Source organism: Budorcas taxicolor, chromosome 3 (genome assembly GCF_023091745.1).
Source record: "Budorcas taxicolor isolate Tak-1 chromosome 3, Takin1.1, whole genome shotgun sequence".
NCBI lineage: Eukaryota > Metazoa > Chordata > Mammalia > Artiodactyla > Bovidae > Budorcas > Budorcas taxicolor.
In genome coordinates this window covers 15,963,912-16,020,318 of record NC_068912.1, presented here as the reverse complement: position 1 = coordinate 16,020,318, position 56,407 = coordinate 15,963,912, and the positions used below count along the sequence as shown (strand labels likewise).

Genomic DNA, 56,407 nt, shown 5'->3' with positions numbered 1-56,407 from the left:
CTCCCTGGCCCAACGCAAGGCGGGACCCACTTGGGATGGGCGGGTGTTCAGGCCAATGGGCGGACAGGGCGGTGGAGTGCAGGGGGCGGGGCGGAGTTGCGGCGGAGGGCTGGATGGGGGTCGAGGGCGGAGCTCGAGTTAAGGTGGACTGGGAGAGATAGGGGCTAGAAAGAGAGAGAGAAAGAGGAGAGGGAGGGGGAACGGGACCGCGGCAGGTGAAGGGAGAAAGAGAGAGACAAGGAAAGGAGGGAAAAGAGGAGGGTGGGAAAAGCTCAGAGTGCAAAGTAAGAGCTTGGAAGAAAAGAGCGAAAAAGGAGGGAGGGATCCATCTGCGCCCTGCAGAGACTGGCTGGACCAAGGGGTTGAAGTTTATGTCCTTATTGGGCGGAGGGAGGGGGGCCTGGGGGGGCGGGTGAAAAACCAGGAAGTGACAGAGGGTGTTGCTAAGGGTTGGGAGGGGGAGTTTGGGGGGTGGCAGGGGGCGGGGGGAGGGAGGGGAGGGATGGGGGGAAAGCAAGCAGGAGGACAGGTGAGACAGCAGGACAGGTGAGGCGGGCCCTGAGGGGGGGGGCGGGTGGGAGCCAGGTGAATGTACGGTTCTCGGCGGCCGAGGGGGGGCGGGCGGCAGGAGGAGGCAGAGGGCTGCGGAGGAGGAGCCCCCCAGCAGAGAGCGGCGAGCCACTGACCGCGGCCTTCTGACCAGGACCGGAGCAGGGCCCCAAGCCCCCGGGCCTGGCGGGGGACGCGCTTCTCCCCACACCCGGAGCCTCAGCAGCTCCAGCCAGCGGACCCAAAGGCGGAGAGGTGAGTGTACCCCACTTTTGCCTCCTGGCTAGGGGTCCCCCATACTCGAGATTACTGCAGTGTCCTTCGTCTGTCCTGTAAGTGGGACCCCCCCACACACGCGCGCATGCAGACCAGATTCCCACCACTCCCCTTTCCTGTGCCTTCCCAACACTCCGGGTCTTGGGAATTGATTTTAACGGGGAGGAAAGGTAGAGATGGAACTACAGCCTCCCCCAACCCAGGGCGGAGGGTCCCCAGAAACTTTCTGTGCACTTCTGGGATCAGACAGACTGGCGGCTCCGGGATGGAGAGAGGGCGAGGCGGCGCCCAGCGCTCCCCTAGTCTCCTTCGTGACTTTAGAGGTAGACCCCCGACCCGACCGAGTTGAGGGAATGGAAACGCTGACGGACTCTAACTAGGACAACGCTCCCCCCACCTCCTCCGCGCCCCCTGGCGCGGTGGGTTGGACTCGGGCCAGTTGCATGGGGGGTGGGGGGAGCACAGGAGGAGCCGCGGCTTGGGGGAAAGTTACCGGCTGGACTATTTGGTTTCTTGCGCTTCCACAGCCGCGCTCTCTCGCCGGTAGTGGGGCTCAGCGACGACCTCCGAGCGATACAGAACGACCCCTCTCTCCGCCGCCCCTCAATCCCACTCTCTTCGTTCGGGCTCCAGTACCGCCGCCACCTTTTCAAAGCCAGCTCCTGCCCCCAGAACCCAAGAGCGAGTGTGGGCGACTGGGAAGAATCCTACCTATCGTCCGTCCCCCACCGGCGCTGGCGCACCTGCCCCTACCCGGAGTGGGGGTCGCTACTGTGTTGTTGTAGGACCTAGTCTGAGCGCGGCTGGCAGAGGGCTGCCATTCAAAGGGGTGGGGGGCGCTGCTTTCAATTTCCAGTTTTCTCTCTCTCCTCCCACCCCACCCGAAGTAAGAGAGCGACGTGTCCCGGCCAGAGCGAGGGGGGGCCGGGAGTGGGGGGGCGGCGTGGGCAGCGGGTTGTGCCCGGACACGTGCCTGCCCAGGCGCCCCGGCCCTGCTGGTGTTTGGAGAGAGGGCGGGTCCCCTGCCCCCCGCCCCGCACAACCCCCACGTATCAAAGGGCGGCTGAGACGTGGTGAGACCTCGGGGCGCCCTGGGGGGGGGGGCAGGGAGCCTGGGTCCGGAGCAGGGGAGGGGCAGAGGCGCGGGTGCTAGCTGACCCACAGGAAACGAGCGCTGCTGACCTAGTTTGGGACACCGGAAGTGGGTGCTGGGGAGAGGGGGAGACCAGCAGGCTGTCCTGGCTTCCGGGCCAGGTGGAAGGCGTTCTTGAATTGACCCCCACCCGAAAGCAGTGAAGACCCCGAGCTGCAGCTGAGAATGAGAATGAGTCAGCGCAGCTATTCCCGCTTCCCTCAACTTATTCCTGGAGGAGGGAGACAGTTTATCAAGGCTCTGGGGGAGCCAGATTGGGCAGTGAGGGGTTAAACTGGGATAGGAACTCTCTCTTCCCTGAAGGTGCATGTGTGTAGGGGGGGTGAGGACTGGAGGATTATGGGGTTGCCTCCTGCTCCCCCCCCCACACACCAACTGGTTTGGTCACCCCTGTACCCGTCTGGCACTGCTGGGAGAGCTGGCATGGAGTGGGCATCAGGTTGGGCAGAGAGAGTGGGCATATGGAGTATTGTGCTGGCTGGAGAGGGACATATTTGTGACTGAGTTTGGGTAGCAGTTAGTATTCCTCCTTGGTGGTGACTGGGGAGAAGGGCAGGGGGCTCCCCCTGGAGCAGCTGATGAAACAAGAAGAAATCTCTGTCAGTGCTGCCTGTCCCTGGCCCCCGGGACCCCGGCTCCCCCAGCGTGCCTCTGTTACATGGTTGCTGTGGGCATGACGCAGCCTGCTGGCACCCCCAGACACTGTCCCCTCCCTTGGGTACCACACCCCTCAACCTTAGTACAGGGGTCAGGAAGGGGTTAATACCATCCAAAAGGGGCTCTGGGGAAGAAAGCAGGCAGTGCCCACTAGGCTCAGGTGTCAAGGAGGCCTGCTCCACTGGGGCACTCTCATCCCTGCTCAGCTCTGGCTGACATGGACCCCAGTGACTGGGAGACAGGTGCTGACCTCTTTCCCCTTCCCCATGGTGCCCCCTGGCACCCAGGGCCCCCAGCTCCTCCTTGGCCTAGTGCCTGCCCTGGGAGGGCGCGGCGGGCAGCGGGGGCTGGGCTAACAATGCACCATCGGGCCCTTTGTGTGCTTGCACTTGGCACCCTGGGGAAGGGTGGGGGAGGGGGGCCCAGAGGGCATGGGGGGCGGAGCGCCTCTGGGGTGGGGACAGTGAAGGCTGGGGGAGAGAAGCAGAGAATGAAAGCAGGTGGGGAGGAAAGGGAAGTAGGTCAGCTAGGGTGCTGGCCCCCCATCCCAAGCCAGGGCAGAGAGAACCAGCCCCTGATCCTATGGCTGCCCAGATGGCATCATGCTGCCTGGGGCACAGCCTAGGACTGGGCATTTGGGGTCAGAAGTCACTGCCCAGGGGACTGCTCAGATAGAGGAGGCCTGGCCTGTACTGCCTCCTTCTTGGTGGCTAAGAGACCCAGTTCTGGCCCAAAGCCGAGGTCCCAAGACGGGTAGTGACTGGGCTCCAGGCAGGGCACTGCCCTCTGATAGAAGCCTCTGGGACTGCTTTGGGGCTTCCTGCCTCCAGCCTGCTTGGCTCCCTGACCTTCAGAGAGTTAAGACTGCCCTGCTACCAGGCCTTAGGGCCTATGCCTGTTTTGGCCTAGGGCTGAAGAGGAGGGTGGGGGAGGAAGGTGGGGACAGGCAGAGGGATAGGACCCTGGCATGGGGTGTGCCCGCCCTGGCCTCTTCCCCCTCCTTCTGCTGAGTAAACTCGTGAGTAAACTTGACGTTTTGCCCGGACAGTTTGAAGTTGCCTCGCCGCCCCCCCACCACCACCGGTCCTGCCAACACACAGGCGGCCAGGCGCCAAGGCTGGCCTGGGGGACTAGGGGGAAAGGGTTAGAGCTACTGTTGTCCACCATCACGGATCCTGGAGAGGCAGAAATGATCCCCCACCCAGGCAGACCCAGGTCTTGGCTGGGACCTATAAACATCTGTCCCAGAACCTTGGGGAGCCTACAGAAAGTGGCCTGGAAGCAGAGCCTCTGCCCACTTCTGACTTCCACCCCCACTAAGTAAAGGCACCCAGCTACCCTCTGGTCCCCTGAGTTGCCACCTTTAATGTTCACAGGCTATGGGACACAAGGGGGAAAGCTACCTTTAGCAAATTCCACAGGGACACCAGAAAATGGTTCCCTCTTCATTCTGTCCCACAGCCTGGAGTGGGTGGGAGGTTAGTGGCCTTCCTTGGCATCTTAGCCCTCTCTTCACTGAGGCCTCCCAGTTGCCATGGCCTCAGCCCTAGAGGGTGGAATCCACATTTACCAGCAGAATTTCTTGACCTCACCCCTGGGTCTAACCCTATATATATCTCTCTCCACCATACTACTCATCAGGCCTGGCCCTAATCTTCCCCAACCCCTTCCTCTGCTTGCTAGCATCACAGAGCCGAGTCAGCTTTCAGAGCTCTCCAGCCAGAAATGCTCGTGCCAGATCCAGGGGCTGATGGTGCCCCAGACAAAAGAGGGCTGGTGGCAGGTAAATGGAGCCAGTGACCCCCCACAAACATGCCAACTGACTTTTTACTTGACATCACTAATTCCTCTTAGTCCTCCCTAGGCCACCAGAATGGTCCCGAGGCCCAGCAGGGGGAAATGCCTTCCTAGTCCCTGCCGGCCTCGGAGTGGGGCTCCACCAGGCCCTTGCTTTCGACCTCATGTCTCTGGCTTCAGTTTCCTTCCTGTTTCCACCGCCCCCCCCCCCAGCTCCTCCCCACCCATATGCCCCTTTCAACAGACATCCTCTCCTCCTTCCTTCCTCCTTTCCTCCCGCTTTGCCTGGGAGCAGGGGTCCTCTCCCCCAACCATAGACCTCCTGCCTTTTACCTCTTCTAAACACAGTCCCCCTGGAGATTCATGACCACCTCCCATCCCCTGCTCTGCTTTCCCCACCCCATCAGCAGTGAGGCTCTGGGGAAGGCAAGAGCACAGGGCTTCTCAAGGGAACTACAACTCCCAAGGTACATGCAAAGCAATTGTGGTGCATACTGGGAGTTGTAGTCCTCCTTGATCTCTCAGTTTGGTTAAGTTGGAATTTTTCTGGATGGGACTAAAAGTGGACTGGGATGACTTGGAACTTGGGGACCCGCTGGATCCCCCCAGCTTGTCCTCATCACCTTGTTCCCCCAGGACACCATGTATCCATGATTGTCATCCACCCCACCCCCCACCCCCAGCTGAGACATGCTACCCATTCTCACCTTAGGGCTCCACCCAAGAGATGCCCACACCCTGCCCTGCTGCCCCTGGCAGGGGTGGAATGGAGGGGCCCCATGAACTCCCTCCCTGCCCCGTGCCCTCTAGGCTGGTTCCCTCCCTTTACAGGGATCAAAGGGCAGAGAGCAGCCCCACCCCACTCCCTGGCAGGCTGCGGGCACTAGGGTGATCAGGAATTGCAGGGACTCTGGTGCCCAAGCAAATGCTTGGGCAGGGGGTTGCCAGGAGGCCAGCACCTGGCAGCAGAGAGACACTGGCCCCCATCTTGGGGAGTAGAACCTTCAATAACTGTTCATCAAGCTGTCCATAGCCCCCTTGGACTCTCTTTGTATAGGCCCTAAACTGTGTACTGCCTCTTGAGGAGATGGCTTGAGAACAGGGTCTTGGGCCTTATCTGTAGGACCTAGGGGCCTGGGCCCGCCTAGCTGGCACGAAGGCACAGGGGTGACCCTCCCCCACCCCAGGCCCACAGTTGGCATGGGGCGCTGGGAGCCAGGGGGGTAGGAGGGAGAGGAGGGCAGGACTGCCAGCATCCTGGTGGGTAGGTGCCAACCGGGCCGGGAGCTGGTGAGGGGCAGCAGGCCAGCGGCATTGAGCCAGCAGCTGTTGGGGGGGAAAGGGGAGGGGATATTTTAGGGGGCATTTCTGTGGTGCCCCCTCCCAGCCCAGCAGGACATGGGATGGCCTAGTGGCTGGGGGACCTAGGGCCCGCCTCGTTACAGGAATAAGAGACCCCCAGAGTTGTTTAAGTGGAACTTTGTGGTCCACCCTCCTCTGGGCTCAGAGCCCTCCTGAGTTGCCCCTCAGGCCCAGGCGGGTCCCACCCAACCGGCCAGGGTGGCAGCAGCTTACGCAAGGGGTGGGGCTAGGCGCTTCCCAGCAGATGCCCCCTCTCGGCTCCTTCCTCTTTCGGTGCCCACAGCTCCCCCCATCTTGTCCACCCCACCTCAGGCCACCTCTAGCCCCCTGATCCCCCTGGCCACTGGGGGCTGGCACAAGTGCTGCCCCCTGGCCTGGTTGGCAGGGGCTGGCGCCCGGGCAAGGAACTGTGGTATGTGAGTGGGTTTGGGGTGAGGCATGGGGAGGGCGGGGTGCTGCCTTGCCCAGCCCCTGAGGGCCCCAGCCCAGTACGGGGTGGGGAAAATTCGGCCAGCTCCCAAGGGTGCTGAGGGCCCCACTGGGGGTCTGAAGGGCCTCCCTGTGGTCCCCTGTTAGTCCACATGCCCTGAGGGGCTGGGACCTGGGCACCTGTCACCCCTGGCACTGACTGTCCAGGCTTCCCCTCCTCCCTCTCTGGCCACTGCTGCCTCCTGTCCCCTCCCCTCCCTTCTTCCTTCTCCTGGTCCCACCTCCAGCAGCCTCTCCCATTGCTCCTCCTCACCTCTGTCCTCCTGGACTGTCCCAGCTCCTACCTTTCCTACCACTCACCTTTTTCCCCTTTTAGGACTGAGTCAGGACAGGCGGGGGTGGGTATAGCTGGGGCTTCGGGCACCACAGGCAGAAACTCTAGGCCCTCTCCCACGCTGCCAGGCCTCTGGTAACCCCTCCCTCCATCTGGGGGGAGGGGGGACAGCACCCAGAGGGTTAAGGCTGTAGGGGGGAGGGGCTGGGCCAAGTCGTGGGCGGCCCCTTTGAAGGAGGGAGCTGGAGCGGGGAACAGCCACCCTGCCTGCCCCCCAGCCAGGCCCTCCCCCACCCCTCCCAACCTGTTCCCCCCAGGGGCCAGGAGGAGTTGCCGGCAAGGCCCCTCAGCGTTCAGGTGAGTAGGCCCCGCTCTGGCTTGGGAGATCAGGCCCCAGGGGAGGCTCGGAGGCCTAGAATTGGCCAAGGGTCAGAGAGGGACTGAAAAACAGGCTAGGAAGAGGGTGTCCAAATTTTCACAGGGGGTGGTTTAGGGAACTGAGGGGCTGAGGGGCTGGAGTGTGGGGGAGCCTCTGTGTCCGAGGGACGTAGGAGGGCAGGAGAGCAGAAGAAGGGGCCTACGGGAGCCGAGGGGCTGCTGGGCCAGGACAGGAGGTTGGACAGGCTGGCAGGGAGCCGGGCTCCGGGGATTGGGCTGGGGTGTCCTCTGGGGCTGGGGGGCTCAGGTTTCTGCCGGCGGCTTGGCGGGTGTGGGGTTACCAGCCAGCTCGGTTACGCAGCCGGGGACGCTAGGCTAGGGGGGAGGGGGTGGGCACAGGGCAGACCCTGGCACCTTGTAGGTCTCCTCAGGCCCTCAGGGGATCTGGCGCTGCTCCGGCGGACCCCTGCTGGGAGCGCTGATGGCCAGGGTCTGTCCAGGCGCATGGTTGCCTGGCCTTGGGTGGGCAGCCTCTGGGGAAACTCCAGCTGCTCCAGGGCTGGAAACTCTGACGGGCAGAGAGGCCTAGGCTGTCCCCCAACTCTACCCCACATCCGCTCTCACTGTACACCCCCCCACCCATCTTCGCCAACTGTTCCCCCCGATTTTGGTCCTGTGCTTCATCCAGAATGGGGTCGTGGGTGCCTAAATGCAACCATCTCATGGCAAGACCAGGCCTTGGAGGGCAGGCCCGATTTCTTAATTTAATTCCTCTGCCCCTCTCCACCCGCATCCAACCATCGGCCTGGGGAGAAGAGAAGAGATGCTTGGAGTAGGGTGAAATGGAGGAAGTGAGAGAGGCCTGAGCGAGAGAACCAAAAGCCAAAAGAAAGGAGAGGTAGGGATGGTTCCTTGGAGACCTAGGGACTTAAGGACTCAGTAGAGAGAGAGGAAGCAGGAGCCTTGCAAGGGCTGAAGGGAGGAAAGCAAAGGATGAGCCACGGAGAGAGGAGACAAGGGTCCGAGAAGGCAGGAAGGAGACAGAAAGAGGCCAAGGCAAGGGGCCAAGAGTGGAGAGGGGCTGAGGGCAGGCGTCCCCAAAGGAAAAGAGGGGAAGACTAGGGAAGACGGAGTTGCCCCATTCCTTTCCCCGCCATCTTTTATCTCCCTCAGATTTCCCCTGATGCGATCTCAGAGGCTGTGGACTAGGGCTGGTGCCATGGAAAGAAAGTGTGGGGGAACACTGAGGTCTCCCTCCTGTCAAACGCTGAAGCACCAGGAATTGGGGATTTTGAGGGAGGAGAGGCTTAACCCCCACAGCACCGGGAAGCAGCCAACTCCCCTTGCCTCCTTCCCCCTTCGTGGCTTGCGGTCTCTCTTCCCCGCCTCGGCCCCCAGGAAGTGTGAGTGCTGGGGTGGTGAGGTTAGGAGGGGGAAGCGACATATGGGGGATGGGGAAGGCATGTACTAGCTTGGAGGGGCTGGGTGGGGAGCAAAAGGCTCCATGCATGTCTGGGGCATCCTGGGCTGAGGGCCTCTCCTTCAAAGCCCTTCCAGTCCTCCAGGGGATTCACCTCCACCTCTCACCCCGCCTTTCCAACTGGGCAGTCCAGATGGCTTCAGCCCTGGGCCCCAGAGGCCCTAAGAAAGGGTGGAAGAAGCTGGGGAGCTAGGATTCCTGGGTCCCTGAGGACTTTGGACTGGCTGTCCTATTTCCCCACCCCCGCCCTTGGTCCAGCCACAGGCCAAAGCCCTGGCTTCGTGCAAACTTCGTTCCAAAAAAACAGGAAGAGAACCTGAGGCTGGAGTTGGGGTGGGGGTTGGGGGGGAGAAAGGAGAAAGAAGTAAGGGGGAAGGGTGGCCAGCCAAGGTGGAAAGAGCGTCAGGCCTCTCCATCACCCTGGCAGGAGGCATCACAGCCTGGCCCTCATCCTCACCCCAAGCTGCTACACCTGGAGAAGCTGGCCAGGTCCCTCTCGGGCTCTCTGGCAGAGCCCGGAGGTGGGGGCCTCTGAGCCTAAGGAGGGGGTGCTCTGTGTGCCTGAGTCTCAGGCCCATATCTATTTTCTCCGCCACTAATCCTGTTTCCGCCTGCTGCCCCCCACACTAAGCCTCACTCCCCTAATCCCCAGGGTGTGGGGAAGGGGGGCCAGCTTTACTCAGCTGCCCCATTCAGGGCCTCGTATCCCAGCTCTTCAGCTGGCTCAGGCCGGCAGTGTTGGCCCTGGTATTCCCCCAGCCCTTCACTGGACACTGCCTGAGGTCAGCACCTGGAAAGACTTTCAGCCTCCTTTTCCTTCCCGTGCCAGGGCCAGTGCCCTCTACCTTTTGGTTTCTTGGTGGTGGACACACCTTGGGAGGTGCCTTTGGGCACTGAGGGGTAGGTGATAGGGGCTCTCACCTTTGCCCCCTCCCATACTGTTCTATCCCCAAAGTCTTCCCCCCACCAAAGATGGGGCAAGCTTGACTCAGGGCCCAGTTTCAAGAGAGCTGCCCACCGGCTTGGCCGGTCTAGCAGGCCTGACAGTGAGGGGAGCCTGGGGGGGTGACGGGAAAGGGGGGAGAGATGGGGCGGGGCCCCCAGTTCTTCCCCCTACCAGGCAAACAGACCTTGCCTGGCTCCCTGGCACAGCTGCCCCCCCACCAACCACCACACACGCCCATGCCCACAAGGTCTTAGCAAGAGGGGGCATGCCAGGCTGGGTGGGGATGGGCCGTCCTCATGGGCGTCTGGGGGCTGGGCCCTCTGGGATATAGAGGTGGGAAGGGTGCCCAAGTTGGGGTGGGCACCCTGGCATCAGTGCCCCACCCTGGCAGAAAGAAGGGGCGAGTTCCTCCCCATCAATCCCTCCCAGATGATGGGGCCTGAAGTGCCCCCTTGGCCTGGTTGGCACCAGCCTAGCTCCAGGTGGCACCTAAGTCAGCATGGGTGCCAGAGCCATGGGAAAGGGCTAGGGGAGTTTCCCAGAAGCTAGAGACCCATAGGAACACCTCCCCTTCCCAGATGGGTCCTCTGCCTCTCTCTCCCTTCATTGCTACCGCGTGGCCGTGGGCTTTGGAGTTAGGCCCTAGGGCTTAAACACCTACCCTTGCCCAAGCCCCGTGTGATCTGCATCGTGAACCAGCCTGAGCCTGTGACCTGACAGCAGGGTCAGCCAATCAGGAACCCCGCCACACCAAGTTGCCACAGAGATGGCCCTGGGGTGGGAGAAGGGAGGCGGGCTTAAGCAGCGGGAATGGGTGGGGTGGGAGGGAAGAAGGGAGAGGGACAGGGTGAGCCACGTGCCTGCGGGTGCACAGCTCCGGGCCAATGGACAGGGAGGACAACCCCACCCATCCCCCTCAGGAGGGACAGGATTCACTTTGGGCTCAGGAGGGTGCCCACTGCTACTTGAATGGCCACTGCTGCTGCCCACCTGGTTTTGTTTGTTCCTAAGTCCTGGGGCCATTTGCCACTTGTACTATTTGTAAAGTACAGGTGGGAAAACCCAAGGAAACTGGGAGTGCTCCCAGACTGCTTGGCCCTCAGGGAGAGAAGTGATTTGTGGACTTAAGGTGGGAAGGGGTGGGCTATCTGAGGGTGCCTGACTGTGGCTTATGAGCCAGCACATGGGTGCTGCTCACTCAAGGCTTCCACACAGGCATCCGGATGCTATAGGGAAGACGGGGAGGCAGGCAGAGACAATGCAGTTCTTGTGTCCTCAAAAGGAAACCTGTAGCCCCCGACTCCTCCAGCCCCCTCAAAACCCTTCCCCATCAGTGGCCGAGACTCAGCAGTTGGTGGGAGTGGCAGAGAAGACTGGCAAACTGTCAGTGAGACTTGCCCTACGGATCATCCGGTCAGCCTTTAATTTTGCAGATGAGGAAATGGGAAAGAAAGTGACTGGTTCAGGGTCATGTAGCTAGTAGTAACCAGACTCCCCCTGGGTGATTTGACGGAGGGAGACAGACCTTTCTCCCAGCAGAGACCATCTGTATAGCGCAGTCTGCCTCCGGGTGAGGCTTGGTTTCTCTCTCCCAAGGCCAGAACTTTTATTGAGCCCCTACTATGTGTTAGGCGTTGTGCCACCCACGGGCTCATTTAACCTTCACCACAGCCCTAGGAATCAGGTGGAGTTATCCCATGTTATAGACATGGGATGTTTATAGAAAAGAAGGTTCAGAGATTAAACAACTTGTTTAAGGATCACAGAGCTAATCAGCCGCAGAGTGAGGATTCAAACTCAAGCCTGGATGACTCCAGAGCCCAGCTCTTTCCAGGCCTCAACTCTGTCTCCAGTTGCTCCAGACCACCAAACGTCAGGGTGGAAGGGCTGAGCGGCTTTCATCCCCACCCGCTCCTTGTGTACCATGAGGAGACAGAAGCACAGAGAGAAATGACTTGCCCAAGGTCATTCGGCAAGATAGTAGCAGAGCCAGGATTAGAAGCTGGTCTCCTCACTTCCAGGCCAGACTCACTCTGCTAGCTGCCTCCCTCCACCAGCCTTGGGACTGCCGAAGTGCTGTGCCTTCTGTGGCTGTGCCTTGGAAAGGCTAGCACAGAGGGTGGAAGAAGGTCTTCCGGAGAGGGGGGCTCTCCTGACTGGCCAGGAATGGAGAGGGAGACCTGGCAGTGGCAGCCCGGTGGAGGAGGGGTAGGGCTGGAACTTGGCCTATTGGCAGGGGGGAGGGGTGGGGACGATGCTTATCGGTGCGGGGCAGGAAGCACCCGCGCCAGCGCCAGCGACACCCCAGCAAAGGGTGGCTGCTCCTTGGCCCCATGGGGGAGGGGAGGATGTGGGGGGAGGTATGCTGGGAGCTGTGTTTCCCTTTTGGCCTCTACAAGGGGGAGACCTAGAAGGGGAGATGAACTTTTAGTGGGTGGGAAAGAAGGTGGGGTCCTGGGGAGCCACCTCCCAGGTTTGCAGTGTTTTATAGTGCACCAAACGCTTTAGAGAGATAATGTGAGCTAAAGCACCTGACCTTGCCGTGAACAGACCTTGGCCCAAAGTGAATCTGAACTCTCTCATTGGCCTCTCTCTGGGGTGAGAGGAGGTTCCATCACAGAGACTGCCACCCCACTTTTCAGATGCCTGAGGCTGGCTGCAAGAGGCACCCAGAGTCCTTCAGCCAGTTCTTCATGAAGCCTGAACCAGAACACAGGCATCCTTTCTCCCAGATCAGTGCTTCTTCCAAAGGGATGGGAATGGGGCAGGTGAAGCAGATGGGTCTCTAGGAAAGGCCAGAAAGGCAGAGCTCTTGCACTCACTGAGGCAGAACGTTGCACAGTGGTTAGGAACAGGGCTCGGCCGCAGCCTGGCTTTGAACCTGTTCCGCACTTAGCATAGAAAGTCACTTCACATGTCTGCGCCTCAGGTTCCTGCCTGTGGATGGATAATTGTTACTTTAGAAGGTCATGGAAGATGAAATGGGTGTAAAGCACTTGAAGGGCCTGTGCTCATGGCCAGGGCTGGTGTTCCGTCTCTGGGCGCCCTGGCAGGGCTGAGCACTCCTAACCTCCCCTTCTCCTTCACTCCGCAGGAGAAGATGGGGAGCCCTGAGGATGACCTGATCGGGATTCCATTCCCAGACCACAGCAGTGAGCTCCTGAGCTGCCTCAATGAGCAGCGCCAGCTGGGCCACCTCTGTGACCTCACCATCCGGACGCAGGGCCTGGAGTACCGCACCCACCGGGCTGTGCTGGCTGCCTGCAGCCACTACTTCAAGAAGCTCTTCACCGAGGGTGGTGGCGGTGCGCTCTCGGGTGCTGGGGGCGGTGGGACAGCTGCTGGGGGTGCAGGGGCCGGCGTGTGCGAGTTGGACTTCGTGGGGCCGGAGGCACTGGGTGCCCTGCTCGAGTTTGCCTACACAGCCACCCTGACCACCAGCAGCGCCAACATGCCAGCCGTACTGCAGGCCGCGCGGCTGCTGGAGATCCCCTGTGTCATCGCGGCCTGCATGGAGATTCTGCAGGGCAGCGGACTAGAGGCGCCCAGCCCGGACGAGGACGACTGTGAGCGCGCGCGGCAGTACCTGGAAGCCTTCGCCTGTACAGCCAGCGCCTCAGCTTCGGGAGTCCCCAACGGTGACGACAGCCCTCCACAGGCACCCCTCCCACCGCCGCCACCACCGCCTCCTCGGCCTGTTGCCCGCCGCAGCCGCAAGCCCCGCAAAGCTTTCCTGCAGACCAAGGGGGCCCGGGCCAACCACCTGGTGCCCGAGGTGCCCACGGTGCCCACCCATCCCTTCACCTATGAGGAGGAGGAGGAGGCGAGCAGAGTGGGCAGCGGGCTGGGAGACAGCTACAGCCCTCCCACAGGGGCTGCCTCACCCCCCGAGGGGCCCCTGAGCTACGAGGCCTGCGAGGGTGAAGAAGAAGAGGAGGAGCTGGTGTACCCCCCGCCCTACGGGCTGGCACAGGGCAGTGGGCCCCCGCTGTCCCCAGAGGAGCTGGGCTCAGACGAGGATGCCATCGATCCCGACCTGATGGCCTACCTCAGCTCCTTGCACCAGGACACCCTGCCTCCAGGCCTGGACAGCCAGGACAAGCTAGTGCGCAAACGCCGCTCCCAGATGCCCCAGGAGTGCCCAGTCTGCCACAAGATCATCCACGGGGCGGGCAAACTGCCACGCCACATGAGGACCCATACGGGTGAGAAGCCCTTCGCCTGTGAAGTCTGCGGTGTCCGTTTCACCCGGTGAGCACCAGGGCGGGGAAGAGGCCCAGCAGGGGCCATGTGGGGGGTGGGGGGTGGCGCAAGGGAGAAAGGGATTGTGAGACCCTTTCCATGTGGGGGTGTGGAGGGAGAGGATCCTGGAGGGACTGTGGGGTGGTCCCCAGGCTGAGGCAAGAGACCAGGAGAAAGAAAGTCAAGGAAGGTGGGTCTGGGGCCTTAAAGATCTGACTGTGCTGGAGGCAGGTGGTTAACCTGGGGCTAAGTCAGCAAGGGTCTCCCTGAGCAGAAATAGGGGACCGAGTGCTAGGGGGCGGGACTGCCAGGGACCCCCTGTGACGGCTCCCTTCGCCCTCTCCCTGCCGCGCCAGGAATGACAAGCTGAAGATCCACATGCGGAAGCACACCGGAGAGCGCCCCTACTCGTGCTCACACTGCCCAGCCCGCTTCCTGCACAGCTACGACCTCAAGAACCACATGCACCTGCACACAGGGGACCGGCCCTACGAGTGCCACCTGTGCCACAAGGCTTTCGCCAAGGAGGACCACCTGCAGCGCCACCTCAAGGGCCAGAACTGCCTGGAGGTGCGCACCCGGCGGCGCCGCAAGGACGATGCGCCCCCTCACTACCCCCCGCCCTCCGCCGCCGCCTCGTCCCCTGCTGGTCTCGACCTCTCCAACGGTCACTTGGACACCTTCCGCCTGTCTCTGGCTCGATTCTGGGAGACGTCCGCCCCTACCGGGCCCCCAGACTCCACCCCAGGGCCCCCTGATGACGAGGAGGAGGAGGGGGCACCCGCCACACCTCAGGCTGAAGGTGCCATGGACACCTCTTAAAGAGGGGCGAGTGGCCGAGCTGGAGCAGCACGGGGACCGGGGAGGCCCATGCCAAGCAGTGGGAGTGTACACAGCAGAGACGGCGCTGGGGGTCAGGCCCTGAGTCTCCCTGGCATCGGAAATAGGCTCCTTCCCTCAGAGCCCTCATTCCAGTTCCAAGCCGAGAAGGTTTTGGGGCAGAGTCTCCCCAGATTGGGGTGCTCTCCCACGGAGTGATACATATGATATTATGTATATATTTACAGCTCCATTGTAAAGGTGGGGTCCCTGTCCCCAGCTGCTCCTGGGGAGTAGAAGCAATAATGTATTTCTGATTTGTGGGGTCCCTCTTCGGCTATGCGGGTTTCTAGGGGGTGGGGGGCTTGGGACCAAAGCCTTGCCCCACCCCCATGCCCCTTGGGGTTTTGGCTGTGTTAGGGGGTGAAGGACTGCCCCTCCCTTTCGAGACCCCTCCTTCCTGGTTTCTGTTCCCTTTTCCTGGCAGTGAATTACGCAAAGGGGGGCGGCAAAGGATGGGTAGGTGGGGGAAAGCAAGGTAAAAGCTTGGAGGACGGGGACTGGGCCTGTAAGGAAGGAGCCATCCCAGTCCCCCTCCGCCCTTCTCCCAGCGCTGAGTCATGGGGTCCTGGAGAAGGGGGCGGGGTGGCCTGATTGGCTCGCCCGCCCCTGGGGGCAGCGGGAGAGCCCCGCCCAGCCAGGGGAGCCTGCTGCCGGTTCTCCTCCCCGGCCCTCCCCTCCCGCGTCCCCGGGCAGGGAATGTCTTGTTCCCGCCGCTCCCTCCCCGGGGCCAGAGGGCAGGGCGGGCCGGGCGGTGTCCTACCCTCTTCTCCTCCTCCCCACCTCCTCCCCGCCCAGGTGCGAGCCGCCACCACCACTGCTGCCGCCCCTGACTCACGCCGCCCCCGGGCTGGCGCGGTGCTGGGTGTGGGACCGGGTGAGGGGCTGGCGGGGAGCCTGGCGGAGAACGGGCTGGCCGGCGCCATCTGGCGGCTGTGCCCTGCGCGGGCGAGCGCCCCTGGCGGCCACTGCCAGGGAGCCGCCTTCTCCACCTCCACCACCCCAGCGGGTGAGCCGCGCCCCCTTGCCAAGGCCGGGGCGCGGAACTGCTCGCCCGCCCCCAGGGAAAGTGGGCTGCGGCCCTGTGGGAAAGGAGTCCTACCCTCAGACCCTTGCCTGCCAGGGCTCCCTGTTGGGGTGGGGAGAGTAATTCCCTCACTCTTCCCTTAGGATTGAATCCACCCCCGTTCTGTACATAGCCTTTTCTGTTGGTCTTGTTGAAATCTAGTTTCAGATTTTTAACTACCCAATTCTGCTGGGGGTGGGGGTATCTCCCCCGCCTCCTCGCTGGGTGCTGGACCCCGCTCGGGCCTGGGCTCTGCCTTGCACTATTTCCCCTCCCTGGCCTGGCGGCCCCCCCCCCTCCTTAAAAGGGGCAGGTTCAGGGGCCCGGTGCTCTCCCTCCCTCCCATGCACCCCCATGCCCATTTGCACAGCTGCCCAGGTACCCCCAATAGTGGGGGGGGGGGTCACAGGGAGGGGGTAGCGGGACCAGTCCTTGTCTCTATTTAAAAAGTGATGATGTAATATATTGGGGTAGAGGGAGGCCAGGTTGCTCTGGGCCTCCTCTTTGCATTTCAGGTGATGGGGGGCCCAGCCCCGGGGAGTGAGGACAGTGTGGCCTCCCCCCCCCTTGCGGCTTCTCCACTCAGTGCCTTAAGGGGGGAGGCGGTCCCCCCTCTCCTGTGCCCTCCCCTTCCCTTGCCCCCCACCTCGGGTGTAAGCGACAGGAAGAAATAATAATAATTTAAGATTCACGCTTGTGTCCAACTTTGATTTCTTTATTTTGGAGGTAGGTGGGCGGGATGGGGAGGAGAGGGGAAATGAGAGATGGGACTGCTTTGAGGGCAGAGGATTTCTGAGGCAGTCAGAGGGGCTGAGGGGGCTGCTGACAGACAGGGCCTCAGGTGGTGGTGGCTACCTGTGCCTTCTCTCCCGAGGCCCCTTTTCTTCATCCAGGTCACTAGTGAGGAGAGGAAGAGGGTGGCCCAGTCACCAGGATTCTGTTTTCACAGGTGACTTCCTTCCTCCTGCACCTGCCCTGTCTATTCAGATTTGGCTGCTGTTGTCTTCCAGCCACTGCGGCTCTCACAGGCCCCTCCAAGGCAAGCCAGAGTGTGTCTGTAGATATCTTCTGACTTTAGGCTGAGAGATGAGTGGGCAATGATGTGCCCAAGGTCATGTGCTTTGCAAGGGCAGAACCAGTAGTGACCTCGGAAATAATACTCACTCAAGGCTGTAGGGTACCTCCCTGGCTGCCCAGCTTTTAACTTCCTTGAGCCCTCTGGAACCACTCAAAATAAAACTTTCCTTCCCCTTCAACCTCTGAATTCATTACTAACTTCTGGTGCCCCATTCACACTGGAATGTGACCACTGGACAGTTTTCTCTTCAGTCCTCCCAAGTGGAGGTTGCTTGTCTTTCTCAGACTTGGCATGCCTGTGGCGTATTGCAAAGCCCCTGGCTCCCATGGAAGCTACACTCCTGGGCTGTGCCTATCTCCCCAGGCCCTGCCAACATCCTGCCATACCCATCCAGGGTGCTGGTACCAGACTTGAGCTGCTCTTGTGGCCCAGCTGCCTTCTTGCTGGTGGGCAGGCTCTTCCAACACACTGGCCTTCCAATCCTCAGCCTCCTTGGCCATAATGACCTTCCTCTGCTCCTACTCGGACATCACCCTCAATCTTGGCTACTCTCTGGATTTATCCCCCGGATTCTTCCTGGGCCTGGCCCATTGTCTGCATCCCTCCTGGCCTCTGCTTTAACACCCCAGCAACACATAGACCTTGGACTGCCCCCTGGGGTCTTAACCCCTTTCTCTTCCCCAGTCATCTTAGATACTCTGACTAAAGCACCCCAATTCTCACCCCATCATCTCCTGACCTGCCCAGAAAAAGCCTTCAACCCTGGAAGCCCATTCATGGCTACCACATCTGCTTGAGAAAACCACATAACCAAGCACGCTGGAGTCTGTCATTACACGTGATGATTTTCAACTTCATCTGAGCCTTTAACGCTCCCTGGAAATCTCTTAACCTCCCCAGTTGGCTCCTTTGCACACTCCCCAAGGCAGGCATTTCAACCTCCACCACCCACTCCTTGAAACCTTTATTCCACTCCCAACCCCATTCTTTACTGTTTCAGCAGGTGTGCATGCCTCCTATCCCCACCCCCAGTCCCCAACCCCACCCCCTCACCCTGAGAAAAGCAAGGCCATCAGACTGGAGCAGGCTCAGCTCTGCTGGGAGGAACATGCCCTCTCCCCTCCTGCCTCGGGCGAGCCCGGTCCTATTTGAGGCCACCCTGTTCACCTGGCCCTAGATCCCATCTCTCCGGCATCTCTCACTCTTCAACACTTTTTTCATCTCTGAAATCCTCAAATCTCCCCATACTTGGGTAAAGAAAAAGCTTTTTCTTGGATAAAGAAAAATCTTTTAGGTTCCCTTCAAGCTACTCTCTTGTTCTATGAAGCTCTCTCCTCTTTACCATCAAGCTTCCTTTTAGAAACTACAGCAGTGACGTTAAAAATAATAATAATAATTTCCAAACTTGCAACAGTGACAGAGCCATGTACCCCATTTCTGAGTCTTCTCTACCAGTCACCCCCTCAACCCACGAGGACTGGTTTTGGCCTTCCCCACACCATGAGAAATAGTCCCACAAGCCACTCCAAGGATCTCTCGACCACCAAATTCAATGACCAGTCTTTAGGCTTCATCCTACTTGATCATCTCACAACATTGGATCTGCTTGGCTCTCTGTTCTTGAGTCTCTCCCCTCCTTGGTTTGTGATGGAGCCCCTCAGGGTCATGTCCCTGCCTCCTCCTCTGCTGCCCTGCCCTCCACCAGGGTGATCCAGCTCATTTCTCTCACAGTCTCCAAGTCAACAACCCCCCAAAAGATACCTCTGGCCCAGAGCCCTGCCCTTTTCTAACTGTCCCCTGGGCATTCCCAGTGGATTCCCTACAGATACCAGAAAGGTCTAGAACTGGGCCATTGTTTCTGCAGAACCTGTTTCTCCTCTTGCCCTAACACCACCCAGTTCCAAACACAAGCTCCCTGTCATTCTCAGCACCTCCATCCTGAGGCATCCTGACCTCACCAACTTTTCCTGAGCTAAGACAGCCTCCTCTCTGGTCTCCCTGCTCCCACCCTGCCTCCACTCTGCCTTCTTAGCTTATTGTCCCAAAAGACAAATACATCACTTTCTGACTGAGGATCTTCAGATGGTAAACTGAGGCCCTCTCCCACCTCTCCCTGCCTTGATGGGCAACCTCATCTCCCAGTATGCTCTGCTGTCTCCACCCAGCCACAAATACACCCCTCCCTGACCCTCCCCTCACCTCTAAGTGTCCCATATTCTCTAGACTCACACAAGCCTCCCCCTGGAATGTCCTCTTGCACTCCTTAGCCTAACAAACCCTCTGGCTTCCAGGCTTCATCCTACTTGATAATCTCACAGCATTTGATATACTTGGCTCTCTGTGAGTGAAAATCAAGCCCACCTATTTTTTTGACTTCTTTCGTGAAGCTTTCATTAATATACCTCCATCCCAAACTGGGTGTTCTGTCCTCTGTGCTTCCCAGAGCCTGTTTCACTCCTCATTTGGGGTGCTCTCTACATTGTCACTTATCTACTTGATGTCACTCTCCCCCACTCACCCCAGGGCAGGGGTGCTGACACAGCAGGCATGGGACAAACCCCCCTCCCCACTACCCCTTTTATCTCTCCAGCTCTAGCAGAAGGCCAGGCAGCCAAGAAACCCTTGATAAATGTGACCGAACATGCTTAGGCCTCCCAGTCCCCACGCCTGAAGTCTTCCACTCACCTGGATTCCGACATGGAATCCGATGAGAGGGTCCTGCCGAGCGCTTCCTGGAGCTGCTGCCGCAGTAGCGCCTCCTGCTCAGGACCCTTTCGGTGGGCGGCAGCCAGCCATAGGCAGGGGCCCTCCTCATCACTGGAGTCCCTGGAGAAGCCTCCCATCTCAGTAGCCCACAGAGGTCCTGCAGAGGGGTGGCCGCTCCTACTGCCCCCACAGTCTCCAGCCACCCCATGTTGCCTGAGACTCACAGCTCTAGATCCAGCTCCTCCTGGCAGGAGAGGGGAGACGCACACACGGAGCAGGTGTTGCCCAGGAGACGGAAGCAGGTGAGACAGAAGAGACCTGGAGGAGGCCAGGAGGGACGGAATTGAACTTGTTCCCCCACCCCCACCCCGGCACTGTGCTCCCAAGCTTTCAGCCCTTGCCTCCCCAGCTCCACCCAAGGGGGAGACCACTCATCAAACCATGCACTCTGGGGAACTGCTGCAATACCACTTGCATAGGAATTCTACTTGCACTGGAGGATTAAGGCACACAGAGAAAATGAGCTACCTGAGGGTTCTGTGTAAAAGAGGACATGCGTCATAACGAAGGGAGGAGTACAAAAGGTGAGGTACAGAAGTCCATAAAAGCTGATTGTCATATACAAATGGTGAGAGTCCCAGCAGAGAGGCATCTTCCTCAGAACTCTCACCTCTGCAGCCTGGGGTACTGCAAGCCACCGAATTCTCTGTGTCCCCCTCATCCTGCGGCTGCCCACAGCCCAGGCAGTAGGTCTGATGCTGGCTGAAGTGGCTGATGAATGGAACCAGGCAGGAACACCTGAGGAGAGGGGTCCCAGACACTAAGTAGGTCATCTCAATATATCTGGACAAAAAATAATTCAAAAAGGTACATGCACCCCTATCCTCAAAGCAGCACTATTCACAATAGCCAAGACGTGGAAGCCACCTCACTGTGTATGGACAGATGGAGAGATAGAGAAGATGTGGCGCATATATCCTGTGGAGTACTGCTCAGCCAGGAAAAGGGCGAGATAGTGCCGTCTGCAGCGACGTGGGTGCACCGGGGCACTCTCATACCGAATGAAGTCGGAAACAGAAAGACAAGTACTATACGATAACGCTTATTTGTGGAATCTAAAATATGACACAGGAACTTTTATGAAACAGACTCACAGACATGGAGAAATGGACTCACAGACATGTGGGAACGGACTCCCAGACATGGATAACAGACTCACAGACATGGAGAACAGACTCACAGACATGTGGAAACGGACTCCCAGACATGTGGAAACGGACTCCCAGACATGGATAACAGACTCACAGACATGGAGAACAGACTCACAGACATGTGGAAACGGACTCACAGACATGTGGAAACGGACTCACAGACATGGAGGAAGAGACTCACAGACATGGAGGAAGAGACTCACAGACATGGAGAACAGACTCACAGACATGAACAGACTCACAGACATGGAGGAACGGACTCACAGACATGGAGAACAGACTCACAGACATGGAGAACAGACTCACAGACGCAGAGAACAGACTCACAGACATGGAGAACAGACTCACAGACGCAGAGAACAGACTCACAGACATGGAGAACAGGCTCACAGACGTGGAGAACAGACTCACAGACGTGGAGAACAGACTCACGGACGTGGATAAACAGACTCACAGACGTGGAGAACAGACTCACAGACATTTGGGAACGAACTCACAGACATGGATAACAGACTCACAGACATGGAGAACAGACTCACAGACATGTGGAAACGGACTCACAGACATGGATAACGGACTCACAGACATGGAGAACAGACTCACAGACATGGGAACGGACTCACAGACATGTGGAAACGGACTCACAGACATGGAGGAAGAGACTCACAGACATGGAGAACAGACTCACAGACATGAACAGACTCACAGACATGGAGAACAGACTCACAGACATGGAGAACAGACTCACAGACATGGAGAACAGACTCACAGACGCAGAGAACAGACTCACAGACATGGAGAACAGACTCACAGACGTGGAGAACAGACTCACAGACGTGGAGAACAGACTCACAGACGCAGAGAACAGACTCACAGACGTGGATAAACAGACTCACAGACGTGGATAAACAGACTCACAGACGTGGAGAACAGACTCACAGACGTGGATAAACAGACTCACAGACATGGAGGAACGGACTCACAGACATGGAGAACAGACTCACAGACATGTGGAAACAGACTCACAGACGTGGAGGAACAGCCTTGTGGTTGCAAGGGGAGGGGGAAGGGAGAGATGGAGTGGGCGTTTGGGGTCAGCAGATGCAAACTAGTAGATATAGAATGGTAAATAACAAAGTCCTACTGTATAACACAGGGAAACTTATTCTAGATTCTGTGATAAACCATAACAAAAAAGAATATTTTTTTTATAAAGAGTGTATATGTGTGGATGGCTGAATCACTTTGCTATAACACAGCAGAAATTAACACATAATTGTAAATCAGCTGTATTACACTTTTTAAATTAATTTTTTAAAAAGCAGGCCAGGCCAGCCCGCCTAACTAACCCTCATCCTCTCCAGTATCACCCTCCAAATCAAAGGTAGGTCTCCCTACAGTCTAACCTCCATCCCTCTGACTAGAGCAAGAACCTCCCTTCTTCCTGTCCTCCTCCTCCTTTGACTCCCCACCCCTACAGAGTGTCATCCCCAATCCATTCATGAATGAGCACCCTCTTCAACCAAATCTCTGGACACCTAGGAGAGACAGGGATCCATTCTCACCTCTGGCTCTTTTTCTACTCCCTCTCACTCCACTTCCTATAAGGAAAGACTATGGGCTTACCGTCCAGCCAGCACCTGGAGCACGCTCATGTGGCCGTGGTCAGCTGCCCGTCTCCTCACTGATCGGTACAAGGCAGCCAGCAGCTTTGTTCGGCGGCTCAGAAGTACATTGTAGAGGTAGGAGATCCTCTCCTGGTGGAGGGGAAGTCAAGGATGGGGTCCCCTTGATCCTGTCTGCCTGGAATGCCCTCTGCACTCACCCCTACCCTTACCTTTACCTTCTCTCCATTTCCTATGACTCCTTGTAGGCTTGGCTCAATGCCCGTTCCTGGGGGAAGACTTCAGGGCTTCCCTAGGTGGACGCACCCATCCCCTCCTCTGGGTTTCCTTAGCACTTATTTATTCCTTAATAAAAACACTTTTTTCTTTCTCTTTTTTTTGGCTGTGCTCTGAGGTTTGTGGGGTCTTAATTCTCCAACCAGGGATGGTACCCTCACCCTCTTGCCCCCTCACCCTCTCGCCCCCTGCAGTGGGAGCTCGGAGTCTTAATCACCGGATGGCCAGGGAATTTCCTAAAAATACTTTTTTCATTGTAACAGTCTTGTTAAAACCTGCCTCGAGACTGTGTCTGGTTCATCTCCGCATCCCTGAAGCCGCCAGCATGGTGACTGGCATACAGTAGGTGCTCAATGAGTCATGAGTAAGTAAACAAATGGCAGGGTTTTCATTCCCACCTCAACACCAGCATGGCTCCTGCCCCCAAGGGTTTTTGTTTGTTTGTTTGTTTTGTTTTTAATTTATTTATTTGGCTGCATCAGATCCTTAGTTTTGGCATGTAGGGTCCAGTTCCCTGACCAGGAATCAAACCTGGGCCCCCTGAATTGGGAACATGGAGTCTGAGCCACTGGACCACCAGGGAAGTCCCCTTCCCCAGGGTTTTAACAAATCTTTGGAAGCAAGCTTTATCTCAAGAGGCACCATTTCTCCCTTCTGTGGTCCAGGTCATTTGCTTTGGGGTTCAGCAGTTCAACCAGAGGGAGAGAGCGGGGCTGCAGAAGGCTTCTGAACTCCCCCAGTCCAAGACAGACAGCCAGGAGCTTAGCCCCCTCACCTGCTCCCGAGATGGGTAGTAGGAGGCACAGATGAGCCGCCGCAGCCGACTGACATAGTTGCCGAACAAAGTGACAAAGAAGCAAAGGCCATACATGACGCCTGGGGGCACAGCAGACCCAGTAAGCTGCTGCTGGGGGGCACCAGGTGCCAGCCACACTCACCCTCAGCAGACTGTGCCCCTCATGCCCTGAACTGTGTCTGTCCCCCCAGCGCCCTCAGAGGTGTGGATACCGATGACTATGTAACCAGTGGAGTCGGGCTCTGAGGGATGCAGACGGCAGCGTCGGGACAGGACGGTGATGTTGCCTTGCTGGAGGACATCGAATGCAGACACCAGGTCGCGGTAAATCTTCCCCGTGGAGCCAGTGCCTTCCACGGTTATGGATACGAACACGGGGCCTGGGCGCCAAGACCCTGTGTGAGAGCTGTTCTTGGAAGCTGCCCACTCCACCATGCACAAAAGACCACACCTTCTGGAAGGTGGCAGGTGGATGGTGCAAAGGATAGAGATGGCCCCCAGACCCCCCTGGAGGCCCCAGACACCCTTGTGGTGCTCCAGGCCCCGGCATCAGCTCCTGGAAACTAGGCCTGGCTCCGTGGTCCAGAGCTGGCTGGCACTGGTACCTATGTGGTCTGCCTTCTCAGGCCACCAGATCTGAAATGACCTTGATAGCCTGTGGGTCCATGCCCAGACTCCATGACTACCCAGAAACATTTATTTTAAAGCATTTGTTGAGGGGAGGGGAGGGAAGGTTTGGGAGTGTGGGATTAGCAGATGCAAGCTATTATATATAGGATGGATAAACAAGGTCCTACTGTGTGGCACAGGGAACTATAGTCAATATCGTGTGATAAATCATAATAGAAAAGAATATAAAAAGGAATATATATATATACATATAACTGAATCTCTTTGCTGTACAGCAGAAATTAAAACATTGTAAGTCAACTGTACTTCAATCAAATTTTTAAAATTTTTTCAAAAATAAAGCATTTGTTAAGCACTGACTGTGTATCAGGTATTGAACTAAGGGCTTTATCGATTGTTTCGAGTTTTGTTTTTTGTTACTTTTTCTGTTGGGCCTCTGGTATAAAGGATTAGATTAACTCTATTCTGTGGTTTGTGGCACACCGTCAATCCAAGGTCCACCAGGCACTCACGCATGTGGTCTCATCTATGTACAGCCACCCAGAGAAGCTGCTACCATCACTGTCCCACGGTTCAGATGAGACAGCTGAAGGTCTGGGAGGTTGAGCAAACTGCTCAAGGTCACCATCTGGTAAAGGACACTGCTGAGATTTGACCCCAGGCCAGTCTGACTTTAGAGCTTGTGTTTTCCTCTACTGTGTTATGGTGTAATATTGAACTGGGCACAGGGATTACCAGGCAGAGGATGGGGTTGGAGGAGGGCAATGTCAGGGGCTGGTAAGTAGCAGTGACATTCAGGCCATCCCACAGGACTGAGGAAGCTAGGGAAGTTTGGGCACTCACTTCGGGCCACAACCTCCCCCTGCAGGTGGTACCGAGCCAGGTCCAGGACCCAGAAGACGGCATAGTCCAGGAAGACCAGGAACAACACGAGGAGGAGGTGCTGGGCAAGGTGGAAGATCGCCAGGATGCAAAAAATCTGTTCCCACCGGGACAAGAAGATGGAGCCTGCATCGGGGAGGGCTGGTCAGGAGGACTCTCCGCAATTCTCCTTCCCACCAGACCCTCGCCCCTAGAGAGACCTCCCTCCTGGAGGCAGCTCCTGCCCCTCATCAGACTGGGTCCTGTCTGCTCACCTGGAAGATGCGGAAGCTGTGAGGACCCCTGTGCAAGAGTGGGAAGGAAGCACTCTTCCTGGGCAGGGCCTCCGTGGCTCGAGATACACACCTAGTATCTCCACCTTGACCTGGTGGCCAGTTTTCACTCTCCAGGAATCCCCTCTTCTAAGGCATCCCTGATACCCTGGTGTGGTTCCCCGCTTCCCACTTCAGAGACAGCACTGCTCCCCACCTCCCGCTGGCTGCATCACCTCCGTATCAGTGTGCATGGACATTCTTGCTCACCACCTCCAAAAGCCTCCCAGCTTCACTTCCCTTGCTCCACATCCACTCTCCACCCCTCTGTCTTGACATCCAGGGTGCTCCCAGAAGCATCACCTGCCACTCTTCTCTTTGTCTCCATGCTCTGAGACAACCCCCCTTTTAGGCTGAGGCTTCCCAAGGACAGGATTGTGTCTCCCCCACCTCCCGAGCCTGAAATTTCCTTTTTCTGTGTCACCCCCCATCTCTGGCCCTGCCCTGAGCCAGGCCTGTGCCCAGCACTTCTGGGCAGAGCAGTGGGGTTGGAGGGAGCCTTGGCCCCACTCAGGGACCCTATCTCCGGGTCGTCGGGGCCCTTGCCTGGCTGGATGTAGTGTCTGGCTTCATGGGCAGTGAGCGGCAGCACCGTGGGCAATCCTGCCCTGGAGCGGACAGCCTCCACACGCAGGAATTGGCTGGTGATGTAGATGTTGTCGAAATTGTCCCAGTTCAGGTAACCGTATCGGTAATACAGGGCTCTGGTGGGACACACGTGAGGCCCCTCAGCAGCCCCAACCAGACATCCCAGGGCACCACACTCCCCACTCTCACCCCTGCCCACGAGCTCCAGCCTCCCAGGATGCCATGGGGACAAGCTGGCCCCCAACAGCCCTAGCCCCCACCCCTGCATTGGCGGGGCCCTCCAGCGCCTCACTGGAGGTAAAGAAGCAGGAGCAGCAGAGGTGTGGTGTAGCCCATCAGAGCCAAGGCCTCTCGGACGTGGTACAGCTTCACGCTGATGGCTTCATGGAGGTCCAGAGCTACCTGGGACAGGCTCCGAGAGGCGTTGAGATCCACAAAGAAGTAATGGGTGGCTGTCATGTTGAACTCAAACTCTTGACGCACTCGGTTAATCAAATTCCTCACAGCTGAGGCCCCGTGTCCAGGGGAGATGCAAGCAAGGAGAGTTACAAGGGGGCAGGGCTGCACCCTGGAGGGGCCTGGCCAGCCCAGGGGCCCCATGGCTTCCAGGTCAGCTAGAAACCCCGAGTGTTGGGACCTACAGTGGACTGAGGAGGGGACAGAGCCTCCACAGTCTATGCCATGGCCGATGCACGCTTAGCACCAGGCTTCTGCCTTCACAGGGAGCATCTCCACAACCTGCCTTGGCTGCTGGGGTCCCTGCTTCTCTCCCCAGCTCCTCCTCTCAAGTCAGGCTTTGATGAAGCACCCTCTCTTCACTGGGCCCCAATTTCCTAATCTGTATGGCGTGGACATTGGCCTGGGTAACCTCCGGAGGTCTTTTCCTGAATTCTCATCTGTGGACAGGGAGCGCTCCTGGGTTGGCACATGCCGCGATGAGGGAGGGAGGCCTCCGAGGAGCACCGCATGAGTAGGGCTAGGCGGGGACCACTCACGGGTGCTCATGGTCTCTCGCAGGAAGGTCTGGATATAGCCAGGAATGATGCAGAACACCTGGGCCACTGATAGCCAAGACGGAGTGTCAGGAGGGGCAAAGAGACGCAGCTTGTCTCTCCAATCTCCAGAGACCTTGCTCTCACAGGGCCTCCCGACTTTTCACTGTTCCTGCTGGCCTCCACATCAGCTCAAAACCTTTTGGCTTCTCCTACCCCACCCTCCACATTGGTTTTCCCCCTACCTGCTCCCTAATCCTGCATGGAGCCCAGCATCCTTGTTGGTCCCATATTTATTGCCCCTCATTAGTCCCCGGAAGGGGGCTTCCCAGGTGGCCCAATGGTAAAGAATTTGCCTGCCAAAGCAGGAGACGTGGGTTTGATCCCTGGGTCAGGAAGATCCCCTGGAGAAGGAAATGGCAACCCACTCCAGTACTCTTGCCTGGGAAATCCCATGGACCAAGGAGCCTGGCAGGCTGCAGTCCTTGGACTCACGAAGAGTCAGACACGACTAAGCACACACACGCTACTGCTACACCACTGGTCACCCGGGCCCACTCACCCAGCTGGTCCCTATGTTTCCCGGGCCCCCATTCCTACCAGTAAGTCCATGTTCTCTCACCACTGGCAAGTCCACAGAGCATCAGCTTGAAGGGCATGAGCACGAAGCACAGGTGGTAGGCCTGCGGTATGACCTTCATGCAGCTGTCCTTGGCGTCATCAAAGACCCGAGCACACTTCAGGTAGGGGTTGCCCAGCTCCGAGTTGCACACATCGCCAATGTGCAGGAGCCAATACCACACGTTCCGCAGGGCCCTGGCTGGGAATGGCTGCGGGGCTGGTACCCAGGAGTCCTGCAGCATCTTCTCAGGGGGGTTGAGGGGAACACCAGGGCAGCACCCGGACCCGGAAAGGCCCGTGGTCAGGGGCCGGGCTCTGCTTTATCCAGTGGGGTCTATTTAGCACTCTGGCAGGGCCCAAGAAGTCCTGGACGGGGGTGAGGGTGAGGAGGCTAGGTAAATCCTGGCCCCCCAAAACAGACATACTAACGTGCTGACCTACGTGCTTCACGCCATCCATGATTGACCGGAAGAACTTTCGGACCCGGTCAGCCACCTGCTTGGCTCTCTGGGCAACGGCTTTAATCTTGTTCAGAGCACCTGAGAGGCAGGGGCAGGGCTCCGGTCGGGTCTCCTCCTCTAGAGGCTAGCTCTAACCATTGCCCTGGAGTAGGGAGTGGAGCAGGGGAGCTGCCCAGACGCTGGGGTCTGGGAGACAGTCCATCGGGCAGTGGAGCGGGCCAGAGAGCGAGGGTCAGGGGGTCCCGCTGGAGGCTTAGAGATTAAGGCCCAGGACCACAGAGAGGAATGGAGCCAGAGGGCTGTGAACGCGCAGGCTGAGGGGAGCTCGGGGGCCCGTGGAGGTGGGTGGCCTTACTGATGAGGGGCTGCTTGGCCCTCTCCAGCACTTTGGCGGTCTGGTTCAGGGCCAGTTCTGCCCCACAGGCCACAGCCTCGCTGGCCTGGGTGAAGTTGCGCAGGGTGTTGGCACAAGGCCCTTGCAACACCAACCCAAAGGCAGCCACCAACAGCAGTGTCCGGCCCTGCTCTGGGGAGAGAACACCATGGGAACCAAGCCAGCAGCCTTGCCCATGGCAGCACATACAAATGCCATATGGAAGGCAGCAGGGCTTCCTTTGACTGCCCTCTCCTGCAAGATCCCTCCTGCTCCAGCCCCTCCACTGGGCCCACCCCCTGCGCTGGGCGCCAAACTCACTGGAGAAGGCCTGGGGCAGCAGCAAAAGGACAGTGACCCGGACCTGGCGGGAGAATCCCATGCCCAGACTAAGGAAGGCGGCCAGAGTGAGGGTGCCCAACAGGCAGCCCCAGGGGCTGTGCCCTTCCACCAGCAGCTCCAGCAGCCCGTAGGCTGTGGCCAGGGACAAACCCAGGATAAAGCCCCCTGTGCTGCGGACCACAGCCCGCGCCATGCTTGGCTCCTCTGCCTCCAAGGGCTGCGCAGCATCCTTCGTGACCTTGGACATGGCTGAGGAGACCAAATGTTTGCCTGTCTCCAGGTGAGGCCCACCAGGTTCTGTGCTCTTTAAAGGCCCTAGAATTTCTCACCATATTCTAAGGTTCCGGAGGGCTTTTACCGTGTGTGTCTTGGAATTCTTTATCTAGTTGCAAAGGGATAGGTAGGTCTCTAACCCATATTTCACAGCTGAGGGATTAAAAGACACAGCCCTCAGACAGGCTGTGGGTGAGGTGGAGACAGAAGCCGAACCTCTGATCCAAAGACATCCTCGAGGAGCTTTCTGGAATGAGAGAGACTTCCCCATAGCAGACTCATGGCCATCAGGCCTCATCAGAATGGAGCAAAAGGGCAAAGGAAACTACCCCACACCAGTGAGTCAGTCACCAGAGACCCTGACCCTTCCCAGTGACTTCCAGCAACTCCTGGCCCCCACTCCTCTCACCCAGTCTCTCCTCCAGGACTCCTGCCCCTTCCCCAACTTTGGGGGCCCCCAGCCTCCACCCCTCTCATCCAGCACCCTCTGCTGGCCTAGCCCTTTCTTCTTCCCTCCCTCGTGTCTGCCTCACTTCCCCAGGGTCCCTTGCATTCTGGCCACCCTCATCCAGGTTCTCCCAGCCTCCACCTCTCTGCCACCCCTAATCCTAATGAACCATGTCCCAGCCAGAAGAGTGGTATGTTGGCCCTGCTGGGCTAAACTGTTTGACCCCTCAGCGGTGCAGGGGTTCCTGAACTGGGGGCTGCCCAGATCCTGTAACCAATTCCTCTGGCGCCAGCCGGGTGAGTTTCCCATCAGCGCTTTCCTGCTGGGGGCAGGCACCGGAGGGCTCCTGGCCATAGGTGAGTACAGAGCAGAGGTCAGAGGTGGGGCGCATCTTACGACCTTTGGCTGAACCCTGTATCTTCAGGTCTCTTTCAGCTTCTGGTGAACCCTATGAACATCTATGAAGATCAGAAGATGGTGACGTTATACAGCTTGGTGGGTTAGTGCTGGGCTAAGAGCCGGGATGCAGTACAGCCCTGGGTGCCCAGGAAGGAATCTCCTCTTGTTTCTTCTGTTCCCAAGTGTCCCTTGTAATTTCAGCCTCATCTTGGGCTTTGAGGGGAGATGAGAGGGAAGAGCCCCCAGTCTACAGAAGACACAGTCCTTGCCCGCAAGAGTCTCCCCAGTCTGAGGGACTCCCTATTAACCCCTATGTGTGTGATCAGTCATGTCCGACTCTTCATAACCCCACAGACTGTAGCCTGCCAGGCTTCTCTGTCCATGGGATTCACCAGGCCAGAATACTGGAGTGGGTTGCCATTTCCTCCTCCAGAGATTAGCCCCCATGATAAACCCCAAAACCATTCATAATCCCCATCTCTCCTGACCTCTCTGATCTTGCTTCCTCCTGCTTCTGATAAATTCAGTTCATTCATTCACTCATTCATTTAGCACTGAGCACCTGCTGAGGATTCATTCAGCAGTGAACAAGGTTGACAAGCACTCAGCTCACTTTTTACATTTTAGTCCCCTAGAGTTTATAATATATATAACATGCATTACATACACATACATGCATCATGGTGTATAGTGCATACATGTGTGTCTATGTATGTATGTGCAGTGACTGCTATAAATTTATAATGATTTCTTTTTTAATTGACATATAGTTGATGTACAATATTATGTTAATTTCAGGTGTACGATATAGTGATTTGACACTTGCATACATTATAAAATGATCACCACAATAAGTCTAAGAACCATTTTTCCCTGTCCAAAGTTTTTACAATATTTTTGAACATGTTGCTTTTAATTTAAGTACAGTTAATTTGAAATGTTATTAGTTTCAGGTGTACAACATTTTGATTCAGTATCCTTATAGATTATACTCCATTTAAAGTTATTATAAAATATTGGCCATATTTCCTATTGACCAAATTCCTTGTTATCTATGTCTGACTTATTTATTATATAACTGGAGGCTTGTACCTCTTAATTTTTTTTAACTATTCCCCACCACACACCCAGTTTTTTCAGAGTTTACATTCTCTTTCAAGTTTACATTCTAGTCGAAAGAGTTAGACAATAAATGAAGAAATAACAAGAGCATTTTGGAGGGTTACAAGTGGTATGAAAAACGTAAACCAGGGGGATGTGATAGAAAGGGATTGGGAGCTAGCTGGGGAGTAGTCAGGGAAGGCTTCTTAGAGAAGGTGACACGTGAAGGGAGGCCTTGAATCAAGAGGTGTTGAGCCACAGGAGCAGAAAACCCACCTGAAAGTGGTTTAACCATAGAGGAAATTGATCATCTCATCTAACAAGTTTCAAGGTACAGTAGTTTTGGAATTTGGATAATTTGGCAGCTCAGTAAACCCACCAAGGACCAAGCTTCCTTTTGACTTTTTTCTCTGCCATTTTTGGCCTGTAGATCATCCCTCTTCAGGTCACAAAATGGCTGCAGCAAATCCAGACGCCACGTCCCCACGTGACAATCTCAAAAGCCGAGCGCATTCCTTCCCCGCGTCTCCTATGAGAACAAAGAGCTTCCTGTAACCCCCTGGCCGACTTCCCCCACACCTCTGGTCCGAACTGCAGCACGTGTCCTTTCTAACCCTCTCCCAGGCAAGGGGCACGGGCGCGGCATCATCCTGAGCTCAGGGAATCAACCGCCTGGATGCGGCTCCAACAGGAAACTTCTTTCTCTCTGACCACTGTTTTCCAACGTTTCTCCCCACTGATGACCTCTCACACAGACCCTTAGCTTTCTGGTGATTTAAATCTAGAAGATCCAGTCTTGCTTCAGTAATTATGACTATTTTCGGGGCTTAAAAGGTCCAGTCCAGTCCATTCTACGTCAAAGATTTCAATCTCACGTCGTTCTCAAACATCTTCCCTGCTGACCACGCCCTTGCCCCGAAGCGCAGACCTGATCCGTGGAGTGGGGTCCTGCGGCGGACAAGAGGCACAGCCAGCTCACTCACTTTTTTTCTCCACTTCCTTCCCTTTCTGGCTCTTCTGATGTCAGAAAGGGGATTAGAAGAATTAGAGGAAAAGGGACAAAAGTCTGAAGTCATCGATACTGTTAGAATTCCCCCGCCTCTGTGCAGCACTCCCTCACACCCCGGTCGTCTCAGGGGGCCCTGTTCATGGTCTGGCTGGAGGCTCTGTGTGGACCGCGCTGGGCCCAGTTTCCTGCTGAGGGCAGTTCTATTTGACTGACCTTGAACGAAGCTCCCTGTAGTTCCTACAGGCCACCTGCAGACTCTTATTTTTGGATGCCTCCTCCTAAACAGGCACCCCTCGGAGATGGGACCCACACAGATGGCTTTGAGGCCTGCTGCCCTCTCTATTTCCCAGGTGGCGCTAGTGGTAAAGAACACACTTGCCAACGCAGGAGAGTAGCAGTTTCGATCCCTCGGTTGGGAAGATTCCCTAGAGGAGGGCATGGCAACCCATTCCAGTATTCATGCCTGCAGAATACCATGGACAGAGGAGCCTGGCGGGCTACAGTCCATGGGGTCGCAAAGAGTCTGGATGATGGAGGCGACTTAACATGCCTTCTGTATGTATGCTTGTCCCAAAGGAAACGTCCTTGCCCTCCCAAACGGGGAACACAGGCCCCCTTGAAGTCGGCCCTCCCCTGTCATGATGAGAAGTACCACACTCCGTGTGCCTGCTTCCCCCGTACTCCTGGGAGGCCCTGCTGGCCTCGTCCGTGAACGCTCCTCCCTTTCTCTGCTCTGGGGCAGCCCTGGGGTGGCCCTGCCAGGCTCTGCAGCTCAGCGGGTGTCCAGCTTGGAGGGGTCAGCCGGGTTCCCCTTCTTGCAACACCAGCCTCAGAAGGGTGCTCTTGGAGTCTGTCACTTGCCATGGGGAAGTGAACACCCGTCCTCCCCACAGCCTCTCCTCCTATGTCTGCCTGCTCTAACCACTTCCCTCTACTTCCAGATAATTCCGATTTCTGGCCCTGTCTTTGTCTAGGCTGGTTGGGGTAGACGGCTGAGACACCACTTGTGCTCTTTGGGGAATGCCCAGATAGCAAACTCCATGAGCCTCTCTTTAGAAGGTAGAGCAGCTCTCGGTCAACAATCACCCTCAGAAAGTAGGGCGACTATTTGTCAACTATCGTCCTCAGCTTGAGCCTTGGCCAAAAGGCCAAGACCACAGAGTCACCTCCCTTTCGATGTCCTGCTATAGCGTGCTTGGGTTAGATGGATCCAGATTTACCCCCAGGGCCAGGGTAGGGACAGGCCATTGCCCTGGAACAAAACCCAAGTTGTGTTAGCAAGGAAGAAGGGAGAAGAAACCATGAGGTGGCACTGACAGGGTTTGCAGCAAACCTGTATGGCAAGGTAGAGCCGCCAGGTGAAGACCAGGGGAGGAGAGCTCCTGGCACGGGAACGGCCGGGCCAAGACCCGGGAGGACGCGCGAGCTTGGCAAGTTCCAGAAACAGCAACACGGCCAGTGTGGGCGGACGTGGTGGGCGAGGGGCTGAATAGGATGAGATCACCTCAGAAGGTGGGAAGGGGCCAGATCACGAAAGTCTGGTGATCGTGTTAGAGGAGTCCGGATTTGATCCCAAGCAAAGATGGGAAGTCATTGCATGGTTTCGAGCAGAGCAGGGACCATAATCCGAGATTTTTGTTTTTGTAAGATCACTCTGGCTGCCTAAAGAAAATTGATATCTAGGTTAGCAAGAGAGGAAGTAAGGGACGAGGCGGCTCCCATGAGAGACGCTGGGGACTCCGTCAGGGCAGAGCAGATGGAGAGAAGGGTACGGACTAGGGATCTGCCTTGGCCATCTTTGGGAGAACACTCCATCCACACAGGAGTCTTCTGGGTTCCCTGACCAGTTTATGCTACTCCTTTGGCTTGGAATGCCTCACAACACTGACTCATTGCCCAGGCCCAGCTGTCACATCGCCGCCTTTGTCCAGCCTGCCCAGCCCCACCCCTCCCCACAGCAATGCCCGCTCCCTCCCGGGCTCCCACAGCTCTCCATAAGCGCCTCCCTGGGCACTTAGCACTCGGTGTTGCAGTCATCTGTTTACCCGTCTGTCTCTCTCCCTGGATTATGAGCTTCAAGGAGCTCACTGTCTCCCTGCAGAGACCACAGGGAGACACATGTGGAGCTGCTAAAACACACCAGGAGGTACACGACTAAAGGCTAAAATTAGGGACGGAGCTGTAGGTGTCAGAGAGCAGGGGATATCGGGGTGGCTGTGACGTCTCTTCCGACTGCTCTGAGCACCAATGCCTGTTTCCAGAATTCACCTCTTGCTCTCTCCGCCCCCTCAGTACCTAGGGTACCTGTGAGTCCAGCCTGGAAAGGGAAAGTGCTGGCCCCCTTCCCTAACACAAACACACACACTCGTATATACGCACCAAGTCAATCACTGACCCTGGCTTTTCAATCTCTGACCTCCTCTCCAAGCCCTTCCGGAGGCTGGCACACAGTCGAACTCTATAAATGGCTGTTTGATGGATGAATGCATGAGTGGCCTGAAGGCCTATCAGAGCCAGAGTGAATGGAACAAGGGCAGTACGGTGATGGTTCTAGAAAGGAGTTGCGGGAGGTGGGTGCTCTGCTAAACTTGGTGGGAGAGGCAGCTTCCTTACTCTGCCTCACCACTTGCTGGGCTCTCCTGATAGGCTTGGGGGTCGTAGGCTGGGGAACCTCGCCTCACATTCGCTGTGCCAGCCTTCTGCTAATACCCAAGATGCTGGGCAAAGAGGGCAGGCTCTTTGTACTGGGATATGCCTTGGCCGCCATCTATGAGGGTGAGTGTGTTCCCCTGGGTACCAGTTAGTGACCCTGAAGCAGTGACTCTGGGTGGGCTATCCATTGAGAGCCAGGCTTGGTGAAGAACAAAGAGTGGGGGGTCTAATCCCAGCTGTTCTGACTTGTGTGTCCCCTGAGAGAGTTCCTCTGAGTGTCTGAGCCTCTTTCATTTACAAAAGGAAAAAAAAAAAAAATCAGGGGTTGAATGAGATGACCTCTCACCAGCTTCTGGGCCCCATCAATGTACAGTTCTAGAAGGTGGTCACTGCCCGCAGAGTGGGAGCTCGGGATGGGCTGGAGAAAGTTAATTGGCTCTAGAGGGAGGTAATCTACCAGGGCATCTTCCCCCAGGACCAGTGGCCAACCTGCGGCACAACCTCAACGAGGTGATAGCATCGCTTGGCTGCACCGTGGAACTGCAGATCAACAACACCCGCACAGCTTGGCGTGTCTCCACAGCCCCCCTGCGGGCAGTGTTCAAGGACTTGCTGGTCAGGACCCTACACGGGCAGGGTCTAGGGGTCCCTCTCCCCACAGGGCCTAGATGACCTGAGCTGAGAGCTGGGATCCTGGACATATAGTTTCACAACAGGGCGAGTGGTACTGGCATTTGGGCAGAACTGTTCCCAAACATTGCCCTGGTCTCTGGGCACCAAATGGCAGAAGAGCTCCTACCCCCTGGCCCCTGGGGCATATCCCACACACATTCCCAAACACCCAAGTAGGTAGTGCTCTGGGCGGCTGAGCTAGGATGTCAGGAAAATGGCGGCCCTGGCCTTGAGGAATTGGGAAACTTTGAGGGTGAGGGGATGAGGGAATAAGGTACTGGAAAACTGAAGATTGGGGTCTGGAAAAGTTGGAAAGTTGAGGAGCTGGGGACACAAGGACCTCGGGGCTTCGGAGTTGGGACAATGCAGATGGCACAGTGGCCTAAGTAGCGATGAGGGGTAAAGTCAAGGACCTGGGGAACCTTCCTCGACTAGCAAGGATCTGGAATGGGAGGCCTTGGGCGGAGCTGGGAGCCTGGGAGGTGAGTGGAACAGTGGCACCTGGGGAGGGGAGAGGGCTCCGAAGGACTACAAACAGTGGAGAAACTAAGATGAGAGCCCATCTCCAGGCCTCGGCTCCTTATAGCTGGAGGTAAGAGCCCGAGGCTGGGCTGCTGGGGACAGACAGGCTGTCGGGCACAGAAGCTGCAAGTTGCCATGCCTGACTCCTTTCCTGCCTCCAACCCCAGAGCAGCAAAGAGTCGCTGAAAGCTGAGACCCAGAACATCACCAACTCCTTTGAGGAACTGGATGCCCAGGTGAACAGTGAGAGCGGATTCTCACCCAAGGATGCCGAGGGCTCAGAGACAGCCCCGGGTGAGGAGGCCCCCGCTGCCTCAGCCTTCAGACACCACCTCTCTACACAGAAGATGTATGAGCTGAAGACTAAGCTGCGCTGCTCCCGTGAGCGAGGGTCCCTGGGCAGGGCAGGGGCCCGGGCGTCGGCTCAGGGGCTGGGGACCTCAGACCCCTGGTGGCCCTTCCTGCAGATGTGGTGAACGAGGCCATGTTCAGCTGCCGCCGCTGGTTTGACCAGAAGCATGGAGTGTGTATGCAGCGCATCTGGGTGCCCCTCCTCAACCACCTTCTCTGCCTGCCCATGAAGTTCAAGTTCTTCTGCAGCATTGCCAAGGGTGAGCACACAGGCAGGAGGGTGGGGAGCACCAGGGCTAGGGATCTGAGTCCTGGGGGACCCTGGGAAGGTGTCGGGCAGGAAGGCAGTCAGGAGGGGAGGCTTTGGGCTCTGAGGACACAGCATCCTTAGGGCCCAGCGCCTCCAGCTGACCAGATTTGTGACTCAGGTAAGTTCCTGCTTTGTCTCTTCATCTGAAAGATGGGCATCATGATAGTACTTATCCCATTAGGGGTCTTGAGGATTTAAGGAGATAATACACGTAAAGCAACTAACAGAGCCAGCACACAGAGGAACTGCTCTGTTAAGTGTTGGCTATCAAATTAGTGTTTGGTACAGTTACAGACAGGTGAAAAAAATGGGGGGAAGAATTCAAGGGGAGTGAAGAAGGGAAAAACTCAAGGTGGTAGAAAGCCATGGGCAGGGAATTCTCTTTCAGTCCAGTTGTTAAGACTCCAACAGTTAGGACTCCGAGCTGTCACTGCCAAGAGCCAAGGTTCAATCCCTGGCCTCTGAACTAAGATTCCATAAGTCACACCAAAAAATGAAAAGAAAGAAAGAAAGTCACGGGCAGAGAGACAAAAACAGGATCACGGAAAGGGAGCACTGGAGGCCGGGCACAGGGAGGCCCCCTGACCTGGCCCCACTGCCCAGCAGTGATGGAAGTTTGGTGCCGCAGTCGTATCCCAGTGGAAGGCAACTTTGGGCAGACCTATGACTCCCTCAACCAGTCTATTCATGGCCTGGAGGGGGAATTTTCAGCGACTATTAACCTCAAGGTAAGAGATGGGCGGTGTGAGGTGGGGGGAGGTAGGGAGTGGGAGGAGGAGGCCACAGGGCACAGGATGCGAGGACCCAGGAGAGGTGGCTGGCGAGGGAGGGGACGAGGTGGCGAGTGGTGAAGGCGCTGGATGACGGGGGTGGGGAGGGTGTCCAGCCTGTGGGAAGGGCAGCCAGGTGTGAGAGGGTGTCCGCTCACAGAGCTGCAGAGGAGCAAGACGGCGTCAAGGAGGGTGGCGAACAGAAGGCAGAGCCCCCCTGAAGTTCCTGGGAGGAGGAGAGCACGAGGGAGCACCCCAGGGGGAGAAGCCACAGCCGGCCTGGGAAGCTGGGTCTGGGCCTCTGAGGCGGCGCCCGTGCCGTCCACCAGGAGGAGAGGCGGGCTGGGGTGCTGGGCCTCAACGCGAGCTGGACACACGTGAGCACCGAGGTGCGGGACTACGTGAGGCGCCAGGAGGCCCAGCTCGAGCGGACCCTGGGGCTGCTGCACGCGCTGCTCTCCTGCACCTTCCTGCTGGTCCTCCGCGCGTGAGTCCTCAACCTCTGCCCGCAGCCGGCCTACCGCCGGCCGCGCCCGGAGGGCGGGCCGAGAATGGAGCTGCAGAGCCCTCCTCCGACGGGATCTGAACGCTCTTCGCCTTTGACTTTGCCTTTTTACAAAGCTGGGCTCGTTGTTTACACAAAGTTAAAGGAAATGTGGACATTTTGTCAGAAGAAACGTTACCCCATGTTCCCACCACCTTAAAAGGGCGACCGTCTTCATTTATCTACCTCCTTCCGGCCTTTATCCCAACGCTGACTTTTTTTTTTTTTTTAACTTTTAGCTTTGACTTTTGATTTTTTTTTCTTGCCCTTCATATTCCCCTTGGCTCTGACTTTGTGCCATTTTTATCGTCCAATTCTGCTTTCATTTTCTCCCGCCTGCTGTGTTGGCAGCTACTTTCCCTCCATTTGGACCCAAGTCCTCAACCCCACCCAGCCTGGCGTCCAGCTGGGCTGCCCTGGGCCTCACTCTGCTTCCCTGCCGACCTCTGGACCCTCTGTTTCCTGTCTCTAGCCCCACGTGCCTGAGATGGGCAGGGGCTGGACCAGGGCGGCCGCAGGGGCTCTTGCTCCTTCTGCCCCTGTCTGTGGGGCCTAGACTGCAAGTGAGTGTTTATGTGTATGTCCAGAGCCCTGTGGGAGGACAGAGATGAATGAGCCATAGTTCTGCCCTCAAGACGCTCATGGTTGAGGGGAGGTAAAAGAGGCGTCCACAAGACAGAGATGATTCAAAGGCTGTACGATGGACAGATATGGGAACTGAGGAAGTGCCGCTGAAAGGGCCATAACTGAGCTTCAAAAGGCTGCAGATGGGGAGCCACAGCCAAGAAGCGGGAAAGTATTCTCTTGGGTCAGGAATCCAGCATTTATGGGATGTGGAAGGCAGAGGCTGTGGTTGAGGACCCGGCATAGTCAGAACAGTCTGGAAATCCTTGCAGGAGGGCTCTGAACTGCCCCCCAGTGGCAAGGTTGCAGGCTGTACTGGAGCAGCCTGGAGGCAGGGAGGCCAAGGTGGGTCAGAGGTTAGGGAGCCAGGCTGGAACGGAGGTGGGGGTGGGGGGCGTGGCAGGAAGTTGGCCTGAAATGGAGGGAGGTGGGGGAAGGTGCAGAGCCAGCTTGCGGAGGGAAGGAAGGAGGTACAGAGTCAAAAGCCACTTCCAGGCTTTCAACCTGGGTGAGGTCACTCACTGAAGGGTCTGAGCTGGGGAGGGGCAGAGGCCCGGCTCCGCAGGCCCAGACCCAGCAGTGGTAGGGCTCCCCACAAGGGGGCGCTCACAGTCTTTCTTTGCACTTACAGACATTTCTATCTGAAAGGCAAAGATGTGGATTTTTACAGGGTCCCAGAACCAATAGCATTGGAAATCCTGTTTCACAGTTTACAGAGCTTATTTAATGTACTTTTACAGTTTTAAACACATTTCCAACAATTAACATTTTTCCTCAGGAAACTGAAGCATTATGTGGGACTTTGAGAGACACACAGAAAAGCTACGTTTGCGTGTGCACACACGCTCACACAGAAAACATCGCTTTACTCAGGGGTGTATCAGAGGAGAAGGGAAATGATGGCTGAAATGAGTTTTGCTTCAAGCGAGCTCCCAGGAGATGTTTTGAGGGCCCAGCCAAGAGGCCGGGGCGTGCGAGGTGGACATGGGAGTCAGTGGATCGGGCGATTTCTGCATCCTTGAGGGATTTTCCTTGTCTCCCTCCTTTGCTCCTAATGTTTCCTCTGCTTGATATTCTTTCTGAAAGTTCCGTGCCTGGGAAGGCTTCCCCTAGACTCCCAGGCACACACATGCACTTACACACACTCCCCTCCCCTCCTCACCTCTGTTGTGTCTCAGCAGAATGTGCGTGCATGGTTTTCACTGGACTGTGGGGCTGCTGGAGGGCAGGGCAGGGCTTTCTTCTCCGAGGACATAGACGGTGCTTGGTGCATGCTGGGTGGTCGGCTGACTGACCACAGCAGGGAAGCCCGTGGTTGAGGGTGGGTATACCTGGAGGCAATGGAGACACCCTCATCCGCAGGTGCTTCTCCTACATGGACAGCTATAACGGGGACATCCGCTTCGACAACGTCTATATCAGCACCTACTTCTGTCAGATTGATGAACGCAGGAAGAAGCTAGTGAGTGTGTGCAGCCTTGCCCAGGAGTGCCCTGTCCTGTTCCCTGGGTGGCTTCCTGCTCCAGGAGGGCAGAAGGGAAGAGGAGAGGGTGCTCAGTGTTTCTCACCATGGGGACATTTTTCCCAGGGCAAGCAGACGCTGCTGCCACTCCGCAAAGCCGAGAAGAAAACCGTCATCTTCCCTTGGGACCCCACGATCCAGGCCGCAGAAATGAGAAATGTGGTGAGGATGGCACGGAGGGCAGGACCCCAGATCCTACTAGAGGCAGGGATCTGAGGGGTGGAGGGCAGAGGGGGCTCAGAGGAGGCTCCAGGCCTGGACCAGTGGCACTGCCCAGCTCCGCCCCTCCTGCTCCCTGGGCAGTTAAGGGAGCTCGTGGAGACACTGCCCGTGCTGCTGCTGCTGCTGCTGCTCTGCGGCCTGGACTGGGCTCTCTACTCCATCTTCGACACTATCCGCCACCACTCCTTCGTGCAGTACTCCTTCCGCAGTGAGCCCAGCCCCCACTCCAGGCTCCAGGCCCAAGGAGACAACCCCCTGGAGAACTCCCACCCTTGTGCAGCCACCCCACCCCAATTCTTCCAATTTTTAAAAAGTTTATTATATTTGGCTGCTTAGGTCTTGGTTGTGGCTCATGGGCTTCTGTCTAGTTGTGCCGCAGGGCTTCCAGAGCACGGGCTTAGTAGCTGTGGCTCTCAGGCTTAGTTACTTCACGGCATGTGGGCACCTAGGTCCCCAGCCAGGGATGGAACCCTGCACTGGAAGGCAGACTCTTAACCACTGGACCACAAAGGAAGTCCCCAGTTCTGTCATTTCCTTCTGCTTCTCAGCCCCTACCTGCCCACCTTAGGGTCAAATATCAGCCCTGCAACTTGACAGCTGTCACTGGGAGCCTCAGTTGCCACTCCCCTTTGTATCTGTCAAAAGGAGGCATTAGTAATCAGTGAAGGGATGGAAAGTCCTGTGCAGTTGAGGAGTATTGCTATACCTTGACCTCTCCCCTCCACCCAGTCTCCATCCTGCCCCATCTCCTTAACTCCAACTCTCTCCTGACTCCCCTACTCCCCACACACACCACAACCCCTATCCTGGCATCAGGCAGTCATAAACTGGAAGTGAAAGTCGGGGGAGACTCCATGCTTGCCCGGCTTCTTCGGAATACCATCGGAGCCCTGAACACCTCTTCCGAGATGGTGGTGGACTCAAACAACATGCGTGAGTGATGCTGAAAGTTTGGATCAGAGGAATTGAAGGCTGGGGGCCGGGGAGAGGAAGCAGGCAGGGTGTTTCCAAGACAAAGAATTAGGGGACTGGGCCTTGGCTATGGTGAAAAGGGGGTCGGTGTGTTTGCATTAGAGAATCAGAGTAGGAAACATCAGGTCAAGCTTGAAGGATTGGAGAATGACAGGTTTGGGTCAGATGAGTCCAGAGGGTCCCCCAAGGTCCCAGCCCTCTGGAGCAATGCCGTTCAGTAGAACTTTCTGTCACGATGGAAAATTTCTCCATCTGTGCCATGTTGAACAAATAGCTTCCTGGGCCTAATGGCTACAATACTGACAACACAGCTCTGCAGGGTGAGGAGCAGGCAAGAAGATAACAGGGTAATCAGAGACCTAACCCACATCCCATGAACATGGGGAGTTCAATGCAGAGTTGCGGCCAGCCGGACCGGGCCGTGCCCCTGACAGGCCTGGCTCCTCCCGCAGCCTGCCTGCCCCAGCCCGTGCCCCTGAGCACCAGGGCCTATTTGAAAGCAGCTCTACCGAGTGGCCTCCTAACATGCCTCTGCCTGCTCCAGGCTTTCGGCTACCGGCTCCGGAGGGTCATCGCAGCCTTCTACTTCCCCAAGGTGTGCCCCCAGCCTCTCCACCCTCAGGTGTGCACACACCACCCTGCACCCAGCTCCCCATCAGCCCCACCTTGGGGGATGTCTTCCTCCTCTGTTCTGTCTCCTTGGCCCCAGCGAGAGAAGAAGCGGATCCTGTTCCTCTACAATGATCTCTTGAGGAAGAGAGCAGCCTTCACCCAGCTGAGGAGGGCTACCATTGTGAGGCGGGCAAGACAGCAGAGGGCTCCAGTAAGTCCAGGCCTGCACCTCTGGGTCTAGGAACTGGAGTGGAGCGGGGGCATCTCCCCTTAGTCCATCCAGTCTCTACCAAGGTCCCAAGTCTACTGACACTCAGTGAGTTCTCATGTGATGCATGCAAAGGGCTTGGTCATCCAGTGCCTGGAGGTCAAGGCTGTGTCCATATCTGCACCCAGTATTCAGCCCAGCCTGAGATCCTAAGTGGACCATAGGGCTGTGATGTACTTAGTCGCTCAGCCATGTCCGACTCTTTGCAACCCCATGGACTGTAACCTGCCAGGCTGCTCTATACATGGAATTCTCCAGGCAAGAATACTGGAATGGGTTGCCATGCCCTCCTCCAGGGGATCTTCCCAACCCAGGGATCAAATCCAGGTCTCCTCCATTGCAGGCGGATTCTTTACTATCTGAGCCACCAGGGAAGTCCAAGAATACTGGATTGGGTAAACTACCCCTTCTCCAGGGAATTTTCCTGACCCAGGAATCGAACCGGGGTCTCCTGCATTGCAGGTGGATTCTTTACCAACTGAGCCACCTGGACCATAGGGAAGCAGGCAAAAAGGAGGAATCAGATTTGATATAGTTGGGTCAAAGAAAAGCAAGACAGGTTCATCAGAAACAAGGGGCACAAGGGAAAGCCACAGGTTCTTCTGAGAGGATTTCAGATTAGAAGTTCAGTGCAGTTCCAGCAGAGGGGTGGAGGGGTGTGGCGGGTGTGAGGAGGTGACACAGGTGAGGGGACTCAGGTGGGCTGGGGATCGGGGAGGCCTCATGAAGAGGCATGTGGTATACAGAAAGGGCACACTGTCAGCAGACCCAGGCTCCAGTCCACATGCCCTCAGTAAGCTTTGTAACCTTGGCTATGGTCTCCACTGGACCTCAGTTTTTCCCTCTGCAGAATGGGGAGGTTGAACAAATCTATGAGGCCTGCTCACTAGAGATCAGTAATAGAGTGGTGGTCGGGTGTGAGGGTCTGGTGCCAGAGAGCTTATTTTTTTAATGTAAAGATGTCGTTTTTTAAAAAGGATATTTACTTATTTGGCTGTGACAGGTCTTAGTTGCGGCATGCAGCATCTTGAGCTGCGGTGTGTGAACTCTCAGTTGCAGTGGTGGGAACTAGTTCCCTGACCAGGGATGGAACCCAGGCCTCCTGCATTTGGAGTCTTAGCCACTGGACCACTGGACCACTGGACCACTGCGACAATTGTGTGCTCTTGACCACTGATTTAAATGCTGAGCCTCGGTTTTCCCTTCTGTAAAATGGACTTTACTACTCCATCTTTTGCAGTTAAGGATTAAATGAGTTTCATTTAATCACAGTGCAGGTACAGAGCAAGTTCTATATATGTGTTAGTTGTCATCGTGTGAAAATGATCACCTCTCCAAGCCATCAGTTTTTTCAGCTGCAAAGAGATCTGCCTTACATAGTTATTGTTTGAATTGAATTAAGTTACTTACAGTTTCTTAGTACGGGGCCCAATATCATTTAAAAACACAAGGAGCAGCCACTCTTATTTAATCTGCCCTAAAAAACTCATAAAAGTCACAGACCATGTTTGCTTACATTTTTCCTCCAGCTCCTGAAAGTGAAAGTGAAGTCACTCAGTCATGTCCGACTCTTTGCGATCCCATGGACTATAGTCTGCCAGGCTTCTCTGTCCATGGGATTTTCCAGGCAAGAGTACTGGAGCGGGTTGCCATTTCCTTCTCCAGGGGATCTTCCTGACCCAGGGATCAAACCCAGGTCTCCTGCATTGCAGGCAGACACTTTACCCTCTGAGCCACCAGGGAAGCTCCTAGACCTCCCCAGCTCCCATGACATGCAGTAGAGGCTGGATGAATGTCTGATGAACATACTGATACTATGGGAGGAGGTGAGCTCCATGTCCTTCTAGTCTATCGTCTTGATCCAGATCTCCCAAGAAACTCACTCAAAATGAACATAAAGTGATTCCATGACCAGATCATGGAGTTAACTGGATTTTGATGGGCAGATGGAAATGTGAAGGGCATTCATTCCCAGTTGAGGAAGCAGAATGTGCAAGGATTCAGAGTCCAAAGGAAATGCCAACCAAGTGCCAGGGCTTGAAGTCTAAGGAGAAACTGGCACAGAACATGTAAAATTCAGGGAGAGGTAAGCTGGAGCAGAGGCTAGAAAGGGACCAGACTGTGGAAGGCTCAGAAGGCCAAGGCCAGGAGTCCTGCCTTTGCTTGGCAGGCAGTGGGGCCCCTGGAGTTTCTTGAGCAAAGAGTGACCAGATAAGGTGGCCTGAGAATTCCTGGAAAACGTGTGGAGAGAGGCTGGGAGACAGAGGGAGCATAATGAGCCAGGCTTGTGATTTGGAATCAGGGTACCTAGATCCAGACAGGTTTTACTGTTCAGTCTGTGCCTTTGGGAAAGTCATTTAACATTTATGAGATTCAGCTTTCTCATCTGTAAAGTAGGGAAACACAGTAGTGATAGTCTTATCTGCCCTACTCGCTTCTCAGCCTCACGGTGAGAATCAAATAAGACGATTTACGATTTACGGGAGAGTACATGTGATGATGGTTGTTGCTATTACCGGCTGCATCTTCTGACTCTCCACCACGAAGTGAGGGAGGCTCTCCAGGACCGACTTCCATAGAACCCTTGCCCTCCAGGGCTCTTCTTTGCCAAATCCAGCTTCCTCCAACATATGGGCATAGTCAGGTTTTGAGACTTCAGATAATAAGCGCTTCTCCAAAAAGAAGCGCTGCTCTGCAGCTCCCCATCTTTCTCGCCTGCTCCCCAACCGGCTCTAAACCCGCCCCGTCTCTCAACAGCGCCGCCATCTGGTTGACATCCTGCACCGCCGCTGCCCGCTCTTGCGCCCCTGGCTGCGCCGGCGATGCTTGGTGTGCCAAGCACCCGAGACGCCCGAATCCTACCTGTGCCCTACACCGAACTGCGAGGCAGTGTACTGCCGCTCGTGCTGGAATGACATGCGGCAGCGGTGCCCGGTCTGCACACCCCGCGAGGAGCTCTCCTCCTCCGCCTACAGCGACAGCAACGATGATGCTACCTACGCGGAGTGAAGGGGCGTCTTGCTCGCTCCCCCATCCGCTGCTTCCTGTTTAATAAAATCCTTTATTACACTCCTGCTGCCCGCGCTTCTCAGGCGTCCGGTACCGGAGGGTGAGCTGGGCAGTAGGGAGAACCAGCCCACCTGATCCGGCAGAACCCGGCTGCGGTCGTGAGAACGGAGGGCAGTGAAGCTGCTACGAAGGCGTCCTGACCCAGGGCCGGGTGGAGGCGCGACTCTTAAGCCGGTGGAGCCGGGCCTCAGCTCCCATCCTGCACAGCAGCCTGAAGTGGCTGTGCAGAGCAGGGTGAGCAGTGCGGCAGTCGCGGTCAAGGGCTGGATCCACGCTTCTTTCGGACCCGGCGCAATGTGGGGGTGGAGCCTTTCCAGGGGCGGGGCTTCGGGGCGGGGCCGGGCTCTGGGCGAGGTGGGAGGAGCTTGGGAGGGGCCTGTGGCTGCGCCTGGCTGCGAGGTGCGAGAAGCCGACCCGGCAGCCGCGGCTCCTCGGCGCCCGGCCCAGCACCTGCTGCCCTCGCCCGGCCCCGGGCGGCGCTGCCATGCGCCTGGCGCTGCTCTGGGCCCTGGGGCTCCTGGGCGCGGGCAGCCCATTGCCCTCCCGGCCGCTCCCAGATATAGGTGAGTACCTGGCCAGAAGTGGGCCGGGGGTCGCCCTGGGAGGACGCGCGGGAAGTCGGGAGGCCCTGGGGTCCTGGGGTCGGCCGGAGACCCCGAGAGACCCCATCCAAAGCACAGCCTGCCCTCTGATGTTCTGGGCCGAGGACCTGGCGACGGGGCGATGGAGTGGGGAGGGAAGGTGGAGGGATGCAGGCGCCCCCGGGCCGGTCATCCTCTGCAGGGTCCCCGCGGACACTTTCAGGCTCCCGGACCGGGCACCGCGGGGCCTCGCCCAGCACCCCCTCAGGATCGCGATAGTGGGGCTCTGCTCCCCGGGACTGACGTCTTCGCTCCTCTGGGGCCTAGCTGATCGTTCCACCCGGTGCCAGGGCCCCGAGTAGGCACGGCTCCTAGGGTTTGGCGAAGAGGATACTTCCTGGCCCCTCATCCCAGGCCTGAGACGCTGGCACCCCTCACCCTGGTGCTGATCCCACCAGAAAGCTCGCAGAGCGGGAGGGGGCCCGGGAGGAGCCAGGAATGGGAGAATTGGCCAGGAAAGAGGCTGGGACACCAACTCCTCCTTGGAACTTTCACTTCCCGCTGCTGTCTTGGGCTGGGGGCCGAGAGGGCAGGCGGGGGTGGAGTGTCCGGAGGAGAGCGGGCTACTGGGGGCGGGGGGCGGACTCCGGGAGGAAGCGGAGGCTGTGAGGAGCGGGTGTGCCTAACTGGGCATGAGGGGTGTTTAGGGAGGGGGGTGTTTGCAATGCTCACCCAGAAATGGGCGTTCCCGGCATCTCTGATGTGAGGAAAGGGAGGGTGAGTGGGCACTGGGCCACAAGGCTTCGCCCAGTCCTGAGAGGGGGCGTTCCAGGGGAGAAGGGGGTTGGGAGGGAGTGGGAACAGGGGGAGGGTCCCTGTGAGAACCTGGGATTGGTCTGAGGGGGACAGGGAAGGACAACAGGCTGGGCAAGCTGAACTTCTTTCTCTGGGGACTTGTGGATGGGTTGGTGGGATGAAAGGGAGAAACTGGAGAGAGGCCCACACCCTCCAGTATTCTCCTTTAAGTCCCAGAATGCAATGTAGGAGTCCTTCAGGCAGAAAAGAGCCTTGATGGGTTGGGAGCCAGGTGGGTCAGAGGGCAGCAGCCACCTCCAGCCCTGGCGCTGATTCTCTCAGCACTCTTTTGGGGTGTCCTGGGAACCCTGCAGGTGTCACTGAGGAGACGCAGGCAAGGCCAGAGAGGGCCCAGAATGGACCTCTGGAGCCCCAGATCCTTCAGGACAACCTCACGTTCAGCCTAGCACAAGCGCTTCAGGTGAGCCTCTCTCTCCCCTCAAAGCAATACATTCGCACCCCCTCACCACCCTGAGTAATCAGGTGTCTCCAGGCAGAGACAGGCTGAGAGCGGGTGAGTGGACTCCACAGCAGCATGGCCATCCCAGGTCTGCCGCCACTCCCTGTACACCTCAGCACCTGGCTTCACTTATCCACCCCCTCGCATCTACACACACATCTGTCTGCCTCAGCCCCACCCAAGCCGTCCATCTCCACTGAGGCCAAACCTGATCTCTTGGTCTCATGTTGCTGGTTCTCTCAGTGGGGGGACTTGGAGAGGGTCGGGCCCCGCTAGATACCCTCCCCTCCCAATTCTAAAGCTGAGTCAGAGGAAGGGCTGGGGCCTGCACTGGGCCCTCCATGATGCTTCCTCTCTGGGCAGGAAGCCGAGAAGGGGCGGCTCAGATACCTTCCTTGACCTCCCCACACAACCCCCCAGAACAATGCCCCAGGCCAGGCAGGGCTTCCTGGCCCCTCCCTCGGGATCCCCCCACCAATGATCTAATCGTCGGTGCTCTCCTAAGGGCCTGAGGTTTTCTGGTTAGAGAAGATAGGAGTTACAGACAGGGCCAGGGAGGTGACATGCCCTCTGGTGCCCACAGACCAGTCTGCCTGAGGCTTTGCGGATCAAACTGGAATTGGATGGTGAGAGTCATATCCTGGAGCTGCTGCAGAATAGGTAATAATGATAGCAGTAACGTACTAATAACACTACTAACAACTCATATAGCATCTATGATGTGGTACTACGTTGTGGTACTTAGGTACTAAGAGCCTGAACTCACTAAATCTTCGTAACAACCTCTATAAAGTAGATACTATTTGTATTATTATTCGCCTCAGAGATGAAGAAGTCAAGGCACAGAGAGGTTAAATAACTCCCCCAAGGTCACACAGCTGGTGGGTGCTAAAAACTAGATTGGAACCCAGATAGCCTGGGTTTGTAGCCAGTCTATGGCCCAACCACCATATTCTGCTACTTGAGGGGAAGCAGGAAGGTCAGGGGGATTGCCTGGCCCCCAGCTGCCCCTCTACCACCTCCAGGCCTCAAGCTGTCACTGCACCACCCTGAAAGGCAGCTGACCCTGCCCTCCTTTTTCTTCATTCCGCAGGGAGCTAGTCTCAGGGCGCCCAACCCTGGTGTGGTACCAGCCTGATGGCACCCGAGTGGTCAGTGAGGGCCATACTCTGGTGAGTCAGGCCATCTTGTGCCCTGTTTCTGGCCCAAGGGGATAAGGGAAGGGGCAACTGGAAGGTGCCATCCCTAGACGATGGGAAGACACTGCATATCCTCACCAACAAGCCAGCCTCCTGGCTCAGATCTGGCCTGGCCTTCAGGCTGGCGCTCATGTTTCTCTGCTGTAGGAGAACTGCTGCTACGAGGGGAGAGTACGTGGCCACGCGCACTCCTGGGTCTCTCTCTGCACCTGCTCCGGGCTCAGGTACAAGGGGTCGATTCCGTGAAGGTGGAGAGAGTGAGGGTAAACGAGGCATGGAGTCAGTAAGCCTTCTGACTTCCTACATCTTTGCTTAGGGGCGTAGTGATCCTGTCCCCAGAAAGAAGCTACTCTGTGGAGCTGGGGCCCGGGGACCTTCAGGGTCCCCCAGTTATCTCCCGGATCCAAGACCTCCTCCTGCCACGCCACACTTGTGCCCTGAGCTGGCCTACATCTGTGCTCACTCAGGCTCTACCGGAGCACCCCCTGGGACCACGTCACACTCGCCGGGTGAGGAGGGAAGGCAGGAGGGCTGAGCTTCTGTTGTTCCCGGGGTTGGCCCCCTGGCCCTTAGAACTATTGGCTCATAGGAACGACAGTTCCTGTTCATGGAGTGATTTCGCAGTACCAGGCACTTTGTAAACATTAACTCCTTCAGTCACCCCAGCAACCCTGGGGGATAGGTGCTATTCATAGCTCTGTTTTAGTGAGAAAACTGGCTCTAAGAGGTTAAGTGACTTGGTCAAGGCCATTCAACTAATACATGGTATTTCCAGGATTTGGATGCAGGCACTTGACTCAAACCCTTCATCTATCTTATGATCCAAATGCAGAGCTCTCACTTGGATATCAAATACATAGTTACTGATCATCAAGCAATAAGAACCCACTTTATTCAATGGGGATAATGGAACTACTTACCTTATAGGATTACCGTGAAAATTAAATGAATCTACATACATATATATATGTATGTAAATGCTTAGAACTCCAATCTGTCTGGCATATGTTAAGTATTTCATGGTGTCAGCTATTTTTTTTTTTTTCCTAATTTGGAAAAAGCACTGAATTTGAAGCCAGAAAACCAGGGCTCTACTCCCAGCTTCACAACCTATTCTTAGTCCACTTGGGCAAGTCCCCGGCCTCCCAGGCTCTCAGTGGTCCTCTGTAAAATGGACTCTTCACTCTCTTCGCTCTGACCACACAGGGTGGGTGGGGACACAGCCTGGCCAGGTGGGCGTGGCTGCGGGTGGTGACTGGTGGGTGTGCCTGATGCTCCTTCCTCTTGTCCACAGTGGAGGCGGGATGTGGTGACAGAGACCAAGATTGTTGAGCTGGTGATTGTGGCTGACCATGCCGAGGTGAGCTGGCCGGCCCCTGGCTGCCCTCCCCTGGCCTCTGCCAGCCGTGCTACCTTTCCTGGCTACCTTTCTTGACCCGCAGGTCCAGAGGCACCGGGGCTTCCAGAGCCTCCTGAACCGCACCCTGGAAGTGGCCCTCCTCCTGGACACAGTGAGTGTCAGGCCTGACAGCATCGTTATGGCCCCCAACCTTGGGAACCCCTCTCCTGAGTCCTAGTTCTCCTTCAGTTCTTCAGGCCTATGAATGTCCGGGTGGCACTGGTGGGCCTGGAGGCCTGGACCCAGCACAACCTGATAGAAATAAGCCAGCACCCAGGTCTCACACTAGACAGCTTCCTCCACTGGCGCCGGACAAACCTGCTGCCTCGGTTGCCCCACGACAGCGCCCAGCTGGTGACGTAAGGCCTCCCCCAGGATCAGCCAGCAGGGTCTGGCTCTGCCTTGGCCTGGCCAATTTCACACCCCAACTCCCTCCCTGAGGGCCTGACGCTCTGGCCACTTTTACTTTGAAGCCCTAACCTTTGACCTCTCAATCCCACAGTGCCACTTCATTCTCTGGGCCCATGGTGGGCATGGCCATTCAGAACTCCATCTGTTCTCCTGAGTTTTCAGGAGGCGTGAACATGGTGAGCTATGGCTACATCTCCTCCCTGTTCCCCATCCAGGTCCTGCCAGCTGTGGTGCCATATATTCATGGAAACCCCCAGCAAAGTTGCCAGCCCCAAGCTGAGGGTATAGAGGGCAGGGGTACATGAAAGGTGCCCCTCGCCTGTGGCCAGCTCATCATGTCTTCACCTAGAAGCTCTGCCCATTTCTTGGGGGCGGGGGAGACAGCTGAGGCCCAGAGGACAGTGGTACTCTCCCAGGGCCATACAGTGTGAGATATGGGGAACAGAGCTGAGCTAGAGCCCAGGTTTCCTACCACCCAGGCCTGGGCTCTCCTGGTTTAGAAGCACTTAAGGAGGGAGGCGGGACCTGCTCAGGGCCCAAGAGGTCAGATGAAAAGAGAACAGGAGCAATCAGGCTGGTGCTCGACCTGGGCTATCCCCTCCCCAATGACAGGACCACTCCACGAGCATCCTGGGAGTCGCCTCCTCAATAGCCCACGAGCTGGGACACAGCCTGGGCCTGGGCCATGACTCCCCTGGGAACAGCTGCCCCTGTCCGGGTCCAGCCCCAGCCAAGAGCTGCATCATGGAGGCCTCTACAGAGTGAGTAACTGCAGGATGGAGAGAGAAGGGGGCAGAGGCAGGTCCGAAGCCCCAACCTCCTTGCTGTCATCCCCAGCTTCCTGCCAGGCTTGAACTTCAGCAACTGCAGCCGACAGGCCCTGGAAAAAGCCCTCCTGGGTGGGATGGGCAGCTGCCTCTTTGAACGGCTGTCCGGTCTGCCTTCTATGGCCAGTGTCTGCGGAAATATGTTGGTGGAGCCCGGCGAGCAGTGTGACTGTGGCTTCCCAGGTGTAAGCCCCTCCCCCAGAGCCTTGCCCCTGCACCTCTGTGCCCTCACCCTGGCTCATCGGCTGTCTCCGGCCCCCAGAGCCCCTCTCCCCGCCTGCCTGTCTGGGGGGCAGCAGGCAGACTGTGGGGCTCCAGCTCTCATCTGCTGTGCAAATGCCTAGGGTTCAGGCTCCAGGAGGCAGTTGGAGTGGGGTCCCGGGCCCAGCCCGCTCTGATGCCTGGCCGTCGGTGCCCTTCCCTACAGGACTGCACTGATCCCTGCTGTGACTACTTCACCTGCCAGCTGAGGCCAGGGGCCCAGTGTGCATCTGATGGACTCTGCTGTCACAGTTGCCAGGTGGGCACAGACTGGACCGGCCACCCAGAGCCCACCTGCCAGGGGCCAGGGTGGAAAAGGTCACCCTAACTCCCAGGGCCTGGCTGGATCTGCCCCACCCCCACACTGACATGCACCCACCCTCCACAGCTGCGTCCAGCTGGCTGGAAGTGTCGCCCCACCAGAGGTGACTGTGACTTGCCCGAGTTCTGCCCAGGAGACAGCTCCCAGTGCCCCCCGGATGTCAGCATGGGGGACGGTGAGCCCTGTGCTGGAGGACAGGCTGTGTGCATGCAAGGACGTTGTGCCTCCTACGCCCAGCAGTGCCGGGCTCTCTGGGGGCCTGGGGCCACGCCCGCCGCACCACTCTGCCTCCTTACTGCCAATACCAGAGGGGACGCCTTTGGGAGCTGCGGGCGCAATGCTGATGGCAGTTATGTGTCCTGTGCCCCTCGGTAAGTGAGGGAACCTGGCTCCTCCTCTAGGTCTGTGGGCATCTTGGCTCCACCACACTGACCCTGCACCTCCTCCCTCACCCCAGAGATGCCGTGTGTGGGCAACTCCAGTGCCAGGGTGGGAGGGCCCAGCCTCTGCTAGGCTCAGCCCGGGATCATCGCTGGGAGATGCTAGCAGCCAACGGGACCCAGCTGAAGTTGAACTGCAGCTGGGTACACCTGGACCTGGGCAACGACGTGGCCCAGCCCCTCTTGACTCTGCCTGGCACAGCCTGTGGCCCCGGCCTGGTGAGCAGCCTCGGTGGGCAGGGCCAGGTGGGGAGGGATGTCTGAACTGCTGTGAGCAGTGCCCAGGCCTCATTAACCACCAGTGCAAACGGTGCAGTCTCTGAGGGGAGTTCAGATTCTCACTTCAGATGGAGCAGAGTCCTGTGGTCCTGTGAGCCTTGGTGTCCCCATGTAAAAGCGTGGTGGACCTCAGCCTCCCAGTGCCAGTAAAGCGTGTGAGAGGGTGATCTTTGCTCTTCTCTCCCCACTGGGCAGGTGTGTGTTGAGCAGCAGTGCCAGCCAGTAGAGGTCCTGGGAGCACAGGAATGTCGAAGGAGATGCCACGGGCATGGGGTGAGCTGGCATGGGGGGAGATGAAGGGGGAGCAGGGAGCCTCTGGGAAGGAAAATAATAGTGGGCTTTGCAAACAGACACACCTGGGTTCTAATCCTTGCTCTAGCATGTCTTAACTGTGGGACGCGGGCAGGTTATTCACCTCTCTGAGCTCAGTTTCCTCATCTAACGGGCATAATAGTAGTACCTACTTCCTGAGGCACACGAGATGAGTACCCTAGCTTCTGGCACAGTGGCCAGCAGATAGAAGGCACTCACAGTGTGAGTTCAGTGTAACTTCCTCCACCGCTGGCGCCAATAGAGTCCCTCTCTCCAGAGCGGTGGCACCTTCCACCCCCTCATCCTCAGCACACCTCCCAGCTGTGCTGGGAGAAGACAGGACATCCGAGATCCTGAAAAGCTGGGGACAGGGAAACACTGCCCCAGAGGGCCCAGCTCCTCACTGTCCAACCTGTGCACCCTAGGTCTGCGACAGCAACAGACGCTGCCACTGTGAGGAGGGCTGGGCACCCCCAGACTGCACCACCCACGTCAGAGGTAGCGGGGCCGGGGGGCAGGGGCAGCTGAGAGGGCATCCTTCATTGCCCCTCTTTTCCTGATCCCTTCACTGCTGGTTCCTTGACTCCCTGTGACCCCTGACCCTTTCACCTTCGCTGATCACCTGACCTCACCCACAGCAACCAGCTCCCTGACCACAGGGCTGCCCCTCAGCCTTCTGTTGTTGCTGGTCCTGGTGCTCCTTGGTGCCAGCTACTGGCACCGTGCCCGCCTGCGCCAACGACTCTGCCAGCTCAAAGGACCCAGCTGCCAATACAGGTACCAGCCTCCCTGTTCCCAACTCTCTCAACATTTCTGTTAAGGACAACAGCTCTGGAGCCCTGCCCCCACCCCCTGGGCAGCCCCCAGACCACACCCCATACACCCCCTTCCCTACTTGTGCCCCATAACTCCACCTCACGTGTAGACCCAGGTGGGGCAACTGCGCTGCTAGGACCATTTCTCTCCAGGAGCCCCAGGGCTGGATAAGTGGGGCCCTCCCTCAGGCTGATCAGCTTCCCCTCCTCACCTCTGATTTGGCCTAAACTATGCTTCAAGGGGCCACAAAGAATTAACCCCACTCCAGGGCTGCCTATGGGCACAAAATGGTCTGAGGCTGAGCCCTCGTCCTCCTTGCCTTTCTCCATGCTCAGGGCAGCCCAGTCTGGTCCCCCAGAACGCCCAGGACCCCCACAGAGGGCCCTGGTGATGCCGGGTGCCAAGGTAAGTCTGTATGCCAGAGCAGAGGGGGCCCCGACCCAGCCAGGAATCCAGCTTGGGCCCTGGGGTGGGGGTGTCCAAAGCTCTGGACTCAGAGATAAGACTTGCATCGCCCAGGAGTCAGTCACTGGAGTCAGGGCCAGCCCTCCCGCCACCTCCCCTGCTGCAGGCTGAGAAGCAAAGTCCAGTCTGGACTGGGAGGGCCAATCACCTAGGAGCACTGAGCTCTGTGAGCTGGCCAAGCCAGTGGCTTTCAAAGGCGGGTCTACCTGTGCTCCCAGCAGTGGCGCCCCAGGAGGGCATGAGGGGGTGCTCAGAGTGGTCTTCAGTGTGCCAGGACCTGATGAGGCCCTGGTCACCAAGTGTAGAAGGGCTGGTGAGTGCCTCTGCCCTGAGCCCCCTGGATCTGATGACAGGAGTGCGTGTGTGGAGGTGGTCTGCATGCCTACCCCACCACTTGTCACCCCCTCTGCATGCAACTAAATAACCGCATGCATGCACAGCCCCCACTGCCCCTGGGGCCCTGGCTGCCCATCCCTGAGCACTAACACCTCTCTGCCCACATCTGTCTTTCTGCTCCCTCCCCCGTCCCCTGCCTGTCTGCTCCTCCTGCTCTCTCAGCAGGCTAGTGCTCTTGGCTTCCCGGCCCCTCCTTCCAGGCCGCTGCCTCCTGACCCTGTGCCCAAGAGACTCCAGGTAAATCTGGGCCAGGCCCAGCCCTGGCCCAGGGCAGGTGGGAGGCTTGGTGCCCAACCGCAGCTCTCATTCCTGTTCCCTGCCAGTAGCACTCGTCATTAGGGGACCAGGGTGCCCTCAGCCCTCAGAGCCCCAGAAGCAGCAAAGGGTGAGCCTCCTGCCTTGGTTTCTACCACCATCTAGTGGTCAGTGGCGGGACTGCAGTTGGCCAGGGACACCCCCAGTGACCCCCACCTTTCTCCCCTGAGGCCTCTCCAGGCATGCGCTCAAGCCCCATGCGCATGCCCCAGTTCTCTCCTGCCCCCCTGGCTGACTTTGCATGTTGATCTGAACCCTTGGGGAGACCCATCGCATGTCCACTGCCCCTGGCTGTGCTCTCATAGCCACTGCCCCTCTCTCTGTTCAGGCTGAGCTGGCAGACCGACCCAATCCCCCCACCCGCCCTCTGCCCGCTGACCCGGTGGTGAGGCGCCCAAAGGTAACCGTGGGGGGAGAGAAGGGCACAGCCTCTCCCCCCACCCAGGGCTGTGGTGCTGGTGGCAAGACGCCCTCTGTGCCTGAGGCCACATACCCCGGTGGCATCTTTAATGGTGACAGGTTTGTTTGGAGACACAGGTGACCTAGGGTGCCACCTCTCAAGCTGGTGCTCCCCAGCATCAGTGTGTCAGAGGTGAACAACAGGATATGCTCTCCCAAGCTGGCCTTCTCTCTCTCAGTCACAGGGGCCCACCAAGCCCCCACCCCCGAGAAAGCCACTGCCTGCTGACCCTCATGGCCGGCGCCCTTCTGGTGACCTGCCTGGCCCTGGAGCTGGAATCCCGCCCCCAGTGGTACCCTCCAGGTAGGAGAGGAGAGGAGAGGAGAGGGGCGGAGGATGGGTAGGGGGAAACAGCGCCTCTGACCTTTTTTCTTCGCTTTCCACATCCCAGGCCTGCGCCGCCGCCCCCAGCAGCGTCCTCGCTCTACCTCTAACTTCTCCTGAGGTTCTGTTGCCTCCAGCCTGGACTTAGGACGCCAATAGGCAGTCCTGACCCCTGAAACCCCCCACGGTGACTGAAGGAGCCGGAGCCTGGACGCTGTGGAGCAGGAGTCTTAAGGCACCGGGTATCTTCACTTGCTGTCAAACAGCACTCTGGGGACTGGCCCACGCCGCGGCATCTGGGGGTTGGGGAGGGTCTGGGAGCTGGACGGAGCTGAAGGAAGTGCGCACAGCCTGTCTGCTGAGTTACAATAAAAGCGAGGTCTTGGGAGCACGCCTTTAAAGTTTGCTTTGGGAAGGAGTGTCTCCCCTGTTGCGATTCCGGGTCTGGCCGCCAGGAGACGCTGCCGCCTCAGACGAAGACAGGATAGGGAGGGCGAGAGTCCCAGGCTGGGTGAGAAGATCCCTGGGATGCTCGCGGCTTGTTTCTGCCTAGCCTGTGATGTCTCTCCGCTTAATCCAGTACCACAAAGAACGCTATATGACCTCTACCACCCGCAATCGCCAAGTTCTCGCCCCCAACGCTGCGCGGCCCTTTAGCGGCGGCCACTGACAAATCCGTCAAGCTGTTGGACTCGCCTTCCCCACCCTCTGACCAGTGGCTGGGGAAAAGGGAACCAGCTGGTGTTCTCAGAGCCCCGGAGCTGGGGCAGGGCGGGGCAGCGGCTCCCACGATTCCGAGGCGGCACACCTGCCTCCCCCCTCCCCCACCCCACCTGAGGGTTTGGGAACAAAGATGCTTTGTACCGGCCCGCAACCACCTCATTACTTCGTCTTGGAGACTGTGGCCTTCGTTCTCCCAGAACGAAGGTGTGGGGTGGAAAGGGACAGGCGCCAATCCCAAGGTAAGCATCAAGCTTGCCACCTGAGGCTCTATAAAGGGTGGGGTGAGGGGTCCCCGGGAGGCGATTTGTCCTCCTCTCGCTGTATCTCTAGACGTCCAAAAAAAAAAAAAAGGAGCAATGTGCCTAACATGTCTGGATAAACTTCATGGATCCTCGCCCCGCACCTCACTTGCCTCTTTCTGGGTGAGAGGCGTGGGCCCGTATTTAAGTCTTCCAAAGATTTAATAAGGCTTTCTACCCTGTATTATGGCTTTCCAGGCGGTGCAGTGGCAAAGAATCTACTTGCCAATGCAGGAGACGCAAGAGACGCGGGTTCAATCCCTGGGTCGGGATGATCCCCTGGAGAAGGAAATGACAACCCACTCCAGTATTCTTGCCGAGATAATCCCAAGAACAGAAGAACCTGGCGGGTTACAGTTCATGGGGTCACAAAGAGTCAGACACGACTGAGCAACTGAACACACACACACATACCCTATATTAATTGTTTTTGTTTAGTCACTCAGTCCGATTCTTTGCGACCCCCATGGACTGTAGCCCGCC

The 56,407-nt window shown here is 57.4% G+C and overlaps 4 protein-coding genes across 14 annotated transcripts; 3 read left to right on the top strand and 1 right to left on the bottom strand.

Annotated features, from left to right (window-relative positions):
• The first annotated feature begins 502 nt into the window (after positions 1–502).
• Positions 503–16,233, top strand: ZBTB7B (zinc finger and BTB domain containing 7B). 5 transcript variants are annotated; one of them, XM_052637129.1, is made up of 5 exons: positions 503–529; positions 704–804; positions 6,875–6,914; positions 12,456–13,612; positions 13,960–16,233. In XM_052637129.1, exons 1-5 carry the CDS (start codon positions 503–505, stop codon positions 14,423–14,425), a joined length of 1,791 nt encoding a protein of 596 aa, XP_052493089.1. In that variant the 3' UTR covers positions 14,426–16,233. The 5 variants fall into 5 exon arrangements, with proteins under 5 accessions (XP_052493089.1, XP_052493090.1, XP_052493091.1 ...); XM_052637130.1 differs by lacking the exon at positions 6,875–6,914 and having other exon boundaries at positions 505–546; XM_052637131.1 differs by lacking the exons at positions 704–804; positions 6,875–6,914 and having other exon boundaries at positions 511–546.
• A 166-nt stretch (positions 16,234–16,399) lies between these two features.
• On the bottom strand, positions 16,400–28,687 carry DCST2 (DC-STAMP domain containing 2). The gene is made up of 15 exons (XM_052637298.1): positions 28,420–28,687; positions 28,081–28,251; positions 27,702–27,803; positions 27,266–27,463; positions 26,647–26,712; positions 25,944–26,157; positions 25,610–25,767; positions 24,714–24,878; positions 23,453–23,620; positions 23,220–23,320; positions 22,170–22,300; positions 20,003–20,130; positions 19,557–19,650; positions 19,312–19,452; positions 16,400–16,445 (listed from the first exon to the last, which is right to left on the bottom strand). The coding sequence occupies exons 1-15, from the start codon at positions 28,685–28,687 to the stop codon at positions 16,400–16,402; spliced, it is 2,151 nt and encodes a 716-aa protein (XP_052493258.1).
• Positions 28,688–28,993: 306 nt separating this feature from the next.
• DCST1 (DC-STAMP domain containing 1) lies at positions 28,994–44,720 on the top strand. The gene is made up of 16 exons (XM_052638114.1): positions 28,994–29,051; positions 29,392–29,517; positions 29,586–29,660; positions 34,317–34,445; positions 34,798–34,937; positions 35,684–35,897; positions 35,984–36,127; positions 36,784–36,905; positions 37,277–37,434; positions 39,478–39,577; positions 39,704–39,799; positions 39,941–40,067; positions 40,676–40,792; positions 41,284–41,426; positions 41,541–41,654; positions 44,469–44,720. The coding sequence occupies exons 1-16, from the start codon at positions 28,994–28,996 to the stop codon at positions 44,718–44,720; spliced, it is 2,115 nt and encodes a 704-aa protein (XP_052494074.1).
• A 469-nt stretch (positions 44,721–45,189) lies between these two features.
• On the top strand, positions 45,190–55,283 carry ADAM15 (ADAM metallopeptidase domain 15). 7 transcript variants are annotated; one of them, XM_052636602.1, is made up of 23 exons: positions 45,190–45,343; positions 46,531–46,637; positions 47,260–47,336; positions 47,770–47,848; positions 48,023–48,099; positions 48,192–48,384; positions 49,170–49,235; positions 49,318–49,386; positions 49,464–49,633; positions 49,777–49,861; positions 50,298–50,446; positions 50,523–50,697; positions 50,940–51,032; positions 51,162–51,466; positions 51,553–51,754; positions 52,010–52,087; positions 52,552–52,624; positions 52,765–52,903; positions 53,278–53,347; positions 53,969–54,040; positions 54,447–54,518; positions 54,757–54,881; positions 54,970–55,283. In XM_052636602.1, the coding sequence occupies exons 1-23, from the start codon at positions 45,265–45,267 to the stop codon at positions 55,010–55,012; spliced, it is 2,598 nt and encodes an 865-aa protein (XP_052492562.1). In that variant the 5' UTR covers positions 45,190–45,264; the 3' UTR covers positions 55,013–55,283. The 7 variants fall into 7 exon arrangements, 6 of the variants coding, with proteins under 6 accessions (XP_052492562.1, XP_052492561.1, XP_052492564.1 ...); XM_052636601.1 differs by having other exon boundaries at positions 53,966–54,040; XR_008199100.1 differs by lacking the exons at positions 53,969–54,040; positions 54,970–55,283 and adding an exon at positions 53,629–53,720 and having other exon boundaries at positions 54,757–54,795.
• The last annotated feature ends 1,124 nt before the right edge of the window (positions 55,284–56,407 follow it).

What these genes read in the sequence shown, in the direction of transcription:
- ZBTB7B (XM_052637129.1), top strand. Translation starts at nt 503, where the DNA reads ATGGGGGGAAAGCAAGCAGGAGGACAG. An exon ending in GAAAGCAAGCAGGAGGACAG is followed by an intron (nt 530 to 703) that starts GTGAGACAGCAG and finishes CCTTCTGACCAG; the next exon opens with GACCGGAGCAGGGCCCCAAG. An exon ending in GCGGACCCAAAGGCGGAGAG is followed by an intron (nt 805 to 6,874) that starts GTGAGTGTACCC and finishes TGTTCCCCCCAG; the next exon opens with GGGCCAGGAGGAGTTGCCGG.
- DCST1 (XM_052638114.1), top strand. Translation starts at nt 28,994, where the DNA reads ATGGCCATCAGGCCTCATCAGAATGGAGCAAAAGGGCAAAGGAAACTA. An exon ending in CAGTGTTCAAGGACTTGCTG is followed by an intron (nt 34,938 to 35,683) that starts GTCAGGACCCTA and finishes CTCCAACCCCAG; the next exon opens with AGCAGCAAAGAGTCGCTGAA. An exon ending in GGTGGACTCAAACAACATGC is followed by an intron (nt 40,793 to 41,283) that starts GTGAGTGATGCT and finishes CTCCTCCCGCAG; the next exon opens with CCTGCCTGCCCCAGCCCGTG.
- ADAM15 (XM_052636601.1), top strand. Translation starts at nt 45,265, where the DNA reads ATGCGCCTGGCGCTGCTCTGGGCCCTGGGGCTCCTGGGCGCGGGCAGC. An exon ending in GACAGCGCCCAGCTGGTGAC is followed by an intron (nt 49,634 to 49,776) that starts GTAAGGCCTCCC and finishes TCAATCCCACAG; the next exon opens with TGCCACTTCATTCTCTGGGC. An exon ending in GGACCCAGCTGCCAATACAG is followed by an intron (nt 52,904 to 53,277) that starts GTACCAGCCTCC and finishes CTCCATGCTCAG; the next exon opens with GGCAGCCCAGTCTGGTCCCC.
- DCST2 (XM_052637298.1), bottom strand. Translation starts at nt 28,687, where the DNA reads ATGTCCAAGGTCACGAAGGATGCTGCGCAGCCCTTGGAGGCAGAGGAG. An exon ending in GCTGCCCCAGGCCTTCTCCA is followed by an intron (nt 28,252 to 28,419) that starts GTGAGTTTGGCG and finishes TTCTCTCCCCAG; the next exon opens with AGCAGGGCCGGACACTGCTG. An exon ending in ACTACCCATCTCGGGAGCAG is followed by an intron (nt 22,301 to 23,219) that starts GTGAGGGGGCTA and finishes CCCCTCCACCAG; the next exon opens with GAGAGGATCTCCTACCTCTA.